Consider the following 59583-nt stretch of genomic DNA (forward strand, 5'->3'; position numbering starts at 1 on the left):
GTCACTTTCCACAAGCAAACTCATGTTCCTTTCCATCCCAAGTGGTGGTGATCCAAGAGTTAAAGGCTATGGACTAAACTGCCTTGGGAGTTAAGAAGGAAGGGAGAGAAAGAGGTATGAATCTCCCAAGCCAGGGGACTATGATAGAGAGCCCCTACAGAACCCTCAAGGAATAACCATGGCCAAATTGTGCTAGAGAAGAAACTGTCTCATGGACAGAACTAACAAATATCAACACAAGAAAAGTAAAATGTAAGGAGACCTTGGTTGTGTGTTTTCTCCCTGGGTGTTGCTGGAATATGCTTTTAGCTGTTTTCTGTCATTATCATCATCCTCATGATTTTGTCCAGAGGGTTACCCTCTTCATCTAACAATAGGTAGAAATTAGCCATTCTTTATTACTAGAAATGATCTACAGTGACCTTCTCAAAACTTTGCCCCAAATTCACAGTTCGAAGACACTTGGGAAAAGAGTAGCCTCAGACATGATGCATAGAGTTCCTTTATTATAAGTAATCAAAATTGATAAAACCGGAAAAGTAAACAAAATATTCTCGTTGAACAAAAATTAAATATGGCTGCCCCAAATAACTAAAATAATACAGTGTCCAATAGTTAAACTCTGTCTTCAAATATTAACATTACAGATACACATCCTTTATCCTGGTAACTTTATAAAGTATTTCATTTTTCCTAAAAGCATATTATATTAATCACAATTTGCTTAAGTAATTCTGATATGACATTTAAAATAATCATCTCTTAAATATTTAAATACCATTAGAATGCAACTTTGATCATTTGGAGGAATTTCCGTTTCAACTCAATATCCATATATTTACATAGTTTACTCTTTTCTGAGTAGGTCACCTCCAGGCCTCTTAGCATATTTCACCCTTTTCTACGAAAGTGTATGCGATTCATAAGTTCTCTGAACTTCAGTATTAAGGAGTAGTTATTTATGTGGTCTTTCCATGTTTCATAAGTCCTTCTAAGTTTGTCATAATAACTTTCATTTTTCAAACTGAAATCTGATCCAATTTTTTTAAAATAATTGTCTTTTTTCCATATTTCTCTCCAGGAGCCTTTCAATTTTTCCAAATAACTTTCTTTTTCATATTCTTCCTTCCATATTCCTTCTCCTTTTTTTAACGCTGTTAATTCAGCTTTAAGTAAGTTTCTGTGAATTGTCCAATAGATTTTAGAATCATAATCTAGCCCTTTAACAAGAACAGTTTTGCCAAGGCCTCTTCTCAAAATTTCTTCATTCAGACTCACACTAAAATATCTACCCTTGAATAAAAAATAAAACAAACCAATTACTTAAGAATTTAGTAATTTATTCATTTACTTAAAATCAGTCGTTCAGCATTTTTTCCTCCAGAGAAAAGCCAAAAAACAGGAAGCAAAAGGGTCCCCAAGAGCTCAAAAAAGCTAATGCTCAATCCAAGAATTTCATTACTAAAAGAGATTCTTGCTCAAAGTTAACTGCCTCTTTTGTAACATAATAGTTCTTCACAGACTCACTGGTCATCTAACCCAAAGAAAGTAGAAGTAATAAAGTATAAGAAGTGTTCTTGATCTGTTTGTTGTTCAGAGGAGTAAAGGAGCACACAAAATAGGCGAAAAGGCAGAAGGCCACAGCAAAAGAAACTAAAAAGTATAAAATGCAAAATAAACTGAATCATCACTGAACTGTTAGTTAGGTTCAGAATTCCACTGTGTAGGAAGGCACTGGCATGTAAATGCATTTTTGAAAGACTTCCCACATGAGGCGCCTGGGTGGCTCAGTCGGTTAAGCATCCGACTTCAGCTCAGGTCATGATCTCGTGCTCCGTGAGTTTGAGCCCCACGTCAGGCTCTGTGCTGACAGCTCAGAGCCTGGAGCCTGTTTCAGATTCTGTGTCCCCCTTTCTCTCTGACCCTCCCCCCATTCATGCTCTGTCTCTCTCTGTCTCAAAAATAAATAAACGTTAAAAAAAATTTTTTAAAGACTTCCCACAAAATTATTAACATTTAAAATAGTCCTAGATTGGGGCGCCTAGATTGGGTGGCGCAGTCGGTTAAGCGTCCGACTTCAGCCAGGTCACGATCTCGCGCTCCGTGAGTTCGAGCCCTGCGTCAGGCTCTGGGCTGATGGCTCGGAGCCTGGAGCCTGTTTCCGATTCTGTGTCTCCCTCTCTCTCTGCCCCTCCCCCGTTCATGCTCTGTCTCTCTCTGTCCCAAAAATAAATAAAAAACGTTGAAAAAAAAATTTAAAAAAATAAAATAAAATAGTCCTAGACCTTGAATCTTCATCCATAAAGAAATTTCCTTCATGGAAAACCTTACTTCCTAATGAAACCGGATAAATGGGACTTTTTTCCCCACTAATTTACAGTATAAAGGAGATCCTGCTGGGGTGCCTGGCTGGCTCAGTTAGTGGAGGAGAGACTCTAGATCTGGGGGTTGTAGGTTCAAGCCCCACACTGGATGTAAAGATTACTTAAAATTTTTAAAAATCTTGAGGCGCCTGGGTGGCTCAGTTGGTTAAGCCTCCGACTTCGGCTCAGGTCACGATCTCGCGGTCTGTGAGTTCGAGACCCGCGTCGGGCTCTGGGCTGATGGCTCAGAGCCTGGAGCCTGCTTCTGATTCTGTGTCTCCCTCTCTCTCTGCCCCTCCCCCGTTCGTGCTCTGTCTCTCTCTGTCCCAAAAATAAATAAACGTAAAAATTTTATTAAAAAAAATTTTTTTTAATCTTTTAAAAAAGGAAATCCTGTTTAGTTATTTATACAGTCCTTGTGAAATTTTAACCTAACAAGATCAATTTTAACAAAGTATTAATAACTGAATAGCTTTGTTAGACAAGTATTAAATTCTAAAAATGTGAAAACCCCAGGTTTAAAGTAGGAGACATTTCTAGGACTATCCAAAGGAACAAAGTAATCTTTTTTCCCTTAAATGCAGTAACTCTGAGTCATACTAATAAGGAGTTCGTGGGGAGCCTGGGTGGCTCAGTGGGTTGAGCATCTGACTTTGGCTCAGGTCATGATCTCACAGTTCATGAGTTCGAGCCCCACACCAGGCCTTCTGCTGTGAGCACAGAGCCCGCTTTGATCCTCTGTTCCCCTCTACCTCTGCCCCTCCCCAACTCGCACACTCTCAAAAATAAACATTTAAAAAAATAAGGAGTTCGGGGCCCCTGGGTGGCTCAGTGGGTTAAGCGGCCAACTTCGGCTCAGGTCATGATCTCACGGTCCGTGAGTTCGAGCCCCGCGTCGGACTCTGTGCTGACAGCTCAGAGCCTGGAGCCTGTTTCAGATTCTGTGTCTCCCTCTCTCTGACCCTCCCCTGTTCATGCTCTGTCTCTCTCTGTCTCAAAAATAAATAAACGTTAAAAAAAAAAATAAAAAATTTAAAAAAATTAAAAAAATAAAAAAATAAGGAGTTCATATAGTTTTAAAGGATTTATCATATTTTTCTCAATCTTTTAAATTTTTTAAATGTTTATTTGAGAGACACAGAGAGCACCAGCACGTGTGCACAAGCGGGGGAGGGGTGCAGACAGAGAGAGGGAGAGAAAGCATCCCAAGCAGGTTCCAAACTGTGAGTACAGAGCCCAACTCAGGGCTTGATCTCAGGAACCATAAGATCATGACCTAAGCCAAAATCACATTGAACTGAATGAGCCACCTAGGCACCCCTCAATATTTTAAACTTTAAGAGCTCATTCCCTTAAACCAAAATCAGCATAACTAAAATTCAATCTGACACATTAGTAAAATTCAACAGATGTAAATTACTACAATATGCATACTGCATAGTTTGGTCACCTAGGAAGGAATATAAACTAAAGTAGAAGCTCAGGAGCCAGAAAGAGCTGGGCTTGAATACAGGCTCTATCACTTGGTTACCCTGAGGCCCACCTGTAAATGGGAGTAAAAACAAGGACTCCAGAACAATGGTTTTGAGGATAAATGAAATACACTCCTCAACTTAAAAGAGAAGATATTGTTTCTTTTTATTTTTTTTAAGATTTTTTTAAAGTAATCTCTACACCTAATCTGGGGCTTGAACTCACAATCCTGAGATCAAGAATCACATGTCTCACGGACTGAACCAGCCAGGTGCCCCCCTGCCTCCCAGCTTACTTTTAAATATATGATGCTTCAACCGATCAGTGTTGGATAATTCTTATTTTGAAAGAACTGAAGATGACTTGGACATACAGAAATTAATGGGTCTCATTAGGCTATCTATTAATAGTTCAAAGGCTCTAAAGAATTAAAATGTTTACAATTTTAATCACTTTAATGTGAAGTTATATTTTCTTCAGATTGTTTGTGTTTGTTACATAATAAGAGACTTTAGAAATAAGAAAACCGTTCTTAATCCCGTCATCACATTTTAACTATTTAATTTTCTACACTCTTTTTCCAGTACTCTTCCACCAAAAGCAGTGTGGAGTAAGGCACACGCAAGGACTCAGGACAGTGGCACAGCAACACTGATGAGGCTCCGTGGCATCCCAGTTAGTTACACAGCGGCCATGGCCAATCATAAAGGTAGGAAAACTCTGACGCAAAGTCTTCAGATGACTGATTACTGATCATTAATAGTATGCAAGTACGCTCAACGTTAGAGTTCAAAGATTGAGCAGTATTAACCTTCAGAAAACACACTTACTCTTTGTAGTTTCCAGTTGACAGGAAACCCACTCAACAAGTGGTTTCTAATAACAAGGGGGATATAATACACTCATGTAGAAATAAATGTGTAAAGCTACTCCTTATTTTTTTTTTTTTAATTTTTTTTTTCAACGTTTATTTATTTTTGGGACAGAGAGAGACAGAGCATGAATGGGGGAGGGGCAGAGAGAGAGGGAGACACAGACTCGGAAGCAGGCTCCAGGCTCTGAGCCATCAGCCCAGAGCCTGACGCGGGGCTGGAACTCACGGACCGCGAGATCGTGACCTGGCTGAAGTCGGACGCTTAACCGACTGCGCCACCCAGGTGCCCCAGGCTACTCCTTAAATTATCAACGTCTGAAGTCATTAATGATTTTAAGTTTTTTCCATTTTCTTAGTTGTCTATTTTTTCTATAATGAACATATAAGTAACATTTTATAACAAAATTTATATATGAAACACCTGGTTCTCTATACATAATCACTATGAGTACCAATTAAGAAAAGCAAAAATTCAGTCCCATTATATATTCAAGGCTCTAATTAATAATGTTTATGTATAAATAAAAAGAATAAAATATTGCTCATTATTTCTTCATACTACTTACCTTATTTACTAGAAGATAGCAAATAAGTGCTGAATTCTCCTTTGCAAGAAGTTGAAACCATACCAGTTGGGAAGGTTTTAACTCTTTTTGTAACCACACCTTCCCGGTTTCAGTGAGTTCTACTCCTGCCAGCTTAACCAGCAAAACACCACATGGCTCTTCTAAAAAGTTTAGGTAGAAAGGAATGTAGCTTTAATACCATGTTGCAAAAACGAATTTCAAGGTCACACTCCCCCTATGCCAAACAATCAAACATGTTTATTTATAAACACCCAGACACTCTAGATTGCAGGTTCATTTACATCTGTATTCAAGTTTTCTTTTTTTTTTTAATTATTATTTTTTTAACGTTTATTTATTTTTGAGACAGAGAGAGACAGAGCATGAACGGGAGAGGGTCAGAGAGAGAGGGAGACACAGAATCTGAAACAGGCTCCAGGCTCTGAGTGGTCAGCACAGAGCCCGATGCGGGGCTCGAACTCACGGACGGCGAGATCATGACCTGAGCTGAAGTCGGCGCTTAACCGACTGAGCCACCCAGGCGCCCCCCAAGTTTTCTTTTAAAGCAACCTAAGCATACAACAGATGGAATAATCTAAAACCCCCATTTCAGTAAGCTCCAGAACAGGATGTAGAACCCATTAATAAAAATATGAATAAAACAGCGCCTGGGTGGTTCAGTCGGTTAAGCATCTGACTCTTGATATCGGTTCAGGTCATGATCTCACGGTTCATGAGATCAAGCCCCACATCCATCGGGCTCTGTACTGACAGTGCAGAATATGCTTGGGATTCTCTCTCTCCCTCTCTCTGCTCCTCCCCTGCTCTCTGTCTCTCAAAATGAATCAAGAGGGGCGCCTGGGTGGCTCAGTGGGTTGAGAGTCCTACTTCAGCTCAGGTCATGATCCCACTGCTCATGAATCTGAGTCCTGCGTTGGGCTCTGTGCCGACAGCTCAGAGCCCGAAGCCTGCTTCGGAACCTGTGTCTCCCCTTCTCTCTGCCCCTCCTGTGCTTGCTCTCTGTCTTTCTCTCTCTCAAAAATAAAATAAACGTTAAAAAAATCTTTAAAAAAATAAATTAAAAAAATAAACATTTTTAATAATAATAATATGCACATATGGCAATTACAGTGCCGTGGCGCTGCAGGGCCTCTGGGGGCAGATCCTACTGAATATCATCCCCAGAGCAGTATAAGGTACAGCCTGGACAAACCCAGGTAGCAACTTTGCTGCCTGGGCACTGAAGAGTCATTACTATTTCAGGGAAAAGTGATTTAAATTATTATAACATAATGACAACAACTTAGAAGGTAGAGGACATATGAAGTCTAAATCCTGCTTAGACTGAAATGGTCAACAAATAAATCTCTCTTTAGGGAACAATAGTCACTCAAATTGTTTAAATTCTGTTTGATTTATTAAAAGAATCAATCACGTAGGTATGTTTGGGGAGTGGAATCAATCTTATTCCTTTATAGGCATATCTCCTTGAACAGGTGAAATTCATTCATCTGAGAGTAGAAAAGAATCTTCTGGGGCAATTGGCTGGCTCAGAAAACCATGTGACTCTTGATTTCAAGGTTATAACTTCGAGCCCCACATTGGGTGTAGAGATTACTTAAAAAAAAATGTGGGGAGCCTGGGTGGCTCAGCTGTTAAATTCCAACTCCTGATTTCAGCTCAGGTCACAATCTCCCAGTTTGTGAGTTCGAGCCTCTCATCAGTCTCTGCACTGACAATGTGGAGCCAGCTTGGGATTCTCTGTCCTCTCTCTCTGGCCCTCCCTCCACTTGCACCCTCTCTCTTTCTCAAAACAAATTAAAAAAAAAAAAAATTAAACTTAAAAACATGTTTTAAACGAACTTTAAAAAATAAGAACCCCTTCATAAAATTAAAATAATATTATGAAGCTCATTATTTAAAAAAAATTTGTTTTATTTATTGTTGAGAGAGAGAGAGACAAAGACAAAGACAGAGACAGAGCATGAGCAGGGCAGGGGCAGAGAGAGAGGGAGACACAGAATCTGAAGCAGGCTCCAGGCTCTGAGCTGTCAGCACAGAGCCAGATGCAGGGCTCGAACTCATGAATGGCAAGATCATGACCCAAGCCAAAGTTGGATGCTTCACCGACTGAGCCAGCCAGGCACCCCAAGAAGATCTTTAAATATAACTAAATTTAGGGGCACCTGGGTGGCTCAGTTGGTTGAGTGTCTCACTCTTGGTTTCAGCTCAGGTCATGATCTCCCAGTTCATGAGTTCGAGCCCCACGCTGGGTTCTGTGCTAACAGTGCGGAGCCTGCTTGGGAGTCTCTCTCCCTCTCCCTCTTTCTCTCTCTCAAATAAACTTTTTAAAAATGTATTTAAAATATAAAATGAATGTATAAGTAAAACTAAATTTATTCAACAAGCTTTGCCAAGTCTCCATTGGCTAACAATTATTTTTCTAGGGCCTGTGAATAATGAGATAGGTAGGAAAAGGTCCCTGCCCACATGGGGTTCAGTTTAGTGGAGGATATAAACCTAAAATACATGACTATAGGAAAATGTGTTTAAGTACTGTAACCACAGTGTGTGTCCACTGTTGTGGGTGTAGTAAAGAAAGAGGCTAATTCAGCTCCAGAGTTAAGGAAAGCTTCACAGAAGAGCTGACATTTGAGCTGGATACTAAAGAATGAACTGGAGCTCAACAGGAGCCAAGGCACTCTGGGCAAACTGTGCCCACGGGCATGAGAACACAAATAAGCAGCAGGCAGGAAGGTCTGTGTGAGTGGGGTCTTTGACACAAAGCAGGGAGAAATGGGAAAGCAGCAGGGGACATCAGCCCCTGTTCGGCTCTCCAGTCTCCTTTGGTGACTCTTGTCCCTTTCTTCCCTAGGCCCCAGCACTCTAGTCTTCATATGGCTTCTCAGAAGAGCCATGCTCATTCCCATACACGTTCTGCCTAGCCAGCCCCCTCTCATTCTTCAGGTCTCTGATTAAATAACAACTCATCCATGAGGCTTTCTCTGACCACTTTACAGGTATAGGTTCCCCATTCACATGACCTCCAGTAATGTTCATCCTAGCATCTTGCTCTTTTCTTCATAGCTCTTAGGACAATTTTCATTTGTCTGTTGTCTATTTTCTACTTAGACTGTACACTCCAAAGGGTAGTCTTATTTGTTTCACTCAGTGCCATGTAGCTACAATAGGTCCTAGAACATAACAGTTGCTCAATATTTGTGGAAAGAATGCTTGACTGCCTGAATGAAATACTGAATGGTTGAATAAAAAGAGGAGGGGGAAGAAAAGAACATCTGGAGACCAATTAAATAGTTCCTTGTATTTAAAACCAAGAGTTTATACTTTCTCTCATAGACAGTGGAAAGTAATTTAAAATGACATTGTTTGCTACTTTACAAATAACTTCTAATTAACAAATACTAAAACAGTTGTATTATTCTTGTACTTTACTTACTTTTCCATGAAGTTATAATAGGTAAAGCAATGGGAATATGCTCAATTTCTAAACCATTCTCAGTTATTCGGCGTAATCGTCCACGTAGTTTAACATTTCTTCTTATAAATTCTACTGGAATATCTGAAGAACTTGTAAATTTTGATGTCTGTTGATTTATAAAAAAATATAACATTTGATTATTATTTTCATTTTAACATTAAGCATGTCAAATTGTTACCTAAATATTTAATAAGAAGATGTAACCCCGGAAATTTTTTAATTTACCCCTTAATTTCATATATTAATATTTTAGTGTGATTTAATCAAAAGTGTTTATAGGAAGGGGGCACCTGGCTAGCTTAGTCAGCGCAGCATGCAACTCTTGATCTTAGGCTTGAAGATTTGAGTCCTACATTGGGTGCAGAGATTACTTAAAAAGAAAATCTTTTGAAAAAAAAGTGTTGAGGCACCAAGATGGCAGTTAGTTAAGCGTCCAACCTTTGGTTTTGGCTCAGCTCATGGTCTTATGGTTTATGAGTTCAAGCCTTACACTGGGCTCTGCTCTGCCAGTGTGGAGCCTGCTTGGGATTCTCTCTCTTTCTCTCTCTGACCCTCCCCTACTGTCTCTCTGCCGCTCCCTACCTTCCCTCAAAAATAAATAAACACCTAAAAAAAAAAAAAACGTGAAATACTACAGGTTAGAGTCAGTATTTTAAAAGATCTTGACAACTAGGATGATGGGATAAAACTAATGAAGGATAAGAGAATAAACTAATTATAGCATAGATTAAAAAGATTAAGAAACTTTAGTTAACTGTGAACTCAAAATGAGTGGAAGTGTGACAAAGCTGCAAAACAAAATACAAACTCCCTCTCCCCTACACTCCCTGCTGCGCCCCACCTAAGTTCAAACACCAAGCAACATTATAAGGAACAGGATCCAAAACGAGAGAGGTGAGGAAGGGATGGCTCTAAATCAGGCCCTAAGTGGAATATACTACGCTGTGCCAGGTACCTGTTTCATAAAAGACTCAAACTAACTGGAACAAAGCTAGAAGAGGAGAAAAAAGATGATAGAGTCTAGAAACCACATCACATGAGAAAACTAAGATTATCTTGCACCAGTGGGGGCAGGGGGATAGGCTGTGCCTGGGTTGTTCAGTTTGTTGGGTTTCCTGGGCCTCGGACTCTTGATTTCAGCTAAGGTCATGATCTCATGTTTCATGAAATCAAGCCCCTTGCCCAGCTCCTGACATCGCAGAGCCTGCTTGGGATTCTCTGCCCCATCTCCCACTCATGCTTGCTCGCTCTCTCTTTCTCTCTCTCAAAAATAAATAAATTTTTTTTAAAAAAGAGTATTTTGCACAGGGGAGACAGACAGAGTAAGTAGAGAGGATCATTAAAGATGTCTTCAATTACTAAACATCCATCCCTTTTAATTTTTAGGTGTTTTCATTAAAGGACACACATAAAAAAGACACCAGAGTGCCTTGGTGTTTGGAGTTTTAGAAATTTTGAAGTTTTAGAAATTATTAAGCAGCTAGCTAAAGAGGAAACTAAATAGAACCCAATGTTCTATTTCCTTGAGTTCATACTCAAGGAATATGTGAAAAACATTTAAAGGCAGATCCCACTGTATCTACCTTTTCTGGATCCAATAATCCCTCAACAACATAAAGTTCAGTGCTGTGTTTCTGTGACATGGCACTATCTGGAAGATGAACTAACTATATACATAAAACCAGAATACAACTGCAGAGCAATACATAGAGAGGTTTAAGATAAAGTGTAAGTGCTAACAGGTCAAAATGGAAAGGATAAGAACACCGGAGGAAGATATTTTTAAAGGAAGTGAATCCTGAGCCTGTGATAAACAGTCTGCTTTCCAGAAGAGGCAGAAAGATGATGCCACTGACAAGGATGCTGTCCCTAAGCTTCAGATGGTGAAGTGTCCTAGAGGCAAACAGACAAAAGCGGGAAGCTCTGTGAAGAGAAAATAGTAAGAGTTTCAAATTCAGGAATATGACATTTGAAATCCAGTTCTGCCACATACTAGCTGGGTGATCTTGTGAAAATAAATTTAACTTTTTTTAGCATCCATCTCCTCATCTATAAAACCTGGGTATAAGAATACCGGTTTCATAGGATTATTATAAGTGTTAAATGAAATTACGTAGGGGCACCTGGGTGGTTCAGTCGGTTAAGTATCCGACCTTGATTTCAGTTCAGATCATGATCTCACGGTTCATGACATTGAGCCCCGAGTCAGGCTCTGTATTGACAGTGAGGGGCCTGCTTGGGATTCTCTCCCCTGCTGGTGCGCGATCTCTCTCTCTCTCAAAATAAATAAACATTTTTAAAAAATGATTTTAAATGAAATTATGTATATGAAGTGTTTAGCACAGTACTAAACTCAATCATCATTTTTTTTATTTTTTTAATATGAAATTTGGAATTGTCTACCAGTAATTGAAAGAATATGAGAGCTTGGTAAACTCAGGAGGAAGAAAAATGAGAGAAAAACAGCAATACAAAAAGAACACTGAAGGGGAACTATTAAGGCTCCCTGTGGCAGGCCCTTTGTTGGTTAATGCAATATTCATTCTCAAGCCTCTCTCCCTTATCAGCAGGCACTGGAAGGGATGGGAAAGTTAAATGGCCGCTTTCCCAACTCCTTTCCAGCTAGAGGTGGCCATACGATATAAGGATGTAAGCAAAAGTCTGCTGAAGGCTTCTGGGAAAATTTTTGCTTTCTTCATGAGAGGTGGCTCGCACCTTCCTTTTCCCTCTCCTTTTGCTTTGAACAAGAATATGCTATTTGCAGCTAGAGTAGCCATTCTGTGCCACGAGGAAAGGCACAGAGAATCATACACCTAAAACCCTCTGTGACTGAATCACTCCAGGCATCTTGTGACATGAGGAAAAAGCCTTTTTACTTGGTTAAGCCACTGTCGGTTGGGGTTTCTCTTACTTGTAGCCAAAGTCCTTCAACTGTTACACAACTGAGTTTTTTGTTCTCCAAAGTTCCAATGTTCTTTTTCTAGCTTCTTAGCCTGCTCTTCTCATCACATGTCACTATTATCAAAAGCCATAAAAATCTAAAAAAAAGACACCAGCACTAAAGTCTAAAATGAATAACTTCATAATATACTAATATAAATTTATATTAATTAATGCATAATTTTAATAAATCAATAACATACCTAATATTGTGTAACTTAAAATCATCTATAACTGATTCATGTAATTTTTAAGGGCTAACAAGAGAAATAACCCCTCAGCATTATTTTTGCCTAAACACTTTTTTTTGTCAAGTTTATTTATTTTGAGAGAGAGAGCATGAGCAGGGAAGGGACAGAGAGAGAGGGAGCCAGAGACTCCCAAGCAGCCTCTGTGCTGTCAGTGAGAAGCCCAATACTGGGCTCGATCTCACGAACCATGAGATTATGACCTAAGCCAAAATCAAAAGTCAGAGGCTTACCTGATTGAGCCACCCAGGCCCCCTGTATTTTTACCTGAACTCTTACTCAGATCATTTAATATTTTGACAATTTTGAAACCTTCAAAATACAAATGTCATGGAATACAGATTGTAAGATAAAGAAAAAATGAAATGAATGAAAACAACTAAAGTTTCCAAAGTTCCATTCTAAAAATATATATAAGCTAAAAATGAATGACTTACAAAATCATGGAAGTGTTAAAAGAAAAAGCCTATTCGATTATTAGATATAAGGTTAAAAAAGAATGCAGGGCACTTAATAAAGAGGATGAAAGTTCTGACATTGGAGTCAGGGGGAAAAGGCAACAGATGGAAAAGATACAGTATAGTAGAGTAACACTGTGTAGTCAATGATAATATAAAATAACATAGAGATAATAAATACAGGAAATAAATATACACAGAAGCAATAAACCCATACCAGATTGTAACATGACACTAAAATTACACCCAATGACAAGAATCAGTTATATAAAAAATACTTCTAAATCTTGAATTGCTAAATGGATTTCAACAGTATCTATTATTAAAAAATTATTGAAAGGGCAAAAAAATACGCTAACTGAAAGGATAAATTATTTTTTTTTACATCATACTCCCTGCTTTATTCATTGAACAGATATTAGATTGTTGCAAATCAGAGAAAGCATAAATTATTCAGTGCTAAAGGACATAATTCGACTGTGATCTAAATCTAAAACCACTATACAAAACAGTTTTGAGACATTCCACAATGTCTGAAATGCAAATTTAGTGATTATAGCATTCTAGCAAACCAAATCCTTTACAGATTCCTTTTTAAGCATGAAGACGTGATTATGAAAATATAGACTGTGCAATTACTTTCCATAAAATCCTGCGAATGTGTTACTTTTAAATCAAGGTCTTTAAATATGTTCATTGTTCTAAAATAATACTTAAAACTTCTAATATGAATAACAAAATGATACCCAGCTTGAGACAAAAACTGTTTTGAAGTGAGAAATTAACTGTCTCTTGTTTATCACAGTTCACAGTGCCTTCTCCATTTTTTAACTTACCATCCGAATACTTCTTAGAAGTAACATTATTCCAGCTATGGCCATTACGGTGCTGATGTTCTTCAGAAAAAGATTAAATGATTAATTCTCATTAGTTATTATTCATAATAGTGAAAGTAGTAATTAGAAGGGGGGAAAAAGAAGACTGTCCTCCCAATATCTGTCCAAATAAGGCACATCCTTCAACTAAAGGCCCATTTCTTCCAAAAAAACTTCCTTAACTGCCTACCTACTCAGTAATCTCCCCTTTCTTTCCCAAACACTCTGACATGTATAGTAATTATATACATAACATTGTATTGTTCTCTATTGCCTTTTACTTTAACCGTGAGTACCTTAACTGCACGAATCAGTCCAATACTTCTTGAATGATGCCCACAGTAACTAGCATAACCCCGAGCCTAGAGTGGGAATTTCAATCTTTGATAGAAAAATTTGCCACCAAAACGTTACAATACAATGTCTTCGATGTACATATGGATGAACAGTTGGGAAAAACTTATCAATGTTTTTAAAGTGCTCCATTTAAGCTGAAGCAGACCTAAGAGAGTTTAATTTAAAAATAAGAACCCTGCGGGGCACCTGGGTGGCTTAGTAGGTTAGGCGTCTGACTTCCCGACTTCCTGACTTCAGCTCAGGTCATGATCTCACTGCTTGAGAGTCTGAGCCCTGTGCCTGGCTCTGTGCTGACAGCTCAGAGCCTGGAGCCTGCTTCGGATTCTGTCTCCCTCTCTCTCTGCTCCTCCCCCGCTCGCACTCCGTTTCTCTCTCAAAAATAAAATAATTTAAAAAAAAGAACACTGCAACTGCCTCAACAAGAGTGATAATCTAACATGCTTTCCTTCAATAAATACAACTAGGTATGTAAGAAATGAAGCTGAAAATTATATGCAAGGAAAGAAATGAAGATACTAAGATTGGTCTTAGTGTTGAAGACAGATACAACTCTGATCATGCTTTAAACAACAGGCAAACAGAAAATAAGTCAATGGAAATTTTGTAATTACCAATACATAATGCTTTTTGTTCTGTGGATTTTGCATTTGTAGAAGGAAAAAGAAAGAAAATGAACACTAGGATACATTCTGTGATTGAGATATTTGGAATAACGTTATCTGTGAGCTAATTTAAACTGTTTCCTCTCTCAATCTGTTGAAGTCATTTTTTAATTTGAAATGACTCATGCATCAATTTCTGCTTCACTAGAAGAACTCAGGCCTTGCCAATTAACACCTATATCATTCATTCATTAATCTATCATTCATTAATGCCACCAATATGTACCTAGCACTTAGTAAATGGCACGCAATACTCCGAGGACAGGAGCTGTAGTGGTGAATGAAAACAGCCATAGCCCTGGCCCTTGTGCTGCTTGGCTGCAGAGCTTTTTGCAAAGCTGATGGTCCTACTCAACTTCTCAGAAGGACGTAACAAAGTTAATCATTCTCTCTGAAAATTCTCTTCACTTGACTTCTAGAACGCCTGGTTTTCCTTCTCCTCCACTGTTTCTTCCCAGTTTTTGCTGATCTCCTCCTTTTCACTTCCCATATACTAAATGTTCAGTGTTCCTCAGGTCCCATGTCTGAATTCTAGGACTTGATCCACAGCTTTTCTGACTTGCTCCAAGATGTCATCCAAGCTTTAAACTTAAGATTTAGGCAGTTCATTCCTAAAGTTGTATGTCCAGTTCCGATCTCCCTTCAATGCCAGATTCCTATATCTAAGTTGCTTAGATAATATCTACAACTCCGTTTAGAATTCTAATAACCATCTTCAAGTTCACACATCTCCACCTCCAAGTTCACATGCCCAAAGGGTCCTCTGAATTTTCCCAACAAATCACTGGCCCCCACTCCTCCACAGAAACAACTTTCACCACCATCCACCCAGTGGGCAGCCCCCTTGATTCCTCCTTGCACCCCACACCTAAATCATCCACACCATCCCCAGGGTCTTAGCCACAATCTTGTCTTGCCTGGACACCTAAGATGTCCCATTCTTAGTCGAACTCCAGTGCCCTCTCACGTCACTTAAAACACAAGGCCTACAGTAGGACCACGTGCCCTATCTTCCACCCCGTCGTCTCCGTGCGCTGTGTCCCCAACTGCTTTCGGGGGACGCACCAAGCTGTGCTGCGTCTTGGTCTCTGAGGTATCTCCGGGGCCCAGCACTGCCCTGGCAGTAATTAGAGATGGTCTCTCCAGCCCACCGCGGCCATCCCCACGCACCGAGCCCAGCCGGGCCGCGCTCCCTCCCCAACCGTCCGCCCCGCACTCGCGACCCCGGCAACGTGGCCCTCCGCCCAGTCTGGCCCCGACGGGCTCCACTGCCCGTGGCCTGCCCGCGCCACGTCTCCCTCAGGCTCGCTCCGCGCGACCCTGCGCCCCCCGCCTGCCCGGCCGGTCTGCGATACCCGGACGAGGCGCAGGTGGTCGTCCGCCCATTTCGAGACGCGCGCCACCACATTGGGCGCCGCTCCGTCCGGGTCCGGCGGCTGCGAGGCGGGGGCCTGAGGCCGGCCCGCCATGTTGCCGGCTTCCCGCGAGCCCGCGTCGCGCTCCTCGGGCGGACGGCAGGGGGCGCCGCGCTTCTGGGGCGGACGGCCAGGATCCGGGCTCCCCAAGCTGTTAGGGGAGCCGCACGGTGGTCGACGGTGGGGTCCTCGTCTGCGTCGCCTGAGAGTGGCCTTACGACTGGCTGTTCGCTCCCTCTTCCCCTGGAGGTGGGCCTCCCGTATCAGTGACCTCCCTCCCCCAGCATTTATGCAGGGTTTTCCCACTGCGCCGGACATTTTTATGGGACAGGGACGGGGGCTGAAGGCTTCCCGGCCATGCTGGTGGGAAGACGATCAGTTTGTGACTTCTGTTAACCCAGCCTCAGTGTGGGTACCGCATCTCCTCTGCCATTAAGAAAGGAAATTGAAGTAGTCCATTCCTTTCACCTGCTCCCAAATATAATAAGATGCATATTTCTTATGTTTGAATTGTGCTTTAAAATTTGCACAGTTCCTTGGTAATCCTATTAGGTGCTCTAAATTGTTGAACTGTTAATTAATTAAAATATATATGGAAAGCTGACTATATTAGTATATTTCATATATTAGTAGTAGTATTAATTAGTATATAAGTATATTTTAAAACAAAAATTAGATGCCGGATAGTGTAAATGGTATAGTAACATTTGTGTAAAAAATTTGTTTGTGTGTGTGTGTGTGAGAGAGAGAGAGAGAGAGAGAGAGAGAGAGAGAGAGAACCATGGAAATTTATGCAAGAAACCTACAACAGTGATTGCCCCTGGAGAGAGGGATTGGGGTAGGAATGGTTGGGAGAATATTTTGCAATTATGGAAATGTTGTATATCTGCGTTGTTCAGTTTCAAACCTAATAGCCACTTGTGGCTCTTGTGTGCTTGAAATGTAGCTAGTACAACTCAGGAACTGAATTTTTATTTTTTTAAAGTAAGCTCTAAGCCCAACCTGGGGCTCGAATTTATGACCAGAATCCAGAGTCCTCTGATCTTCAGACTAAGCCAGCCAGGGGCCTCAGGAACTGATATATGTGTGTATATATACACACACACATATATACATATATATACACATAAATACATATATATACATATACATATATATGTATGTATATATATATATTTTTTTTTTTTTAATGTTTATTTATTTTTGAGACAGAGACAGAGCACAAGTGGGGAACGGGCAGAGAGAAAAGGAGATCCAGAATCTCAAGCAGGCTCCAGGCTCTGAGCTGTCAGCACAGAGCCTGACACGGGCTCGAACTCACGGACTGTGAGATCATGACCTGAGCTGAAGTCAGACACTTAACCAACTGAGCCACCCGGGCGCCCCAGGAACTGAATTTTTAATTTTATTAATTTTAATTAATTTCAATAGTCACATGTGTCTAGTGGCTACCATATTGGACAGAGCAATATACTGTTAGAATTTTTTTACTTTTCTTTATGCACATATTATTTTTAGAAGTGAAAATGGAGTATGTTGTACTCCTAACACACGTATTATGAGTAGTACCTTCAGGGAATGTATTGCCTCAGTACTGTAGCTAATAGAAAGTAAATTACTGGCTAACACTTAGATCTTACTATGTGTGAGGCACCATTCTAAATACTTCTCATGTATTAGCTCCCTTGATGCTCCCAACAACTTTATAAGATAGACACTATTATTAATACCAGCTTTAAAGAGTAAATATGCACAGTGATTAAGCCAGTAGCCAAGGTCACCCAGCTAGGAAGTGGTGAGCTGGGCTGTTATGCTGGGATTCAGCTCAGTGAATTGGCTCAGTCTGTACACGTGACCACAACACTGCTTCCCATAAAGGCAATCAGCTAAAACACATCAATCCCTATAAATTTCCAGAGAGGGTGCAATGCACATGGTTTTGGGGGAAATCCAACTAAAAAGATACACTATAGGGGCACCTGGGTGGCTCAGTTGGTTAAGTGTAGGACTCTTGATTTCGCCTCAGGTCATGATTTCACAGTTCATGAGTTCCAGTTCCAAGACAGGCTCTGGGCTGACAGCGAGGAGTCTGCTTAGGATTCTCTGTCTCCCTCTCTCTCTGCCCCTCTCCCCATCTCTCAAAATAAATAAACATTAAAAAAAATATATGCTATATGCTATAACCAAAAAATATATGCTATAACCAAAATCCTTAATCACTATTTCAAATAAAAACAAAAGTTATGTGTGTTAAGAGATGTTGAATAGCTTTAGTTCAAAAGTAGAAAAACTAAGATTCCTTCATGGGCAATTCTGTTCCCAATTCTTCTTTTGCTGTTTCAGTGTCCTGTCTCTACATGCTTTCTGCTCTCTCTCCTGTCCTAGTTGAAGACAGTTCTATCCAACATCCCTACTTTCCAACCTAAAGTCTTCTTTTCTGTAACCCAGATATCAGTCACCTGGGTGTTTCCAAGTCCTCCAGATATCTCAAGGTGTCCCTTTCAATATTTCAGCAGCATCCCACTAATAATTGATGGGAGAATCCTGGCCACTGCAGGATTTCTGCAGATTGAGAGATTTACCATTCTCCTGGGGTAGCTTTACCAAGGACTCCTGCTCCTTTTGCTGTTGATGACCTCTCTGGATATGCTGCTTCTATGAGTAGAGAGGTATGCATGAAAGCCACACTTAGATTCATTGCCCGCCCCTCAATTTCCCACAATACCGTGAATACAAAGACAGAGTTTGTAAGACTTTTATTGGAAGTTTTATGTTAACTATGCAGAATGATTATTAAAAAGAAATTAATTGGACATTAATGTGAATGTTCCCAGAACCCAAAGAATTAGAAAAAAATGAATATTTAATGAGCACCCCCTCTCACAAAAATATCTCAGTTTCTAGCATTGATTTCCAGTCAAAGTCAATCATTCCACTGTGTTATGGACTGAATATTTATGTCACTCCAAAATTCATATGTGACATTCTAACCCCTGATGTGATGGTGTTAGAAGCTGAGGTCTTTGGGGGGTAATTAGGTTTAGATAAGGTCTTGAGAGTGGAACCCCTATGATGGGATTTAAGTCCTTATAAAAGAGGAATAAAGACCAGATCTGCATCTCTTCCACCCATGTGAGCACAGAGAGAAGGTGACAGTCTGTAAGCCAGGAAGAGGACTCTCAACAGGGACCCAATCTGCCAGCCCCTTAATCTTGAACTTCCCAGTTGTGGGAAACAAATGTCTGGTTAAGCCACCCAGGTTCTGGTAATTTGTTACAGCAGCCTAAGATGACTAAAACACGTGTGTACCTCAGGACCAGGAGGTGAGCTCACTAACTTCCGTGCCATTGCTACTAATACCTCTTGCCCTCTAACCCTCTTCAGGACTGTCAGGAGTGATGGAGGCTGTCATCTTGTGATCTCTTGGTCGCTCTGTGAGATCATGACCTGAGCTGAAGTCAAGAGTCAGATGCTTAACCCTACTGAGACACCCAGGTGCCCCATGGTCACTCTCTTTTATTCATTGAACACTTTAGCAGCTGATTTAAAGTCTTTCTCTTCATTTCAATCCCTGTTATTATTCTGATCTCTCAAGTCTCATGCCCAGTGACTTTTTCCTCTACCCCAACTCAGCCATCTCTTCCCATGGTTACACTCTGGGTCTTGTCTTCACCAGAAATTGCCACATCTGCAGTCACAGCCCTGACACTGCCCTCTCCCACCACAACCTCCTGTTCTTCTGGTTCACTCGAGAAAATACCCCTTATGGCAATAGCTCTTTGAGCTCAGTAAAATGATCAGTCCATTGAACCACGATGTCCTATTCATCAGCCCCCTCTAGTCTTCAGTTTCCATCTTAACCAGCTTGGACTCTGGTTTAGCATTATAATCACTCCCTTAAAAACAGCCTCAACTCCAACCCCTCTCTGCCTCCTTTGCACTTGCCCGCCAAAACCCCAGCACTGCATTACACCCAACCTCCACCAAACAGTTGGGAGTCCAATAGGGAGAGATCTTCAGCTTTTTTCAAGAAAAGCTGCAGATCTGGACTTTCATATGAAGTCACCCTGTTTTGAAATTAAAATTGTTGGCAAAACACTGTGGTAGGTAAAGAATTTATCTTGAGGCAGAGACTACAGACTTTTAGTTTATTACCTCTGCTTGTATGGCTTTCCATTATGCTTCAAGTAATGTCAAAACTGTAGGTTCATGTACAGGTGCTACATAATCGAGGCTCTGCTTCTCTCTCAAGCTCTTCTTTCCTACCCCCTACTTCACTCATTTTACCTCAAGCACACTGAGCACATTGACCTCCCTCTTCTTCACACGGGCCAAGTTCATCCCTCTGTCTTAGAGCTTTTGCATTTACTGCTCACTCTGCCTACAATGCCCTAAGCCTTTCCTTTCACCCTCCAGCCCCTCTCAAGCTGCCCCCTTCCCTCTTATCCTTCAAGTCTCAGTTTAACTATCATAACCAGGGGCTCCTGGCTTTTAAGTTGGCATGTGACTCTTGATCTCAGGGTTGTAGGTTTGAGCCCCACAGTGTGTAGAGATTGCTTAAAAATAAAATCTTAAAGAAAATTTTTATTCTTTACAGGACTAGAGAGAAATGAATGACCAAAAAAGTACAAAACCTCTATTATTTCTTTTGTCAGAAATTATTAACCTAATAAAATATAAAATGTTCAAAAAAACTGTGAAAGTGTCATTTTGAAATTATTTCACCATTTTTTAAGCCCAGAGTTGTTTCTTTATGCTTTTTCAATAATTTCCTGACTTATAGGGTCTGATTTCTTCAGATAAACCCAATTTTTGCTTTCAGTCACACCTCACAACTGAAATTCTGGATTTAAAATATCTTCTACCCACAGGAGTAATAATGCCTTTTTTTTTTTAAGGCACCATTTTTTTAAGTTTATTTATTCATTTTGAGAGAGAGAGAGTATGAACAAGTGGGGGAGAGGCAGAAAGAGAGGGAGAGAGAATCCCAAGTAGACTCAGTGTTGTCAGCACAGAGGCCAACGTAAGGCTTGAACTCACAAGCCATGAGATCATGACCTGAGCCTAAATCAAGAGTCGGATGCTTAACTGACTGAGCCACCCAGGTGCCCCTATTAGCACTTTAAATTGAACTACTTGGAAAATTTGCCCATTTAAACTAGAAGAAAATATAAAAGACATCTAATCACTCGAGACTGAACTTTTGGTTCTAAAACACAGACTTTCAAAACACAAGTGGGGCACCTGGGTAGCTCAGTCGGTTAAGTGTCCAACTCTTGTTTTCAGCTCAGGTCATGATCTCACGGTTTCACGACTTTGAGCCCTAAGTCTGCCCAGAGCATGCTTGGGATTCTGTCTCCCTCTTTCTCTGCCCCTCCCCAACTTGTGTTGTCTCTGTGTCTCTCAAAATAAAGAAATAAACACACACACACACACACACACACACACAAAGTGTTGGTGAGGATGTGAAAAAGAAGTCCTCACATACTGTTTGTGGGAATACAAACTGGTGCAGCTACTGTGGAGATTCCTCAAAAAATTGAAAATAGAATTACCATATGATTCAGTAGTTGCACTACCGGGTATTTACCCAAAGTATACAAAAACACTAATCCAAAAGGAAAAATGCACCCCCATGTTTATTGCAGAATTATTTGCAATAGCCAAATAATGGAAGCAGCACAAGTGTCCAGTGATAAATGAATGGATAATGAAAAATTGAAATGGAATACTCGGCCACAAAAAAGAACAAAATCCTGCCATGTGCAACAACATGGAGATAGAGAATATAATGGTAAGCAAAGTAAGTCAGAGAAAGACAAGTACTATATGATTTCACTATGTGAAATTTAAGAAACAAAACAAATGAAAAAGAAAAAAAAAAAAGACAAACCAAAAAATAGCTCTTAGCTATGGACAGCAAACAGACGGTTACCAGAAGAGATGGGGGGATGGGTGAAATAGGTGAATAGGATTAAGAGTACAGTTATCTTGATGAGCAATGGTTGATATATGGAAGTGTTGAATCACTATATTGTATACCTGAAAGTAATATAACACTGTTAACTATACTGGAATTAAAATAAAAAATAAAAAATAAAGGGGCACCTGGCTGGCTTAGTTGGAAGTGTGTGCAACTCTTGATCTCAAGGTCATGAGCTTGAACCCCACATTGGTGTAGATTATGTAAATAAATAAATAAAATTTAAAAACTTAAAAATAAAAAATAAAATAGGGGCACCTGGCTGGCTCAGTCATTAGAGCATGCAACTCTTGATTTTAGGATTGTAAGTTCAAGCCCCATGTTGGGTATAGAGATTACTTAAAAATATAAATCTTTAAAAATATAAACAAAGTTTTAAAAATAATAAAATAGTCAATAGGGTAAAAAAAACAATAAAACTTAAAAATAAAACCCATACTTTCATTATCCCAAGCTTCTGAACATATATAACCAAAAAAAAATGAATTAAACAGAACACAATTTCAATAATTTCAGACAAAACATGTCTGTCAAGTTATGTTTATTCACATTGTACTGGAAGTACACAGTTTCTAAAGCAGGAATAGATCTAATTACTACTTACAATAACCACACTGGTTCCCCACATTCCTATTTCACCTGTATGGTGACCAGTGAGAGCCAGACTGATAACAGCTTATCAGACTAAGGGACTAAATATACTAGGGTTTGTGCTGTAGTTGAGGAGGCTCAAAATATGAATCCGGGTGACTATATAGGACAGTTGTATGGAAGACTTCTTATGTCCTTAATATAAACAAATACTCCTGGGAAGGATCCTGGGTTCTTATCCTTTGGAATGTAAATATGTCTTCAGGGTCAAGACCAGATTTAGAACCCACAGATGTGTCCATGGTCCTAAATCTCATCCCCTGCCTTGACATGTGCATACCAGAGAAATAAAGATCTCTTGTGTTATGGACTAAATTGTGTTCTCCCAAAATTCATACGTTGAAGCCTTAACCCACAATGTGATCGTATTTGAAGTCAGGGTCTTTACAGACGTAATTAAGGTTAAATGAAGTAATAAGGGAGGAGCCATAATCCAATAGGACTGGTGTCCTTATAAGAGAAACCTGCAATGTGCAGGCAGAGAGGAAGGTCATGTAAAGATCAAGAAAGCGGCAGGCAGTCTCTAAACCAAGGAGATGGGCCTCAGGAGAAACCAAACCTTCTGCCACCTTGATCATCCTCCAGAATTGTGAGAAAAATTAATTTTGGTTATTTAATAAGCCCCCTAGTCTGGTGGTGGCCCTTAGCAGACTACTACATTCTGGATGTTTCTCACTATTTATTCATTCACAATTTAGCCTCAAAGGCTTCTTTCAGCACAGGTCCCAAGTTGCAGTAAAATTTGCTTAGAAAGTTCTAACTGAAGAAATAAAATATCTTCTCTACCATCCCTAACTATTTTTTAATTTCAATAAATTCTTCAAAATTGTAGCTACTAAAGAAGCCAATATCCAATAACAAATGTTTAAAAAACAAGATATTTTATAATGAAGTTTCCCAGCGAAATTCCCTATAATCCCAAACTATCCATATAGTGTTGTACCTCCACGGGTTCTCCATTTTACCCAAGTTACTAATGGAAGATAAAATCATTCAGGCTGGCTTCATCCAAAAAAAAAAAAAAAAGGTTTGGTGGCAGGTGTACACCTCTTGAAATTACCTTGCTTTTAATTACATAATTTTAATCTGGTATAATTTTAACATTAATGATTTTCAGGTAAATTTGGCTATTACTTAATAAAAATGAAAACAAGAATATTTCATTAATGTTTTATTTTTTAGAGATCAACTTTTGTGAAACAATTATTTTGAGCACTTAAGTAATCCTTTATGTAAAAATCTGGAGAATTTATTTCAAATATACTTCAAATATTTAAACATTGCATAAATATTTAATAAATATTTATTATTATACATTTGAAAATAAATTAACCAAATAAACATTTCACATATACTAAAACACTTAAATAATGCTAAACTATAAAAACTAATGTTAGATCTTCTAAAAATAACAATAGAAATGATTTTGTGCTGTGCATTTTTAATTCACAACTGTACATGGGTGCAATTATTTCATAAAGACCCCAACAATGACCACTTTCAACACTGAGTATGTTTTCAGTTTTACACTAATTCTTGCAAAGGCAATATCTGAGGAACAATAGATATCGAGTCACTGATATAACTTGACAGTGGTAATCTTATCAATTTATCAAATATGCCAAACTAACTTCTTAAAATATCAAATTTTGTCCCAATTTTATATTTTCCTAGTTTTATAGATGCATGTGATAAAAATTTCAATTTCATTAACTATAAGGCTATAAAAAGTTTTCCCAACATATAAGGTCATTTTGACGAAAATAAGAATAGGCTTTAATAATTTAAATTTATTTTATAATAGTGACTGATTAATTGTAATTGACTAGGGTACTAGATCTGAGAGACTTATGATAATTCCCTAAAAATCATACCAGTACCTTGTTCATTTCAGTCATTTTATTGGTTACTCTTCACACAAAATTGTTATAAAAAATTATGTCTTACAGTGCCAATAAAAAACTAGTAAAATGTAGCAACCTTTTTCTCAATGCTTCAAGACTTCATATATCATGCAAAGTAATATCGCTAATATTTTAATATAACCTTTAAAATTATGTACTTGGCAAAATTCTTTAAGGAGAAATTAATCATAAAATTTTCATTTTACTACATAAAAGTATTGCTTTCTGTAAAATGTTCACCACCCCACAATAAACAAAATCAAAAACTAAAACCTCCTTAAAAGCAAACTTTATAATCTGACAAATAAAAATGTTTCTATTCACATAAGGAGATGGCATGAGTCCTGGCATGAGTCCTGTACTGTACATTAACTATACTGTCCTAATATAGGACCTGCCTCTACCAAAACAGAATTCCAGGAAAAACATAAACTCTCCAGGCCCATTTACCTTGCTCACAATTTAAAGGAGTAAAATGAAGATTCTAATAGCAGTTTTGACAGGTAGGAAAGGGAAAGGCACCTACTCCCAAATTAAATAGTGGTTGCATTAAAAATTTGGCACTGTCGGGGCACCTGGGTGGCTCAGTCGGTTAAGCATCCGACTTCGGCTCAGGTCACTATCTCACAGTTTGTGGGTTCAAGCCCTGCATCGGGCTCTGTGCTGACAGCTCAAAGCCTGGAGCTTGCTTCGGATTCTGTGTTTCCTTCTCTCTGCCCCTCCCCAACTTGTGCTCTGTCTCTCTCTTTCAAGAATGTAAAAAAAAAAAAAAAAAAAAAAAAAAAAAAAAATTTAAATAAAAAAAAATGGCACTGTCAAATCAGGCAGAGATTAAGCTGTAGTGGAAAACAAAAACAAAAGCAAGGTCTATAATTGGTATTTAAAATCTGCTAAGAGAAAAATCAAATAATTATGCCTTGCTATTCACCAAAGACATTGGTTAAAAAGAGTCTCACTAGTACAATGCACTCTATCACCTTTCTTCTGTAATGAAAATATATTAATCCTGGTTAAAATGGAATCATTTTTTAACATTTATTTTCTTTCTCTAATATTAAGGTAAAATACATTTTGGAAATATGCATGGAATGTCCCCAACAAATTGGTTCTGTATTTTTAGCAGAGTCTGTGTTATAGTTTTATTCATTCTTTCAACCACATGAGAAAACATGATCCCCCCAAAATACAAAACACAAGTCTGGTCCTATGTTATATTAAATTATGATTAAATATTATCTCAGCCATTTAATATAAAACAACATACTTTTTGGGTTTATGTTAACAGGGTAAATAGAAATTATCCATAGGAAAAAAAGGTTAAATTACTAGGAAATATCTTTTCTTAGGGTTATATTTACCCTCATATCCCTCCCCTACCAGTAATCCCTTCAAGTTCACTACTACAAATGCAGGCATTTTCTAGTTTTCATCATAGCTTTTTCTTTTAACATTGTTTTTGGGATGCTTTAAACAATTAGTTTCAAAACTATTATTTCAAATTTATGTTTACAATCCAAAGTCAGTTCACATTCAATAAGGCATAGCTTTTACAATTTTTTGGATCACAGAGCATTTAAGATTTTAACAAGAGCTCTCTTCAGAAAGACAAAAAATTACATATCCAGTTTTGCTAGCAATTCAGGGGTTTCAAGACCCCACTGACACGTGTTTAGGGTAAAAATCCTTGCAATAAAGGAATTAAATCAAACAATAGGTTTACATCTCAAAAGTTTAATGTTAAAAAAACAGACGAATTGGTTTTAGGTGCTGAACAATTTTTTTTATGATTAATCAGGCAAAATTAATTACAAAGGAAGGAAGTTTTGGTTTTAATTTTAGCTAATCTTACCAGATTTATAAGAATATTAGCTAGTAAATATATAATATATTAACTGGAAAAGTTAATGTTCATACTTGTGGGCAGTTTATCAGATCTATCAGTAAAGAAAAAGATATGGAAAAATAGGTAGTATTTTTCCAATACTACCAATTTAACATCAACAGATCCTCAGATTCAAGTAGATCATTTATAAGATGCCATCAGTGATCAATGTATACAACCTAGTTGCACATAGCTATTAAGAAGTCATTTTTTGGTATGCATTACAAGCATGTACCCAAATAACCAAACAACTATAATCCAAAATAATTGTTCATTTCTAGAGCAAATGCAATTAATAGCTTTCACCTTAAAGGCTTAAAATATATTTTAATACTTCAAGTCATTAAAGATTTGTCGACTTCAAAGTATGTTTGAAAGTATGTAAATTTTAGGAATGGGTAAGAAATGAAAGGTAATTATGGCAATGTGACCTTATTAATCCAACAATTAAAAAGTAAAATACATTTCACATTTGAGAGTTAAGTGGGTTTTTTTCTTTATTCAAGTAAACATTTTGGTTATAATACATGATAATGGACAACCCATGTGACAAAGTATGGTAGACTATGGTTTGGTGTAGCCTCCTTGTTTCTAGGATGTTTTTCCAGGTGATTCTTCAGGATCTGGCATCGATGCCCAAACAGGCTTTCCAATGGCAATGCATGAGTTCTAGAGGTCACTGCCTCTATCTTTCTTCAGATGCTGAGTGCCATTTTCTCCCACCCATTTTTATCCTCCATTACTTATAAAAAAACCCACTCTAAAATTCAACCTATGTTATAAAATTAACAAAATCAAAAATTAGTATTTTCCCACAAACACAAAATTAAGTAAAACTCAATCTTTCTTTTTCTATAACTTTGGAAGGATTTACATAATCTCTAGAGTCAGAGTAATACACAACACAAAATATGCAAAGAACCTTATTACTGGGTATACATAATATGTTAGGAGTTGCTAACGTATTCAAAAGCATAATTCTCCTGGGATACCAATCCTCCACTGGAAATTACAGTTTACAAACAGATAATTGTGTTTTCATAAGTGGAAATACAGTACCTGATTTCATATAAATTGTGAGGTGTTTTCTCACTAGTAAAGTGCTTAATTGAGAAACCATCTTCCACAACACGATTTAACTTGTCAAAGGCACAAAATGTCTTTGTCTCTCTAAAGCATTAGTCTTTAAAATTATGGTTAAATTACTCATTTACATTTTACTTAATCAGAAAGCTTTACTGTTTTTTTTTTCCTCTCAGTAATAAAAAAAACTGCTTGAAGAAAAACATTTTTTATTTTCAAAACTTTGCCATGAACATACATACAACACTAAATTGGATCCCTTCATGAGCTGTCTGTATGCCATGAAGCACTTATGACAAAAAACATATGTAAGCTTTAGGGTAAAAGTTAACACAGAATCAAAATAGCTTCCAAAAAAAGGGGAACAGGGGAATCATTAAATTAAAAATCATAGCTTTCATTTTATAAAAAATAGTTTGAATAATCTTCTTATAAATCTTTAACGCTTACAAAAGCAGTAAATACATATAAGAGTCTTTTTAACACAGATTCATTAGTACAATGTGGTTATAGTCAGAAGAGTAACAACTAAAAAGGCATTTCAGTAGTCTACATTCTCTTCTCAGCAAATTCCACATAGAATTTAACCAATTTGCAATTCAAAGTAAGATTTAACTGCCAACAAGGCCAGATTAGTTGTAATTAGTACCTGGATATCAAGCTTTGTTCTATTTAATATATTTTACCAAAATTTTAAATATAGCTCAATGATAGGTACTGATAACAATACTTGACTGCATGGTTGTCACCCATGACTACTGCACTGCAGGTTAAAACATACTTTGGTCAGTAAATTAAAAAGATATAAATCAAATAACAAGGCCAGAAAACTTGTTTTAGAACCAATGTCCTGACCTTAAGTAAACTTTAAATACATTGACAAGGCAAGGAAAATATAATCAACTATACAGAGAGGTCTCTATTTTTTAATCATTTGGCATTTTATATTAATAATTTCTGTGTTTAAAATAACATTTTATACTCCTGTACACTGATTATCATAGCTGTCTGAATTAAAATGAAACTGCAGTTACCTTCCTAGAATGTCCAGTAGTGAATGCATTAGTTGCTTCTTTTGCACTTCCATGAAGATGGTCCTTCATCCTGTAATTTTTTCAGTTTTGGACCAAGAAAGAACCACCAACAAAATCCAATAAAAACACAAATGATGGATTCTACATAATAACCATCCAGCGCTGTAACACATGAGCCACCGAGTTTTTTGCAAAGCTGCAAAAATAAAATTATAATAAATATTCCACAGTTTCAAAATGGAAGTATTCAGCAATTTAGATGTTTCTACTTTGTAATTTAAGATATTAACAAAAAATATTTTTTAAGTATTGTTTATTATTGTTTATTTTTAAAAATTTTTCTTAATGTTTGTTTATTTTTGAGAGAGAGAGAGAGAGAGAGAGAGAGAGAGAGAGAGAGAGAGAGTGAGGGGCAGAGAGAGGGAGACGCAGAATCTGAAACAGGCTCCAGGCTCCGAGCTGTCAGCACAGAGCCACATACAGGGCTCGAACTCAAGAACCATGATGGGTGGCTCCCCTTATTTTTTTTTTTATTATTATATTTTAAAGAATCCAATGTGGGGCTCTCATGACCCGGAGATCAAGAGTCACAGGCTCTACACTTCAAAATATACTTTAAAAAAAAAACAATTTTTTTTAACATTTATTCATTTTTGAGAGACACAGTATGAGTGGGGGAGGAGCAGAGAAAGAGGGAGATACAGATCTGAAGCAGGCTCCAAGCTCTCAGCTGTCAGCACAGAGCCTGACATGGGGCTTGAACTCACAAACTGTGAGATTATGACCTGAGCCTAAGTTGTTTGCTTAACGGACTGAGCCACCAAGACACCCTCAGACATAATTTTTTTAAAAGACATAGTACCTCTAGAGGCAAAATAAGAAAATATCTTTCTTTTTTTTTAAGATTTTATTTAGTTTTTAAAGTTTTATTTTATTTATTTTGAAAGAGAGAGAAAGCGTGAGCAGGTGAGTGGGGAGAGAGAGAGAGAATCCCAAGCAGGTTATGCACTGCCAGCACAGAGCCCAATGGTGCAGCTCAAACTCAAGAACCGTGAGATCATGACCTGGGCCGAAACCAAGAGTCAGATGCTTAACCAACTGAGCCACCGAGGCAACCCTAAGATTTTATTTTTTAAAGTAATCTCTACACCCAATGTGCAGCACAAACTTAAAACCCTGAGATCAAGAGTTACGTGCTCCATGGACTGAGCCAGTCAGACACCCCTGAAAATCAATATCTTAATATTAGCTTAATTTTATCTATAGTTACAAAATACTTACCTCAACAGCATCAGGTGTTCGACAATTCTGGTTTGATGCTCCTACACACTCTTTCACTGTAAGGGGGTCTACCAGCCAAAGAGCTACTGTAGAAGGCCAGTTTCCTCCCAGATTGGACACAGTGTTTAAAAGGGTCATATATGTTCCTCCAATAAGTGGATCACTAACCTTTGCATTGAAAGCCATTATGGAAACATACATGCTATACAATGTAACCTACAAGGAAAATATAAAACATCTTTAGCATAATCAGACCTTATAAAACTACAGTCTGAATTAAGAACATCAAAATCACAAACCTAAAAGTTAATTTTCATGACCCTTATTAAACTCAAATCAACAAAGATTTATTTAGTACCCACTATAGGGCAGGTCAGACCATGGCAATAAAAAGATGAATAAGACAACAGTGCCCTTGAAGAACTTGTTCTAGGCTGGGAAAATAAGAAATAAATAATTATGATGAAATACAGTAAGTAGAAGTACACACTTTGTGCTACTGGGGACCAAATAAATGAGATATTAATTCTACAATAAGTAGTCTACTTACTAATTCTACTTATTAATAGTCTACTTATTAATTCTACAATAAGTAGTCAAGGAAGGTGCAATAGAGAAAATGACAAATAGGGTGCCATCCAAGGATACATATGGCAATTAGCAAAACCCCATGTTTGTACTGTTTCTAAATACATCATATATACATATACATATATATATATGTATACTACACATGTAAGCAAATATCCAAAGGAACATGAATATATAATTATATACATACATATGTATATAATTTTATTTTATATCCATGAAAGAAAAATGACATTACAAAACTCATGAGACAAACTAAAGAGAAAAATCTCCTTAAGAGGCAAGAATTAACCCTCCATTTAGGAACATGGAAACAAACCATGTTTCCAAAACTGCATTCCTTCGAATACTGCTTCATGGGATGTTCATAGAAAAAGGAGTTCCAAAGACAAATAAGATGGAAAACACTAAGTTTCACAAAAAATAAATAGGTTTCTTTCACTATAGGCCTCTGAAAGCCTTTAGGATATAAACGCCCTAAGGTCAGGGATATGCACTGTTATATTTTAGTGCTTAGAATGGTTCCTGGCATGGAATAGGTGTCCGATTAATATTTGTTGAAAGAATGATTAAGATGCTACATAAAGAGAGGTTATGTCATGTATCATTTATTTCTCAAATTTACGTGGCATTGTACTGTTTTTCCCAGAAAGCATCTGGCTGTCTGAACAATCAACAACACTTTAGAAATTTTTTTTTATGAAATCCAAAGCCAAACAAATGATTTTGGATTACTTCACTGTAGTTTTCCTTTACTTACACAGAGAGTGAAACATTTACTAAGCTAAAGTACTACTTTAATTTTAATGTTTTATTTATTTTTGAGAGAGAGAGACATAGTTTGAGTGGGGGAACGGGCAGAGAGAGAGGGAGACACAGAATCTGAAGCAGGTTGCAGGCTCTGAGCTGTCAGCACAGAGCCTGACTCGGGCTCGAGCTCACGAACCATGAGATCATGACCTGAGTTGAAGTGGGACACTTAACCGCTTAACTGACTGAGCCACCCAGGTGCTCCTTAAAGTACTTCTTTAAACATACAGTTATTTATTTTTACAGTTATTATTTTACAGTTATTATTTAAACATACAGTTATTTGGGGTGCCAAAATCCAACTTTTGATTTCGACTCAAGTCATGATCTCACAGTTTGTGAGTCTGAGCCCTGCGCTGGGCTCTGCACTGGCAGCATGGAGCCTGCTTGGGATTCTTTTTCTCTTTCCCTCTCTCTCTCTGCCCTTCCCCTGCTAGCACACACACACACACTCTCTCTCTCTCAAAATAAGTAAATGAACATTAAAAAAATTTTTAATAAATAACTAAAAATAAACATACAGTTAGTTGGACAGATCCATTATGGAGTTCTCCTAAATGAACTGTATGCAAAAAATTATTGAGATAACTTGGTAGCCATAATTTTAGGTTTAAGTTAAAAAACAAGAGAAGAATTTATAGATACAACTTTCAAAGAATTTAAACTAGGTTCCAGAGAAAAATCCAAAGTGACTCTTAAATATACATTGGTAATAACTGCAGTCAAGTCCCAAAGTTTACTGCTGGGAGTCTATAGTTTAGTGATGGCAAAACATACCTAATAAAGAAAGAGAAAGCATATTAACACACAACTTCCAACATCACAAAGAGTCAGTCATAACTTTCAATACAGAATCTAAACTGAAAACCTGGGATCTCTAGCTCAGTAGCCATCATTTCTCAGTACTTTCAGAAAGAAAAGGCATGTGGAATAGAAGAAATAAAGAACCCAAGTTTACACACGGACTTGGGGATACTTAGCAAGGGCAGAATTACTGGCTTTGGAATAAATTCTGTAATGTAACAAACACTGGTTGAATGGACAAAAAAAATGAAGAAGAAACTTTCTACAAATAGAGCTCACTAAATCAAAAGCCACTAGGTTTAAAGTTCATTGTTAAATAATTTCTTCAGTGTCAGATTCATGCTTCGGTCTTAAAATTTATCATCATTATTTCAAGGCAACTGTAGAAAAATGTCTTCTTTATTTGCCAAAAACAGTTTACTTCCTGAGAAAACCACGGCAAACTTACCTGATGTAACGCGTAACTCAGCAGCACTATGATATAGTAATATACAGGGAATCCTCCTTGATGCTCGACTTTGGGAGTCCACCAAACTAGTAGAGCATATTCTAATCCAAGCAATAATCTATAGACAAAGAAAGACACATGGAGTTTACTTCCATTAACGTTAAAAAATAGTAACAAAAACAAATCTGTATGCTTACTATGTGAAAGAAGCCTGCTATCTAAAACCTGTTAAGAAGTTAAAAAGAGATAAAAGTGCATATAAATGATATTGCAGTTAAAGACGTTTTTCAAGTCTTTTTCATATATACTTTACACACAGGCATTAATGATACTGACGAATATTACTCATTTAACCTTTCTTATATAGTAAGGTTTTATTTTATTGTTTACCTGTAGGGCATGGCTTTGTAAAATATGTTTAGTGGCTGGGGACCTGCAGTGTATTTGCTGATAATCAGAGGTAATATTATCTGCAAAGGAACCATTGGAACTGCCAATAAGGCTAAATGTTCTTTGGGTACTCCCTCTTCTACCAATTTCAGTCCTGTTACTGCATCTGCTGCTGAAAAACCAATCTGCAATATAAAAACAAAAAGTATTTTAATCTGTAACTTACAAATTATTTTCCCCCAAGCATATGTAAGTTCTCCGAGACCTCAATGTCATTACTGATTTACAAGAAAATAGATTATTCTATCTGGTACAACAATCAAATTATGGAAGGCACACTTTGTCCTGTGGTCTACTAACAATATTTGGTGAAAACAACTGAAAATTCAGCACTTTTAGGAAATGCAGATGCTTGTAATTACTATTAAATTTCAAAAACTTTAATGTCTTAAAATAAACAACATTCAAACCCACACTTACTGATCTCTATGTTTTAAGTTTTAAAAAAAAAGCTTTTAACTGACTCCAAATAAAATCTGGCTAAAATGAAGAATCACTGGGGCACCTGGGTGGCTCAGTCGGTTAAGTGTCCAACTCTTCGTTTTGGCTCAGGTCATGATCTCATGGTTCATGGGTTCAAGCCCCACATTGGGAACTGCACTGACAGCACAGAACCTACTTGGAATTCTCTCTCTCTCTCTCTCTCTGTCCTTACCCCACTCATGCTCTCTCTCTCTCTCTCAAATAAACTTAAAAAAATTTTTTTAATAAAAATAAATAAAATGAAGCATCACTGCCACACAAATACATTTTGATGATTTCTGACTAATCATAACAAAATTTCCAAAAATATTTAACATTTCAAAAGTAATTCCAAGAAAATATTATACTTGAAGGGCTAAATAAGAGGGAAGAAAAATTATAGATTAATTTTTAAAAAAGCAAAAACCAAAAAACCAAAAAAAAAGCAAAAACAAACAGAGTAAGAATGCTAAAAGTAGTGAGTAAAAGTTTGGGGTGAAATAAGATATTTAGAGAGTCTCAAAGTATCTCTTCATAAATTATTTTTTAATTACAAAAAGAAAAATAGTAACTTTACAATGGGTTATCTGAGTAATCAAAGTTAATAATGGTTAATGGGATAAAGGGACATGATAAGGCTCCTGATGTAATTCTCTGAAGTCATCAATATTTGCATAACATGAACCTCAATATGAAGAAACATCAGTTACACATAAATGGAATGCCATTCTACAGAATAATTGGCCTGTATGCTTTAAAAATATCAGGTCATGAAGGACAAAGAAAGGCTGATGCCAACTAAATCCACTGTGTGATCTGGACTGGAGCCCTGACCAGGAAAAGTAAAGTTATACAGGCTGTTATTGGGACAACTGGTGAAATTTGGATATAGATTGTGATTAGATAATAGTATTATATCAATTTCAAATTTCTTCCTTTTTATTTATTTTTAATTTTTTTAAGTTTATTTATTTATTTTGAGAGAGACAGAGAATCAGTGGGGGAGGGGCAGAAACAGAGGGGGACAGGGGATCCAAAAAGGCTCTGTGCTGAGAGCAGAGAGCCTGATACGGGGCTCAAACTCACGAACCATGAAATCATGACCTGAGCCCAAGTTGGATGCTTAACCAACTGAGCCACCCAGGCACCCTAAACTTTTTAAATTTTTAATTAAGTTGTGGCTTGGAAGAGAAAACCTTTGTTCTTAGGAAATACATACTCAAGGCATTTATGGATAAAGGGGCACATAATATGTACAAATTAGTATTTCAGAAGAAATATATGATAGAGCACAAATCTACAGAATACAGAAAGTGGAATTAAATGTTAACAATTAGAGGATTTGAGTAACGATATATGGGAAGTCTTTCAACTATATAAACAAATTTTCAGTAAGTGTGAATCAATACTAAAAAACTTTTTTTTTATTAGTTTTCTTTATTTTTGAGAGGCAGAGAGAGACAGAGCACGTGTAGGGGAGGGGCAGAGAGGGAGACACAGAATCCGAAGCAGGCTCCAGCCTCTGAGCTGTCAACACAGAGCCTGATGCAGGGCCCAAACTCACAAACCGTGAGATTATGACCTGAGCCGAAGTCAGACACTCAACCAACTGAGCCACCCAGGCGCCCCCTAAAAAACATTTTTTAAAGGAATTATAATAGTATGCACTTTAACTTCTTGGAATGGAGCCAAAGGGCAAATTTCACCATGGAAGAATTAAAGGTCAAAGAAATTTCACTTAACTCCAGAAAAGGATTTCACTATTTCACCCACTGTCTTTGTAAATATTAGATATACAAACTAACTTCAACATTTACTCTATCTTAAAAGTGCTACAGTAGGAGATATTTGTAGTACAAATATCTAACAAAACACCCAGCATATATAAAACTTCTACAAATTTAAAGAATAAGGTAGCTCTGGATATTCAAATGGCCAATAACCATATATAAAGATGCTCAACTTCTTTAGTCATCAGAGAAATGCAAATTATAACCAAAATGGGATTCCACTACACACCCACCAGAAAGGCTAGATTTGAAAGGACAAAATATGTCTTCTCAAGGCTGTGAAGCAACTGGAACTCTCTTACACCACTGGCGGTAGGGAAAAGTGGAAACAACCACTTCAGAAAACTGTTTGGCAGTATATACTAAAGCATTTCTTGTGACCCCACAATTCTATTCCTAGGTATTTACCTATCATAAATGTGCATCCGTGTTCACCAAAAGTAATGTATATTTTTTATGAATATTCATATTTTATTTTTATTTTTAATAAAAATACAGTCCAAAAGTAGAAATAACTACGGTCCAAAAGTAGAAATAACTAAATATTTGGTGATAGAATGGATAAATAAATTGTAGCATATTTATATAGTGGAATATTATAAACAATGAGATGAACAAACTGTTGCGATAAATAGCAATACGGATAAATTATACAAATATCACATTAAGTGGAAGAATTCAGAAGCCAGACATAATACATATGGGATATTCCAATGATTATAAAACTCAAAAGCAGAGAAAACTATCCTAAGACATTAAAAGTCAGAAGAGGTGAGGGGCGCCTGGGTGGCGCAGTCGGTTAAGCGTCCGACTTCAGCCAGGTCACGATCTTGCGGTCCACGAGTTCGAGCCCCGCGTCGGGCTCTGGGCTGATGGCTCAGAGCCTGGAGCCTGTTTCTGATTCTGTGTCTCCCTCTCTCTCTGCCCCTCCCCCGTTCATGCTCTGTCTCTCTCTGTCCCAAAAATAAATAAAAACGTGGAAAAAAATTAAAAAAAAAAAAAAAAAGTCAGAAGAGGTGTTACTTTTGGTCAGGTTTACTTTAAAAGCGGGACATAAGGAGCGCCTGGGTGGCTCAGTCAGTTATGCGTCTGACTTCTGCTCAGGTCATGATCTCACGGTTCGTGAGTAGGAGCCCCAGGTCGGGCTCTATGCTGACAGCTCAGGGCCTGGAGCCTGCTTCTGATTCTGTGTCTCCCTCCCCTCAGCTCCTCCCCTGCTCACACTCTGTCTCTTTCCCAAAATAAATAAAGATAAAAAAAAAAAAGTTTTTTTAAAAAATAAAAGGGGGACATAAGATTCTTATACATTGCTGGCAACAGTATAACTATAATCTTTTAAAAAGCAATTTAGCAATCATATTCACTGATCCACTAATTGCCTATTTAAGAATCTACTGAAAGGAAATATTCAGAATGTATATGCACAAAAATATTCACTAGTGCATTTTTATAATTAAAAAACGTAAGCAAATTAGGGGCACCTGGGTGGTTCAGTCAGTTCAGTGCCTGACTTGGGCTCAGGGCACGATCTCACAGTTCGTGAGTTTGAGGCCCACATTGGGCTCTCTGCTGTCAGCACAGAACCCACTTTGAATCCTCTGTCCCCCTCTCTCTCTGCCCCTCCCCTGCTTGCGATCTCTCAAAAATAAACATTTTTAAAAAATTAAAGTAAAATAAGCAAATTAAATGTACAACAGAAAAATGAGTAAATTGCAGCAAATCGATATACAATAACAATTACATAGGTATAAAAAAGTATGTTTTCAAAATAAATGTTTTTAAATTTTTTTTAATGTTTATTTTTGAGAGAGACAGAGCATGAGTGGGGAAGGGCAGAGAGAGAGGGAGACACAGAATCCAAAGCAGGCTCCAGGCTCTGAGTTGTCAACACAGAGCCCGACACAGGACTCGACCTCATGAACCATGAGATCATGACCCGAGCCGAAGTCGGAAGCTTAACCAACTGAGCCACCCAGGCACCCCTCAAAAATTATTTAATGATAAGGAACATGGAGTAATAAGACAAAAATGAGATAAAAAATATATATTATATGATCCAATTCCTTTTATTTACATGCATATTTGTGTATACATATATATATATATACACACATCTATATTATTAATTTGTTGATTATAACATTAATTATATTTACATATGTAAAGTATACACACATGGAAAAAAGAGTGCTGGAAGAAAATATACCAAAGTGTTACCAATGATTATCTCTAAATGATGTAATTAGATAATATCTTCCTTGAACTTTTCATTATTTCCTAAAGTTGAATCTTAAGTTTAAACTTCCCAATGTTTCCTTAAAATGTAACCCTCCCTATTAGGTTACATTTCCTTAAAATGTAACCCTCACTATTTCAAAAACAATGAGGCTCCAGATTTTACTTCAGGAGTGTCAAAAGACACCTATAAACTGTTTATGTAGATAGCTTTAAATATGTAATATGAAACTCCTATAACTGATTTCAGATTCTAGGAATATTAATTCTAACACTACCAATATTTCACTATAACAAAATATACTTACCTTTCCTCTAGCATAATATCTTTAAAAATGTTTTTGGACTATAAAATTAGGACATCTTAATACAGAAAACATAAAGAATAAAATAAAAGTCACCAAAATGCCCATTTATTTATGGTATATTTCTTTCCAACATTAAAAAAAATAAGTCAACTGATTTTTAAATAGATTTCTAATGCTTATATATTTCCATATCTTTGTAGATCACATTCTATGTAAATAATTATAATACTTTTGATACTAAATGTATGTTCATTGTAACAGTAGTGAACTATTATTTTTTTCAAGGCATTCATTTCCATGCCAAGCAATAATATCATTCATTAGATAAAATTTCACATTTATTAGTAAGTATTTCTTTTTTTTTTAATTTTTTTTTTCAGTGTTTATTTATTTTTGGGACAGAGAGAGACAGAGCATGAATGGGGAAGGGGCAGAGAGAGAGGGAGACACAGAATCGGAAACAGGCTCCAGGCTCTGAGCCATCAGCCCAGAGCCTGACGCGGGGCTCGAACTCACGGACCGCGAGATCGTGACCTGGCTGAAGTCGGACGCTCAACCAACTGCGCCACCCAGGCGCCCCTATTAGAAGTATTTCAAATTGGTATAATTCTTTTCAAGATCCCAAGAGAGTTAGCTTACTTTGAAATTACATTTTATATCATCACGCCTTTTAAAACAAATTTAATAAACAGAAAATACTGCTTTATATTGTTAAATTCTAATAGTAGCAGGAAGGGACTTACGATATGAAAAGGCAAAGGAAATATTCCATGATATTGGTAATTCTAGCAGAGTGGTAAATTTTGCTCTATAAATCTCTTACCTTTGCAGTTAGAATCAGAAGGCAAAAGGTCAGAACTGCTGGCATTTTTACAATTGCAAAAAGCAGCTTGTAAGTATCTGTGATCCCTTGAGTTTCTTCTTTTCCTACTGATACTTCTTTGTTTTCTTTTTTCAGAAGGGCAACTAGAGTTGTTGTTATCAAAAATACAGTTCCCCAGAAAAAAAGGAAATCTGAAATTAAAAAGTTAAAATCTATTAACTTTTTTTGTTTATTTATTTTTAAGAGAGAGAGAGAGAGAGACAGAGTGTGAGCATGGGAGGGGCAGAGAGAAAGGAGACACAGAATAAGCACAGGTTCCAGGCTTTTGAGTTGTCAGCACAGAGCCCCATGCGGGGCTCAAACTCATAATTCATGAGATCGTGAAGTGAGCTGGTTGGACGCTCAACTGGCACTCCTGTTAACTAACTTTTGAACTGACATATCTGCGTTGATACTAAATAATTCTGTATACAACTTTACTTCAATTAAGTGGGTTTTTTTTTTAATATTTATTTTTGAGAGAGAGACAAAGACAAAGCACAAATGGGAGAGGAGCAGAGTGAGAGGGAGACAAAGAATCTGAAGCAGGCTCCAGGCCCTGAACTGTCTGCAGAGCCAGACACAGGGCTCAAACTCATGAACCGTGAGATCATGACCTGAGCTGAAGTCAGACGCTCAACCGACTGAGCCACCCAGGAGCCCCAACAATTAAATGTTTAAAAAAAAAAACAGGGGCGCCTGGGTGGCGCAGTCGGTTAAGCGTCCGACTTCAGCCAGGTCACGATCTCGCGGTCCGGGAGTTCGAGCCCCACGTCAGGCTCTGGGCTGATGGCTCGGAGCCTGGAGCCTGTTTCCAATTCTGTGTCTCCCTCTCTCTCTGCCCCTCCCCCGTTCATGCTCTGTCTCTCTCTGTCCCAAAAATAAATAAACGTTGAGAAAAAAAATTTTTAAAAAAAATAAAAAAAAAAACAAAAACAAAACCCAATACTTAGGTGTTCAAGGCAACAAACATATCAAGCATAGCAGATAAACAGTCCTGGCTCTGTTGAACATATATTATATAGACAAAATAAACAGCAATGTCTAACAAGGAAAAAGAAATGGAATGCAGATATTTGTGGGCTGAATGAAACCAAAGTCTATCATGTCATTTTCTTCAAGGAAAGTGTGAGCTAGGGGTGACCAATGATTTTCGTATACCATATGATCCATCAGTCATACTTATTTTTTCTAAGTTTTTTTGTTTATTTATTTAATCTCTACACCCAACGTGGGGCTCAAACTCACAACCCTTAGATCGAGTTGTATGCTTTTCCCATAAGTCATACTTAAGCACAGAAGCCATTTCAGTTCTTTATTGAATTGTGACAACTTAGACAACAGATGCTCATTTACATTTTCCAACTTTTATTTTTAAACTTTCTAATGTTTTTATCTGTTTAGGAAAATAGGCTTCAATAGTGTGATACAGAAGGAATTTCCTCATTACTTGTACATGCACAATGGGGACAAATGAAGAGTACTGTTTGGGTTGTTTCAGTGAAAGACAGCTGGGCAATTAGCCATTTTTTTTTTTAACAAATTAAGCACAGGGAATGAATAATTTCTGGAAGCTTCTGCATAATAATTAAAAGTAATAGTAGTATTAGAGGCACCATTTATTAAGTGCACATGTGTCACAAATGTGCTAAGCATTTTACCTATGTATCTTTTTTTAAATTTTTTAAATGTTTAATTATTTTTGAGAGAGACAGAGACAGAGTGCAAGTGGGGTAGAGGCAAAGAGACAGAGAGAGAGACAGAGAGAGAGAAAGAGAGAGAGAGAGAATCTGAAGTAGGCTCCGGGCTTTGGGCTGTCAGCACAGAGCCCAATGTGGGGCTCGAACTCACTGACTGTGAGTTCAAGACCTGAGCCTGAAGTCGGAAGCTTCACCGACTGAGCCACCCAGGCACCCCAGGCATATAGAAATTTAGACCAATTTCACCTTACCATTTTTTTAAAGATTTATTTATTATTTAAATTCATTTTTGAGAGAGAGAAAGACAGCAAGCAGGGGAGGGGCACAGGGAGAGAGTGAGAGAGAGAATCCCAAGCAGGCTCTGCACTGACAGTGTGGAACCAGTGGGGCTCAAACTTACAACTCTAAGATCAAGAGTCTCCTGCTCTACTGACTAAGCCACCCAGGCGTCCCTCACCCTATTACTTAAATGCTTCTTTCTTTGTTATCTCATTTGATTTTCACAGCAAACATGTGAGACAAGCAAAGCAGGTATTATTATTATGTGGGTACACATGAGGAAAAGAAGCTCAGAATATTTAAATCTTTGCCAAAGCTCAAATAATTAAGAGGCAGAATTTGAACCTAAATCTTCTGAATTGGAGTTTCATACTCTTTCAATTATTTCACACTGCCTGCACAAAGATTTTTTTTAAAAGTTAATGTTGAAATAAGAATCCACTAGAATTGGCTAATTATTCAGTCTCCACAATGCTATTCAAATTATGCAAATTAAAGAAACTAAGTCTTTAAACATACATGGAAATTTGTTTTTTGGAGTCAATTCTTTTTTCCACCATGAGAAATTTATAATTAATTTTAGATGTTAAAAGAAAAATATGAAACATTCTTAAACACAAAGGTTTCCATTTTATTTACTTTTTCTAATGTTTTTTATTTATTTTTGACAAAGAGAGAGAGAGACAGAGCACAAGTGGGGGATGGGCAGAGAGGGAGTCACAGAATCTGAAGCAGGCTCCAGGCTGTGAGCTGTTAGTACACAGCCTGACATGGGGCTCAAACTCGAGAACCACAAGATCACAACCTGAGCGTAAGTTGGACGCTTAACCTACTGAGCCACCCAGGACCCCCAGATAAGATTATTTCTAATTTCTTTGTGCTCTCTAAATAAAATAACAGTACATAGAAAGGAGGAAGTAGTGAGAACATATCATTTCAGAGCCCTAATTCAAAGGCTTTCCCAATAGCTCACATGGAGAGAAGAATGAAGTCAACAGCTCAGAAAAAGAGGCTTAGCCACTGCCAGAAAATATATTAAGTTTTATGAACATAATTACCATAAATAGTAATTATCATTAGGCTACAGGCTATTATTTATTAACATTGCTTTGATGCTAGAGAACATCCATACAGTGATATACCAACCATTGCAAAGATATTGTTACCAAAAATAATCTAAATATTTCATTACTGAAATTTCATTCATATATATGTGTGTGTGTGTGTGTGTGTGTGTGTGTATGATTAAGATATCAAAGCTGATGTTCATATTTCATAAACATGACTTTTGGGCAAAGACCTATAGGACAAACAAAATATTCTGAAGTGGACACTAAATCTTATCTAGTATTCCCATAAATGCAAAATTTAAGAGCATGTGCCAATTCACCAGTAACCAAGAAGGATATAAATACCTAGCACATAAGTGCCTACTATGCCAAAGCAAAACATAGGAGAGTGCAATAAATCTTAAAGTCGCTCTCCAAGAGAAGTAGTATTATTCTCACTTAAAAAAAAATTTTTTTTTTTTAATGTTTGTCTTTATTTTTGAAACAGAGAGAGATAGAGCATCAGCAGGGGAGATGCAGAGAAAGAGGGAGACACAGAATCAGAAGCAGGCTCCAGGCTCTGAGCTGTCAGCACAGAGCCTGACGCAGGGCTAGAACTCGTCTACTGCGAGATCTTAACCTGAGCCAAGTCGGACGCTCAACCGACTGAGCCACCCAGGCGCCCCTTATTCTCACTTTATACACAATGAAACAGGATCGCAGTCCACAAAGTGCCAGAGGTGTGTCTAAACTAGATCTGATTCTACAGCAATAATATCTCTCATTTTACTACCCAGATGCTCAGATACACCTATCTACAGCAATTAGGCTCTTTCATATCAATCAGATATGCCTGAGAAGATACCCATTTTAGGTCCATGAAGTCTGGAACATAGATTCTTCAGTATACTCCTTTAATCTGGCTACTTGTATTCCCCGTCCTCTCTTCCAATCTCCCCATATGGCAGTATGGCAAAGGGTATGCAAAGCCACAGAATAAATAAACATGGTACATCTTCCTAAATAATTCATTTTACTCAACAGTTTAGAGGGAAGCCTTTTTTTTGTTTTTGAGAGAAAGAGAGAGAAAGTGGAGAAGGGGCAGAGAGAGAAAGGGACAGAGGATTCTGAAGGGGGGCTCTGTGCTGACAGGCTGACAGCCACGAGCCCAATGTGGGGTCGAACCCACAAACTGTGAGATCATGCCCTGAGCTGAATTCAGATGCTCAACCGCCTGAGCCACCTAGGCGCCTCTAAAGGAAAGCCTTTTCAATGGAAAAAAAAAAAAACAAAAACAAAAAACAAAAACAAAAAAAAACAAAAAAACCAAGGATGGCAAAATTTCCAAGAATTTTTGAGATAAAATATCAGACTTCAAAAGCTTTTACATTTTCAAGGCTTTGGACTAGGTCTCCAGACAATTTAGGACTAGGTGTAGATTCACTCTGCCACCATCAGAAGAAATAGAAGAATTAAGTAATATTGTCTGATACAACCATCCTTGTCTCAGATGAGATTCTCCAACTCTCATACTATGGAAGTTAACTTAAGTCCTTCAGAAGTCAGTGACAGGAAAGCAAAACTTCAACTTTGTTCTAAATGTCAGGCCTTCCTTTCACCTTCTTGCTTTTGGCACAGCTCTCTATTTCACACGTTAGAGCATGAAGGGACTATAGACACCCATTATCCAGTCCAATGCTCTCATTTTCACAGGGCAGGAAACTGAAATAGAAATAGTGTATTTGGCCCTGGGTCACCACCTGATTCTTAGCGGAAACTGACCTTTCTATGCCACAAATCTCTCTCTGAAACATTTGCTCAAAATATCCATGCTGTCGTAGAGCCCTCCCAGAAAATATTATTTGATTATACAATATAGTCATATCTGATTTGGGGATTAGGCTTTTTAAAAGACAGCAATGTAATGCAAAACTCAAAATACAAAGCAGATTTTGAAACCTTCCTAATCCCTTAGTTTTCCTAACCCATTAGGAAAATGAAGCCATGTTTGAGATCACATACCTTTTCATTAACTCCAGTATTAGATTTTCCTCTGGGGTAGAAGAGATCCAATCAAGCATTGGATTAAGCAGCTATCTTGCTATTTTGAGCCATCTTGTCCCAACATTTGGGCTCAAACTCAGCCCAAGGTTCAAGGCTGAGGCTGAGAAGCCAATAGATTCAATGCTCCCATCTCATGCTAACTCTGGGCCTCTATCACTGAATGGATGGAAGTGAATCACTCTTTTAATTTTTTAAAATATGTTCTGGTCAGGCACAAAATCTATTTTACACATATACATATATCTCTACTCTGATGCTATGATAGGTTCTTGCATTCAGCTTTTGTTTAACCTGTATCTTGACACCCGTAAATCATTTTTTGTAAGCTGAATTTAGACATTTATAAAACAGTAGACAACGAACATTCCAAACTACCACATGAGATGCAGAGTACATTCGAATAGCTTAAATTAAAAATAATGATAACATCAAATGCTGACAAGGATAGAGAAACAGAATCATTCATATATTTCTGGTAGGAAGACAAAATGGTGTATCCATGCCAATCTGGAAAAAAAATTGACACTTTCTTTCGAAATAAAAATGGACTTACCAGAAACCAGCGTTTGCATATGTGGGCATTCATCTCAGAGTCATGAAGACTTATTTTCACATAAAAATAGCCCCAAACTGGAAACTACTCAAATCCCCTTCAATGGATGAGTGGTGAAATAAACCATGGTATGTCTAACAAATGGAATACTTCTCACCAATAAAAAGCAACAGATCACTGATACACGCACCAATCTGGATGAACCTCAAAGAAATTATGCTAAGTGAAGAGAGCTAATCTCCAAAGAACATGTATCAAATGATTTCATTTGCATAACATTTCTGAAATAACATAGTTATAAAGATGGAAAACAGATTAGTAGCTTCCAGGGGTTAGGGATGGAGAGGAGGAAATGGGTATAGCTATAAACAGGCAACACAAAGGAGTCTTGTGATGGTATATTTGAGTATCTTCATTGTGGTGATGGTGGTGATGCAAGGCTACACATGATGAAATTACACAGAGCTACTCACGTGCACACACATAAAAGCAAACACAAATGAGTACATGTATAATTGGTAAAATCTGAATAGTGGTATGGATTGCACCAATGTCAATTTCTTGGTTTTGAGATTGTACTGTAGTTATGTAAGATGTTAATGGAAGAGGCTAGGGAAGGGTGCATGGGATTTCCTTAAACATTTCTTTGCAACCTACTGTGAATCTATAATTATTTTAAAATTAAAAATTTTTTTTAAATGGGAAATTTAAGAACACAAAGATTCTTTCTTTTTTGTTTTTTTAAGGAAGCAAAAATTATAAAACTGGGGTAGGAATAAGAAATATAGGTCTCAAATGCAAGATAATATAAAGCAATCAAAAAAGTCTTTAGGTATGTTGAAATCACTTATTCTGTAGTTTTAATTGATCACCATTGGACTTCAGCCAGTAAGGACTGTGTTCAAAAGTGAAGGGAAAGAATGAAATTTAAAAAATAATAATAATAGATAACACCAAACCAAGGAATAGAAATGGTGGAAGGTAACTAATATCTTGCTTTTTGAATATGTACCCCATTCTTTAAAGTTACAGCATGCACACTCATGTATAAATTTTATTCTTGTGACCTCCTATACTAATATAGTATATACAATGTAAAATAAAAAGCCCAAATTAAAGGATATGAATTTTTTAAAAGAATGAAATTAAAGAACATGTACAGAGGTACCTGCCTGGCTCATTTGGTAGAGCATGTGACTCTTGATTTCAGGGTTGTGAGTTTGAGTCCCACATTGGGTGTAGAGATTACTTAAAAACAAAATCATTAAAAAAAAACTAAAGAAAGATCATGTATAAAATGCCAGATTTACCCAAGATTGTGTCTTTAAAAAACAAACAAAAAACCAGGTGAAATAGGGGGCTTTATATATATATTTTTTTTCATTTTCTAGGAAAAGAACATCTTTTATAAGGTAAGTCTCTTTTGCTTTCTCAAATTATACTTTTCAGGAACACTAAATGAAGGTAGGAAACTGCCAGTAATTAGTGAGGTTCTATGATTCTTTCATTAATAAATTTATAGTAAAGACTAATTCAATTGGTCTCTACATAAATTTCAATAAAATCAGAAGTGAAATTCAGAGTAAAATATATGCCAAATAAAATCAAATATTTTTTTGGTTTAGAGTGTATTTTCTAAATTGACTTTTCCATACAAAATCAATCCCAGAATTCTTTACTGAACAAAAAAAGCACAGCTTTGCCTTGTTTTAAAAAGAAAAAAGGCTCGTAAGACCTTTCTGGGGTGTGGGCTCCGGTTTTTAATATCTAATCCCTCCTGAATCTACTATCTCCAGTGTTCCTCCACTTATGTCACTTTATTACTAGCATCCTAACATTTGAAAATAAGTTCAAGGGGCGCCTGGGTGGCGCAGTCGGTTAGGCGTCCGACTTCAGCCAGGTCACGATCTCGCGGTCTGTGAGTTCGAGCCCCGTGTCGGGCTCTGGGCTGATGGCTCAGAGCCTGGAGCCTGTTTCCGATTCTGTGTCTCCCTCTCTCTCTGCCCCTCCCCCGTTCATGCTGTCTCTCTCTGTCCCAAAAATAAATAAACGTTGAAAAAAAAATTAAAAAAAAAAAAAAAAAAAGAAAATAAGTTCAAATCTGCTCAATTTGTGTGTATGGAGATGTATGATCCATCAGATTTATGGACGTGTTCCATTCAAGGCAAAAAGGGACTAATCTCAAGGATTTTTTTTTTTTTTTTTACTTTTTATAAATATTACTTTTTAATTTTTTTTTTTAATTTTTTTTTCAACGTTTATTTATTTTTGGGACAGAGAGAGACAGAGCATGAACGGGGGAGGGGCAGAGAGAGAGGGAGACACAGAATCGGAAACAGGCTCCAGGCTCTGAGCCATCAGCCCAGAGCCTGACGCGGGGCTCGAACTCACGGACCGCGAGATTGTGACCTGGCTGAAGTCGGACGCTTAACCGACTGCGCCACCCAGGCGCCCCACTTTTTAGTTTTTTTAATGCTTATTTATTTTTGAAAAGAGACAGAGTGCGAGCAGGGAAGGGCAGAGAGATAGGGACACACAGAATCTGAAGCAGGCTCCAGGCCCTGAGCTGTCTGCACAGAGCCCAACGTGGGACTTAAAACTCACGAACCATGAGATCTGTGACCTGAGCCGAAGTCCAATGCCTTAACGGACTGAGCCACCCAGGTGCCCATAAATATTACTTTTTAAATGATTATACAGTAAACCTAACATTTTTTGGTGTACAGTTCTATAAACTTTAAATCACTACCACCATAATCAAGATATGGAACATTTCTATCACTCCCCAAAACTCCCTCATGCTGTCACTCACTTATAGTCACCTTTTCCTCACCCACCATCCCTAGCAACTGCCTATCTGTTCTCCACCTCCACAGTTTTATCTTTTGAAAATGCAGGAAAATATTTTAAGTCTAGATATATATGCTAAAGAATGTACTACAGCCTATTTAAAAATAACTGGTCTATCTAGAAGTGGGTGAGTTGGTCCTGTCCACATTCTAAATAGCATTTCTAGTCACACAAAATATATTAATGAGTCCTGTTTCAGAAAGCAAAGAAATTTGTCACTAAGTAAGAATTAATTGGTCCTACTCACTTCTAGTTCAAAGGAGTATTTTACAAATACTGTTTTAACTATATTCATTGCCAGTTTGATTAGTTTTCTTTCAGCATCATTTTTTTCAAAACATTTCCTTTATTTTTTCTGATTGACTCCTCTGCGCATACCTACCTATAGACAAACCAATCCATAAGCTCTAAATGTGTTTAGCTCTCTTCTCCAGTATCAGACTAATCTGCTTCCTGCCCAAACTCAAATACCTTGCTCCCTATCCCAAACACTTCTTCTATTCATTGTTGTTACCACTGCTTCTAGAGGAATGGGTTGCAACTACCAGTTCACAGATTGGATCTGGCCTAAAGACAGAATTCATATGAATCTAATTAATCATTTTTTAAATGACAAAATAAAAAAGGGATTTCTAGTTTCTCTGAACACTGATAAGATCCAGCAATTGTAGGATCCTATTGCCACAAGACAAGAGTTTATTGAAATTGAAACTTGCATCTTTACATGGGCATGAGTTTTTCAGGTTACCACTCTCCCCTCCAAACCATACATCCTGTACCAACTCACTTGATTCACTTCCACTGTCCATCATTTTGGTTTGTAAATTCCCATTACAAATTCCCTGGGAGCAGAGAATTTCCAGGTCTTATTCATCAAATTTTAACACCTATCATATCGCTAGCACCAAATAGGCACTGAGTGAATAAATGCTACACGTTACTTAAAAAAACAAAAAAATTTTAATCTGTCATTTCTAGACCATCAGACGTTCCAGAAGAGGGCTGATTGGGCTGATGTTTTTAGACATCAGCAGTCAGAGTGCTACTTTTCTCTAGTAGAAGAGCCCAATCAGCACAAATTGTGTTTAGGTTTTAAGGTTTTTCCTGAGGTTTCTTCCTAGTTTCCTAACAACTATAAGAAAGACACTAGTTAAGTCTTTTGTAAAAGAAAGTGTGGATACTCTGCTTTACACGATTTGGCTTTCAAGTTTCCTAAGAATGCTCTATGTTCAGATAGTGGGGGGAATCCTGTATCTCTACCTCCAACTAGGCGCTTGACCTAGTTTCTTTATCTATAGGAATGAATTGAGATGGTAACTAGATTTACTGTTGAACACTGTGTAGTACATACAAAAATTGAATTATGCTGTACACCTGAAACTAATATTATTATATAACAATTTTACCTCAATTAAAAATATCAGTTTCCACAAATACAAATCAGAATCTAAATTACAAAAAAAAAAAAAAAAAAAGAAAGAGAAGAAATTAAAATATACAATCTTTTCAAGTCATAAAACTATGTTCCAATCCCCGTGTTTTTCTGGGTTACTTTCATCATCTGTTCTAACTTAAAAGGATGTCTCTTTTGGATCCCCCAAATCCTTGAAAACCAAACAGGGCAGGACAGTAAAAGCTCACTTCTGAGTTCAGGACTGCCTTGGATCCCTGAAGGGGCCAAAAAGCCAACCTCTGCATAATCAAGTCTTTGTTTCCAAAGGATTCCATTCTCATCTTATCCTTCATGTTCTAAATTTATTATTTAGATTGCTGCTTTCTAAATGGCAAAAACTGGATTTTCTCAATATATTCCATTTCTATTTATCTGTAACTCAAAACAAAGTCTTAATCAGAGAATGTATTTTAAAATTCTAAAAAATAATTATGCCTCCTTGTAATTATCTGATTTTTCTAAACATCTGCCTCAGTGTTTGGCTCTTCTTTTAATAACTAAGCAATTTTATTTCCTTCAGGATTCCTTCTATGCTCTTAAAATTCCAAAAAAACACATTTTTTTTTTTAGTTATACTGCTACTACATTCCAGAAAGATCAAAACTATAAATATGATATGTACAATAATAAAAAAGTGAATGAAAACTCTTCAACTCTTAACTCTTAACACTTTAACTCTTAAGTGTTTGAACTAAACACGTCTTCTACTACAGACAGAAAACGTTAAATTAAAAAGTAAGCAGGGCGCCTGGGTGGCTCAGTCGGACTTCGGCTCAGGTCATGATCTCCCGGTCCGTGAGCTCGAGCCCCGCGTCGGGCTCTGTGCTGACCACTTAGAGCCTGGAGCCTGTTTCGGATTCTGTGTCTCCCTCTCTCTCTGACCCTCCCCCATTCATGCTCTGTCTCTCTCTGTCTCAAAAATAAATAAACGTTAAAAAAAAATTAAAAAAAAAAGTAAGCTATTTTTACAATTTTCTGGATATCAAAGTTCAAATTCCACAGAACAAACCGCTATTCAAAATAACAAATCAGTGTAAATAAAAAATCCAATGGCAGCACAATTCTGATCTTCCCATTGCGGAAGAGTTGTGGCCAAGAAAAGATAAAATTAACATGGCTCCTGAATGCATAATGGCATTCCTGGAATGATGTTTTATCAACCACTCTTATACTTAAAAGCACTAATTTGCCTAGTTAGTAATTTATTTTCCACAGCCTCTAAAATCTTGATTTCTCTTCTGAGGCTTTTCCATGTTAAGTAACACATCATTTCATTAGTCCTTCCTGATGACATGAACAGTCCCAGTACCAAATGAAATGATGCACAAAAGGCAGTAAGGTGCTAATACAATGGACTCATAAAGTATTTCTAGGCAGAGAATTATCCAGAGAGCAGAAGCGGGACTCCAGAACACTTGGAGACAAATCTGTTTAAGCTCAAAGCAATATCTCTCAACCATTTTTGGCCTCAAACCAACTAAGAAAAAGTATAATGATCATTTCATCAGTAGTAGTAGCTCACTCGCAAATTGAGGAGGTAGAAAAGGGGTCCCTGGGGCACCTGGTTGGCTCAGTCTGTTAGGTGTCCAGCTTCAGCTCAGGTCATAATCTCAAGGTTTGTGACTTCAAGCCCCACGTCAGGCTCTGTGCTGACAGCTCAGAGCCTGGAACCTGCTTCAGATTCTAGGTCTCCCTCTCTCTGCCCCTCCCCCTGCTCACACTCTGTCTAAATAAATAAATAAATACATGTTAAAAAAAAAAGAAAAGAGGGTCCTTTATAGGGCCTATGGGTACAGAGGGAGTGTGTAAGATTTCAAGAGATGAGTAGTGCAGTTGTGAATCCCTCCATCCTCCACACTCCCTAAATTTATTACACAACCCTTACACTTCCCTCACCACACAATTACCCCTGACATTTCCACTGTTAGGAATCTCTAAGTTAGTACTGGGAAGATGAGAGAAAGTTTAACTGCTTAAATCTCAAGAGAATCTCTGAAATCCGTCATCATTACCAGAATGAGGAATTCTGGTAATACCATATTCCTGATGTTGGTTATTCCTACTATTGATAATTTTACTTCTGTTTCCTAATTGTTAGGACAGCTTTAAAAAAAAATGAAAGAGAAAAGAAAGGAAAAGAGAAGGGAAAAGAAAAGAAAAGAAAAGAAAAGAAAAGAAAAGAAAAGAAAAGAAAAGAAAACTTTCCAGGGACATGTATTTTACTCATGAAGAAATAGGGAAATTTTGTAGAACTTACACAAAATTGCTTACTGAATAAACTTCAAACTCTTATTAGCAATTCAAAAAAAAAATCTTACTAATTAGGTCACAACTTTTCTCTCATCTCCCAAACCCAGTCTCCACACCTGGTGTTGTGCATTCCAGAATTCCACTTATCCACCTCATGGAAGCTTATAATTCAACAGGGTCAACTGTTAAGCTGCAGTTTGAATCCTGACTCTCACAAGCAGTTAGTGGCTGGCAACCCTGAGCTCCCCTTAAATGTTCACTTCTCCCATCTCTGTGGGTTGGACTCTGCTTAATTCACAGGAGGCCCTCAGAACTCTGTCACTCAGCCAACTCATTAATGATGAATAAATTAACCCTATTCTATTCACCAGAAGGCTAGAAGAGGGCTCTTGGTATAAGAGTAGAGGCAGAAATGAACCAGAAAGCAAGGAACTAGAAATCTCAATCCAACAAAAGAGAAAAGGGAAATGTGAACCACAGGAATCAGGCTGGATTCATGCCTTCACACTAGCCAAACTTTAAAAAAAATGTGCATCTGTGTGTTAGTCAAGTGTCAGCAGCTCCCTAGGCTTGAGAGTTTTGTTTGCCATTACACAACGATGTTATTGGGATGAGCTACCTCTCCCTGCTCATTGCCCAGTATTCATCCATTATGACTGCTCTGATGTAGTCATTCTGGCTCAAGCTCATTTTAGTAGAAAACTTAACCTCGGGTAATCTCCCCCCAAATCATCTCCAGTAAATTAAATTATGAGATTCCCTTCAACGTCACACCCTCTGTCAAAAGGATTCGTAAACGTAAAATAATCCTCACCGCGTAATAGTTTTAAATACACTACCTGAAAGAGTAACGATTCCCCTGGGTTGAGGCTGAAAGCGCAAATATTTGTTACAAAAGTCGGCAGACTCAAGGGCCAAAAACAAAACATTGCCCAAAAAGTAGCCCGCTGTCTGGCCCACTGAATTGCAAGTGGAAGCATAACCCACGTTTTCCCGGGATAACATAGTTAACGCCCAACCATCCACAGCGATGTCCTGAGTGGCGGCCAGGAATTCAAACAAAAAGAATGTCACAGTGAGAGCAATCACATCTGGGGTTCTGCCATCAGTGTTTCCGAGCAAATGGTCCACCTGAGTGGACAAATATATCATGAACAGTCCCAGTATATACTGTGTAGGGACAAGCCAAGATTTGCGACGACCAAAGTTCCTAAAGTAAACTGCATCAACCAACGGGGCCCAGAGCAATTTGAGACTGAAGGGCCAAAAGACGAAACTGAAGAAAGCTTGATCTGTATAGCTAACATTTTTGCTCTGCAAAATGAGTGGGATGCTTCCTGCCAGGCCCAGTGGAATGCCCTGAAGCACGTAAAGAAAAAGCAACAGCAAAATGCTGCTTAATTCCGCCCGGCAGCTCCGTGGGGGTTTTGAGAAGTCACCAGTGCCGGTATCCCGCAAAAGAGCTTCTTTGTCCCCTTCCCCACCCACCAATTCCGGATGGCTGTCCTCCCAGCCGCCTGGCGGCAGAGGACCGCTCTTCATATCCAGAGAGTGGTTGAAAGTCCCTGGGCGTCGTTGCCGACTGTTGTCCTTGTGGGAGATGGTGGGTGACATATCAGAGACGATGCAAAGCCCCGTCTGTGGGGTGCCGGGACTGAGCGTCTTGGATCCTCCTAGCCCCGGGTCCAAGGCTGTCGCTCTGGACCAGGGCCTCGATGGTTCAGGGAGGAGGACAAAGCGAGGGGCGATAAGGGCACTTCTTACAGTGGCCCCGAGTACTGAACCCAGGAGCCAGTCCCCTGGCTGGAGACCCAGGCGATGCCCAGGTAGGTGGCCCTCGCAACGGCGTCAAGGTGCCTGAAGGAGTCCCCCCGGCATCCGCGCCGGGCTCGAGGCTGGAGGAGAGGGCCGTGGTGCCACGATGGAAACGGGCCCTTAGCTTCAGCGAGACCGAACGGCCAGTCTCCCGACCCACCTCCAGTTCTCGCCGCCACCACTGCAGCTGACAGCACTTTCTCTACAGGACTCCAGCGAGATCAGGTAACTTCCTGCGTTGAGCCTCAGGAAGTGGTCCTAGGCTCAAATGAGTCCTGTCCCCGCCTCCAGAGCAAGCCGATCAGGGCATGCTGCCGAGACCGAGTTCGGAAACAACCATTGGTAGGAACCCGAAACTCAGGCGATCGGGACCTCATGGGAGGATTAACGCTGGAGCACTTTGAGGCCTGGGCGGGGCGCAGCGCGCGCTCTGCTCTGTGAGCGCATGCGGCCGTCTGGAAAGCGTGGGCCTCGGTCATTGGGCCCGCGCGGCCACGTGAGTGAGGGCTGGTTGAGCCAGGCCTGCGCAGGCTGCCTCTGAAGTTGCCGCGGTTGCGCTGGGGCTTGTAATTAGGTGGGGAAAGGCAATGCCCAAGCTTTGGGCCGGTAATTGTGTGGGGTCCTTGCTTTTGTGGGCTAGACAGAAACGGGTGGAGAACGGCTGAAGTTTACGAATGTCTTTATCAGCAGGCAAGGGTGCCCCAAAAAGGGTAATAAAAGGCCTGGCTAATGGAGAAGTGCGTGCCTGCATATTTATGGAATGATTGAAACTGCTCAGAGGTGCTAGGTTTCTCTGTACTGCGTTTCTTCCAGTGCAGTGGAAGAAATGTAGTGGAACGGGGGCCGAATAATTAATTCGTTACATTGGGCAGGTTGGAATTATAAGATTCCATAACATCTTCCTTAATTTTTTTTTTTTAATTTTTTTTTCAACGTTTATTTATTTTTTGGGACAGAGAGAGACAGAGCATGAACGGGGGAGGGACAGAGAGAGAGGGAGACACAGAATCGGAAACAGGCTCCAGGCTCTGAGCAGTCAGCACAGAGCCCGACGCGGGGCTCGAACTCACGGACCGCGAGATCGTGACCTGGCTGAAGTCGGACGCTTAACCGACTGCGCCACCCAGGCGCCCCACATCTTCCTTAATTTTGAGGGACCTAAAAGGTCTTATAAGAGCCAAATATTAAAATTTTGTTTCATGTTAACTCAATATGTATGCATTATTGAAATGATAAGGGAAAATAACCTTAGGGAACCAATAGCATTATTTGTAACGCATTGAAAATGCCTATAAAATTTTACATAAAATATTTACTTATGGTACATATTGTTTTCTATTGGTCAACTAATACTAAAAACAAAAATAACCTGTACTTTAAAAAAACGTACCTGGGGCGCCTGGGTGGCTCAGTCGGTTGAGCGGCTGACTTCAGCTCAGGTCATGATTTCGGGGTCAGTGAGTTCGAGCCCCGTCTCGGGCTCTGTGCTGACAGCTCAGAGCCTGGAGCCTGTTTCAGATTCTGTGTCTCCCTCTCTCTGACACTCCCCCGTTCATGCTCTGTCTCTCTCTGTCTCAAAAATAAACGTTAAAAAAAAAAAATACCTAACCTCAAACCATTTAAAAGATAACACATGTTATTGCCGACCTCTCCCAAATATAGTTAAATGTTGCAATAACTTCTCCATCTCAAGATTATTTTTTTTGTTGTTTATTTATTTTGAGAGAGAGGGAGAGAGAATCCTAGGCAGGCTTGCACTGTCACCACAGAGTCCCATGCAGCGCCTGAATTCTCACGCACCCTGAGAACATGACGTTAGCTGAAACCAGGAGTTGCAGGCTTAACCGACTGAGCCACCCAGGCACCCCTCTATCTCAAAATTATTAAGAAGAAGGTTGGTTTCCTGAAGACTGACATTAAAATTTTAATACAAAAAGTTACATATTTGTTAAATGTAGCCTGTTTAGACAGGAAACCAAACTATACAAATACTACATTTCTGAAAACTAATTTCATGCAATGTTTCAAGAAATTTTTTGCAACTCTTTAAGGAATAGTTTATGAACTTAGATTCTTCAAAGAATGACTTCAAAGGTCAAGGAACTTGCTGAAATATTTTTTTTAAGTACATATGCATGGTACATAACTTGGATGATGGATTAATGTATTAGAAAGTTTAATACTAAAATATGTAAATAGAAGTTATTTCTAGTTCAAGACTCATGTTAGAAATTATTCATACTGTCTCCATCCACTTAAATATTGAAAAACAGCTTCTTCTGTATTCTTTACCCTAGGATCTCAGGGTAGTCATAATTAAATTCTATTCCATTTTTATTTATTTATTTTTAAAGATTTCTTTTTCTTTTCTTTTTTTTTCTTTTCTTTTTTTTTTTTTTAGAGTGGGGCAGAGGGTGAGAGAGAGAGAATCCTAGGTTCCACACTCAATGCAGAGCCCAGCTTGGGGCTTAATCCCATGACCCTGGTGATCATGACCCGAGCCAAAATCAAGAGTGTGAGGCTCAACAGACTGAGCCACCTAGATGCCCTGGATGTTTTCTTGTTTGTTTTTAAGTAAACTTCACATCTGACATGGGGCTTGAACTCAAGACCCTGTAATCAAGAGTCTCATGCTCTACTGACTGATCCAGCTAGGTGCCACAAGCCAGAGCTTTATTTATTTTATTTATTTATTTTTTTTAACGTTTATTTATGTTTGAGACAGAGACAGAGACAGAGCATGAACGGGGGAGGGTCAGAGAGAGGGAGACACAGAATCTGAAACAGGCTCCAGGCTCTGAGCTGTCAGCACAGATCCTGACGCGGGGCTCGAACTCACAGACCGTGAGATCATGACCTGAGCCAAAGTCGGCCGCTTAACCGACTAAGCCACCCAGGCACCCCCCTCCCCCGTGCCAGAGCTTTAAATGTTACCATATGGCTATCCAAAGCTGACATTCAGCTGATAATACCGCATCAAAAAGAGACCAAATCCTTTTCAGTCAAGTGCTCTTCTATAGGAGCTGAGTTTTAACCAAAAACAGGTTGAGGTGAGGGATGGGTCAGGAAATTCTGATATGGAATATGGTCTGATCTTGGCTTAACTAAGGTATAAGAGACAATGTAATGTGATGCCAGATATTACACATGGTAAGTCAGGTGGTCATACGTAATACGTTCTCTGCATTTAAACCCTCAAGGCTTTTTAGAGGATCCATAAATAACAAACTGATTTCCTTTAACCTGATGTGGCAGTTTTATTTTAAAAATTTATTTTATTTTAATGCTTGTTTATTTTTGAGAGCAGGACAGAGAGAGAGGGAGACACAGAATCCGAAGCAGGCTGTCAGCACAGAGCCTGATGTAGGGCTCGAACTCATGAACGGTGAGATCATGACCTGAGCCAAAGTTGGATGCTTAACTGACTGAGCCACCCAGGCGTCCCATAATGTGGCAGTTTTAAAACATAGCTTCCAAAGTCTTTATCATTTCTCTCTTTAAAAAATTTTTTTAATGTGGGGCACCTGGGTGGCTCAGTCGGTTAAGCGTCCGACTTCGGCTCAGGTCATGATCTCACAGTTTGTGAGTTCAAGCCCCGTGTCGGGCTCTGTGCTGACAGCTCAGAGCCTGGAGCCTGCTTCAGATTCTGTGTGTCCCTCTCTCTCTGACCCTCCCCTATTCACGCTCTGTCTCTTAATAATAAATAAATGTTAAAAAATTAAAAAAAAATTTTTTTAATGTTTATTTATTTTGAGAGAGAGCGTGAGCAGGGAAGTGGCAGAGAGAGGGAGACATAGAATCAAAGCAGGCTCCACGCTATCAGTGCAAAGCCTAGTGTGGGGCTCAAACTCACAAGCCATGAGATCATGACCTGGGCCTAAGTCAGGTGCGCAACTGACTGAGCCACCCAGGCGCCCTCGTTTCTCCCTTTGAGAGGTGGAGTCTGTGTCCTTTCCCTGGGATCTAGTCTCTCTGACCAATAGCATACAGCTGAGGTGATGCTGGACTAATTTCCAGGTCCAGGTCTTAAGAATCTGGCAATTCCCACTTCCTGTCTCTTGAGACAGTCTCTTTTGGAACTGAGTACCATGCATTAAGGGAAGAACTATCTGGACAGGACCTAAAGCCCATGGCTCTCAGTTGCTGGCTGAACTCCCAGTCAGCAACACCAACTTGGTTGCCATGTGTGTGACTTATCTAGGAAGTGAATCCTCCAGCCCAAAGTTAAGCTATGCTTGCTGATGCCAGTGGAGCAGAGACAAGTCTTTACTGCTAAGCCGTGCCCAAATTGCTATTTCTTTCTCAGAAGACCTTGTGGTAGTCTTGTGGGACAGGCTGAGACACTCTTCTGCAAACCTGGACATGTTTCCCCACCAGGGTCTCAGTGTACCTCAGCAAATGTGGACCAGCTCTCACTATGAAAACAAGACTGATACTGCATGGGACCTTTAGCCTGCACTGTGATGCATAGCTATTCTTTTTGCATACTCAGTGCTCAGTGCTCACTCACTTCTGGTAATATCATTCTTTTTCCTGGTCTACCCTGATCAGGGTGTTCTGGTAAAGCTGGTGAAACTGCCCAACACAAACCCTCCTGATGGTAGCCACGGTCCCTTCTTGCTTTCAACTGCTCCACTCCCTACTTTGCCCTTCTCCACTGCACATGCTTGAATGACCAGAGAGTGAACACAGGGGTCATTCTAGTCCTATCAGAGTCCACTGTATAGATTTGTTACAATTTCCAGCCAGTCTCAAATTGATGATACTGTCTATTTAGGTTCTTTCTAGTTTGATGATTTGTTTTCACTATCCCCTTCCAAATTATGTATATATATGTATATTATAGTATATATAATATAATATATATAATATAATATATATATCTAATATATAGCATTTACACACAGTACAATAATAATATATAATATACACATACATGTATATATTTTAGAAGTAAAATTTCTGGGTGAAAATGTATGTTTAAAATGTGATAAAGGAGCACCTGGGTGGTTCAGTCAGTTAAGCATCTGACTTTGGTTCAGGTCATGATCTCACAGTTTTTGAGTTCAAACTGTGTTTGTTTGAGTTCAAACTGTGTTCAGCTGTGCTGACAGTTCAGAGCCTGGAGCCTTCTTCAGATTCTGTGTCTCCCTCACTCTCTGCCCCTCCCCTACTTGCACTCTGTCTCTCTCTCTCTCTCAAAAATAAACATTACAGAAAAATAAAAAATTAAATGTGATAATATTGTCAATAGTCCTACAAATTTTTTTTGCCAGTTTACACTGTTTAACTTTGGTTAGTTCCATCTGCTTATCCTCATTAATCCTTTATTAATTAAATTTTTAAATGTTTATTTATTTTTTGAGAGAGAGAGAGAGAGAGCAAGCTGGGAGGGCAAAGAGAAAGGGAGAAAGAAATGCCAAGCAGGCTCCATGCTTTCAGTGCAGAGCCCAATGCTGGGGCTTGAACTGACTGTGAGATCCTGACCTGAGCTGAAACCAAGAGTCAGAGGCTTAATTGATTGAGCCACCCAGGCACTCCCTCATTAACCCTTTATATATCAAATTTTCAGCCTTCACCAATATGACAGGTACAAAAATGTGGTGTTATTTTAATTTGTATTTTTTTAATGATAAAAGCATACGTTCACATTTATTATATATGTATACATTTTTTAAAATTTCATTTATTTTTTCTGTGATCTGAGGCTGAATCTCTCAAAAATAAGGTATAAATTACATCAAAAAATGTTTTCATATTATTTTATTATTGTTAGTTAATATCAACACAGTTTTTGTTCCTTTTCTGGTATTGTTGCAAGATTTTTTACCTCAGGACCCGGGATTCATTGACTTGCCACTTGGAAGAATGAAGAGGTGGACACAAAATGAACAGTAGGCAAAAGTTTATTAGAGTAGAAGATTTGAAAGAATAGTAGGAAAGCTCTCTTTACAGAGAGGGGACACTGGAAAGTGAATGCCCACCGACAATAGACAAGGGTCCTTGTTTTATAAGGTTCTGGTCGTCCCCCCTCTTCCCTTCCCCTTTGTTCCTTCTGAGGTCATACCTCATTGGCTGGACAACTTTAGGCGCTGGTTTGTCCATTCCTGAGTGGCTCGTTTCCATTGTATGAGGGGTGGTCTATGGCCATACTTAGGTCTGTTGTCAACTTCCTGAGGGAAACCTGAGGGGGAGTAGGTGGTGTATGTTACTTGCTTAAGAGGAACCTTAAGCCCGAGGGGGTTTGCTGTGGTCAGACACTCGCAGCATTGTGCCAAAATATGTGTTTTTCCCACACAGGGACATCAGGTCCTAATCTTTTCCCTCTCTGCCTATGTATTCCTATTTTTCCCTACCGTGGTATCCTGTTTTTCCATTTGGAAGTTTGTGGAATTTCCTTTTTCTTAGAGTTCAGAATTTTCACCATGATGTATGAAGGTATGTGCATGTATGTTTTTCTATTAATCTTAATAAATACTTTTTAGGCCTTTGAATAAAGTTCCAAATCTTTCTTGAATTAAGGGAAATTGTTTTTCAAACTATGTTCAGTTTTTCCATTCTTTTTTTCCTCTTTATTAATTCCTGAAAATCCTAGTAAACTTTTCATTTGTTGACTGGATTTACCTCTTAAGTTTTCTCTCAAAAAAATTTTTTTTCTTTTTGCTCTATGCTATTGGGAATTTCTAAACCAAGTCCTTCAAAGAAAAATTGGAAGTGTACAGTTAAAATTTGTGCACTTTGGCAGGGCTTAGGGTAAGGAAGGGATGAATAGGTTGTAGAACATAGAGGATCTTTAGGGGAGTCAAGCTGCTCTGTATACTATAATGGTGGTTACATAAAGTAAATATTTGTCCACACCCATGGAAGTACACCCCAAGAGTTATCCCTGATGTAAACTATGAACTTTGGGTGATGCTGGAAGCCGAGCTATCCAACCAGCCTGATGGCAGGGCCCGGGCAGTGGACAGATCAGGACTGCAGGGCGGCCCGACAGTGAAGCTTCTTGTACTCCTGCTTTTATGTAATTTGGCCTTAGCGTTGGTTGGGGCAGCCCCCCTACCAATGAAAGTACCTGGGGATTTGTTGGTTGGGGAATTGCCCACGACGGGCCCCCTGGGAAAAGAACCACTGGGGAAAGAAATAAGATTCCGCAGGGAAATTATGGCCCTACATCCAGCCCTTGCCACCCCCTATAAAGACTCCTCTACCTAAAGGAAGGATAGCCCCATATATTTCCCAGCCAAGGAAGGGGGACAATGGAT

The 59583-nt window shown here is 38.4% G+C and overlaps 2 protein-coding genes across 4 annotated transcripts; both read right to left on the minus strand.

Moving 5' to 3' along the window:
- Positions 1-486: 486 nt before the first annotated feature.
- On the minus strand, positions 487-15784 carry CC2H3orf33 (chromosome C2 C3orf33 homolog). Its single transcript, XM_030330313.1, has 5 exons — positions 15671-15784; positions 13258-13317; positions 8734-8881; positions 5277-5437; positions 487-1293 (listed from the first exon to the last, which is right to left on the minus strand). Exons 1-5 carry the CDS (start codon positions 15782-15784, stop codon positions 892-894), a joined length of 885 nt encoding a protein of 294 aa, XP_030186173.1. The 3' UTR covers positions 487-891.
- A 10837-nt stretch (positions 15785-26621) lies between these two features.
- Positions 26622-52658, minus strand: SLC33A1 (solute carrier family 33 member 1). Of its 3 annotated transcripts, XM_030329751.1 has the most exons (7): positions 51346-52650; positions 38270-38460; positions 32592-32776; positions 32202-32319; positions 29549-29764; positions 28268-28463; positions 26622-26922 (listed from the first exon to the last, which is right to left on the minus strand). In XM_030329751.1, exons 1-6 carry the CDS (start codon positions 52118-52120, stop codon positions 28296-28298), a joined length of 1653 nt encoding a protein of 550 aa, XP_030185611.1. In that variant the 5' UTR covers positions 52121-52650; the 3' UTR covers positions 26622-26922; positions 28268-28295. The 3 variants fall into 3 exon arrangements, with proteins under 3 accessions (XP_030185611.1, XP_030185610.1, XP_030185612.1); XM_030329750.1 differs by having other exon boundaries at positions 26622-28463; positions 51346-52649; XM_030329752.1 differs by lacking the exons at positions 32202-32319; positions 38270-38460 and having other exon boundaries at positions 26622-28463; positions 51346-52658.
- Positions 52659-59583: the final 6925 nt, after the last annotated feature.

This window comes from Lynx canadensis, chromosome C2, assembly GCF_007474595.2.
Source record: "Lynx canadensis isolate LIC74 chromosome C2, mLynCan4.pri.v2, whole genome shotgun sequence".
NCBI classification, from domain to species: Eukaryota; Metazoa; Chordata; class Mammalia; order Carnivora; family Felidae; genus Lynx; species Lynx canadensis.

Coding starts and splice junctions, on each gene's coding strand:
- CC2H3orf33 (XM_030330313.1), bottom strand. CDS start 15,784: ATGGCGGGCCGGCCTCAGGCCCCCGCCTCGCAGCCGCCGGACCCGGAC. Junction 8,882..13,257: donor TTCTAAGAAGTATTCGGATG/GTAAGTTAAAAA, acceptor ATAAATCAACAG/ACATCAAAATTTACAAGTTC. Junction 1,294..5,276: donor GCTATCTTCTAGTAAATAAG/GTAAGTAGTATG, acceptor TTTTTATTCAAG/GGTAGATATTTTAGTGTGAG.
- SLC33A1 (XM_030329751.1), bottom strand. CDS start 52,120: ATGTCACCCACCATCTCCCACAAGGACAACAGTCGGCAACGACGCCCA. Junction 32,320..32,591: donor TACAAAGCCATGCCCTACAG/GTAAACAATAAA, acceptor CTTTGTCTATAG/ATTATTGCTTGGATTAGAAT. Junction 28,464..29,548: donor GAACACCTGATGCTGTTGAG/GTAAGTATTTTG, acceptor TTATTTTTGCAG/CTTTGCAAAAAACTCGGTGG.